Source organism: Globicephala melas, chromosome 12 (assembly GCF_963455315.2).
Source record: "Globicephala melas chromosome 12, mGloMel1.2, whole genome shotgun sequence".
NCBI classification, from domain to species: domain Eukaryota; kingdom Metazoa; phylum Chordata; class Mammalia; order Artiodactyla; family Delphinidae; genus Globicephala; species Globicephala melas.
Genome location: NC_083325.1, coordinates 73,556,962 through 73,629,050, shown reverse-complemented (window position 1 = coordinate 73,629,050; position 72,089 = coordinate 73,556,962). Strand labels below are relative to the sequence as shown.

The following is a 72,089-nucleotide window of genomic DNA, read 5'->3' as shown; positions in this document are numbered from 1 at the left end:
TCTGACTGCATAAATATATTTTCTTTTCAATCTGCAGCCATTAAGTTTCATTCTTTCTACTGTAAAGTTTTATAGGTTGTGAAATACATAGTAACATATAATTAATGTTATAGTATCACACAGAATAGTGTCATTGCCCTAAAATAATCTCCTGTGCTTCATCAATTCAACCTTCTCTCCTAAACCCTAAAGTCTTAAAATCACTGACATCTACCAGCATTATAGTTTTGCTATTTCCAGAATGTCATATGTAGCCTTTTATGACTTCACTTAGCAATATGAATTTAAGATCCATCCATGTTTTTCGTGGCTCGATAGCTCATTTCTTTTTTATGACAGGATAATATTTCATTGACTAGACATACCTCAGGTGAGATATGTCTGCAATCACCTCTGCAATCACTCGTTGCAGAGCACCTTGGTTGCTTCCAGCTTGCAGCAGGTGGAATTTATGAATAAACTGCAATAAACATTTTCATGCAGGTTTTTGTGTGGACATAAGTCTTCAACTCATACGGGTAAATGCCAAATACCAGGATTCTTGGATCACGTGTTGAGCTTATGTTTGCCTTTGTAAGAATCTGCCAAACTGTCTTCCTAAGAGGCTTTCTTATTCTGTTTACATTCTTACCAGGAACCTATGAGTGTTACTATTGTGCTGCACCCTTGCCAACAATTACTATCGTCAGGGTTTTTTTGTTGCTTATGTTTTCTGTATGTGTTTGTTCTTTAGTCATTCTAATAAGTATGTAGTGGGATCTCATTGTTATTTCAATTTAAACTCCATAATGAGACATTATATTGGGTATATTTTCATATACTTACTTATATGCTATTTAAATATCTTTTTTTTGGTAAAGTAGCTGTCTGGATTTTTTTTTTTTTAAGTATTTAATTAATTTATTTATTTAATTTACTTGGCTGCATCAGGTCTTACTTGTGGCACGCGGGCTCAGTACTTACGGTGCGCGGGCTTAGTTGCATGTGGGATCTTATTTCCCCAGCCAGGGATTGAACTCATGTCCCCTGCATTGGAAGGCAGATTCTTAACCACTGGACCACCAGAGAAGTCCCTGCATGGATGTTTGACTCATTGTTAACTGAGTTGTTCGTTTTCTTGTTGCTTTAAGAATTCTTTGTGTATTTTGGATACAAGTCCTTTATCAGAATGTGTTTTGGAAATATTTTCTCCCAGTTTGTGGCTTGTCTTTCATTTTCTTAGCAGTGTATTTTGTAAAACATAAGTTTTTTTTTTAATTTAAATAAAGTCAAACATCAATTTTTAAAATGAACTATGCTCTTGATGTCACATCTAAAATCTCTGTTAAATCCAAATTTATGTACATTTCTCATTTCTCTTATAAATTTTATAGTTTTGCACTTTACATTTAGGTCTATGATCCATTTTTAATTAAATTCTGAAAAAGGTATGATGTCTGAGAGGTTTTTTGTTTTGTTTTATTGTTCTTTCCATATGGACATCTAATCATTCCAGCACCATTTGTTCAAAAGCCTATCCTTTCTTCATGGAATTTCTTTTGATTCTATTTCAAAAATCAGTCACTGTATTTATTTAGGTATATTTCTAAGTTATCTATAGTGTTCCATTGATCTGTGTATCTATTCTTTCCCCAATATCACACTCTCTTGATTATTATTTCTTTACAGTAAGTATTGAAATCTGGTAGTGTGAGTCTTGCAACTTTTTTGTCCCCTTTTAGTATCGTATTGGCTCTTCTGGGTCTTTTAAGTTTAGTTAACTGATACTTACAGAATAGCTTGCTGGAATTTTGATTGTGATTACATTAAATCTATAGATCAGGTTGGGAAGAATTGACATTCTAACAATACTAAGTCTTTGAATCCATGAACATGGAATATCTCTCCATTTATTTAAATTTTATTTAATGTATTTCATCATAGCATTGCAGCATATAATCCTGTATATATTTTGTTAGATTTATACCTAAGCATTTTTTTTCTTCTCTTTTGCTAGTTGCCAGAAGATTTTATCATAAATAAATGGATGTCAGATTTTGTCATCCCCTCCCACCTCCCCACCCCCTGCATCTATTGATATGATCATGTGATTTCTTTTCTTTAGCTTGTTGATGTTATAGATTACATTGATTGACTTTCAACAAAATCAAAAGTTGTTTTGATATATATGATATAAACTCTATATAATGATAAAACTCTAGCCAGGCCAAGCAAGAAAAAAATGGAAAAGACATAAATTACCAATATCAGAAATGAAAGAAGAGACATCAATACTCATACCATGGACTTTAAAAGGATAATAACAGGATACTTTGAACAACTCTATGCCTACAAATTCAATAACCTAGATGAAATGAGCCAATTCCTTGAATGACGCAAACTATCAAAACTCACACAAGCAAAGATAGATAGTCTAAATAGGCATATACCTATTAAATGAATTGGATCAAATATAAATAACCTTCTTCTCCATTAAAACACCAGGCCCATATAGTTTCACTGGTGAATTCTACAATCACTTAAAGAAGATGTGATACCAGTTCTCCACAATCTTTTCAAGAATATAGTAACAGAGAGAACATTAAAATTCATTCTATAAGGCCAGCATTACCCTAAAACTAAAAGTAGATAAAGACATCACAAGAAAGGAAAACTGTAGACCCATATCTCTCATGAATATACATGCAAATACTCTCAACAAAACATTAGCAAGTCATATCCAAAAATGTATAGAGAGAATTACACACCATGACCAGGTAGAATTCATTCTAGGTATTCAGGACTGGTTCAACACTTGAAAATAGGATGCCATCTAACTTTTTTTTCTTTTTTTTTTTTTTTTAATTATATAAGACATGTCACTCTTTTGCTTTGAGGCACTGAAGATTTTTCCTCTATCATTGAAGGCTAATGATTTTACAAGGATATATAGCATAGCAAAATAGAGCAGTATTTTCAAGAAACTTATAGTAAGAAGGATAAACCTTGGCTACTAGAGCTAAGGATAGGTCACTAAGAGTAATGGGTCCTTAATGTGTGCCATGTTGTTAAGTAAATAGGCCCAGAATAACACCTAGCTTTTCATTTACTTACAAAAGACAAGGTTTTTAATCAGAGAGAGTCAGTATAGGCGGATGTTGAAGAGTTATTATTTTGAGATCAGTGGTGGTATTTTTACTTTCTGGGTTCCATTGGATTGGTTCTCAGATGTTTATTTAGTAAAAAAAAAAAAGATGCTTTGCTGGTTCAGACATGTTTGGTACCCACTTTTACAATAGATAGTTGACTCATCTTGAGTAATTTTGAATAATATGGGATATACCATTAGATAATGTCCTCCCTCCAATGACAGTTGACAACTGAGATAATAAACAGTTGTTTGAAAACATTGGAGCTTTTCTTACTTTGTGAGAAGCTCTATGGTCATTATCAGTCAGTAGATAGATAGAGTTAGTGCTAAGTTGTCCAGATCAATGGAACGTAAGAAGTAGTCATCTGTATTTTGGAGCAGAGAATTTGAGTTTGATATAAGATTCTGAAGAAATAGGATAGAATTTCGTAAATCATAACTTGAAACATAATTTTCCACTTAAACTGTTGACTTTTTCTCAAGTGAAAGCAACTAAGTTGTTTGGATATGCTTATCTATAGGAGTCTTAAAGAAAGTTGAACATAAATCTACTATAGTAAAGAATTTGGCTACAGCTTGATCCAAAGTGTATTGTTTAGTTTAGGTATTACTGAGAAGCAAGGTATAACTATTTGTTAATTGCTTTGCATATCTATGACAAATCTATAGCCTTAAAAATTAGGTTTTTTTTTTTTTTATTAGCTTAGCATATTACAAGCACTAGTACAAAGGTACAGAGATATTTTTTCTAGTACCTTTCTCAATTTTTTTTTTTCTGGCTACTGCTGACTGGAGACTTTCCTTGGCTTTAGTTTTAAAATATTGGAAAGCTTAGGTAACAAGTTACAAGTATTAAATTGGACTCTTATGGGCTCTACTCCAAATATTCTGCCTAAGACTTGGAGTTTTTGCTTATAGGGATTCTGAGACCATAGCTAATTCTTTGGTTATTTCTTGAATTATACATAGTATAAGTCTACTGACTTCCAGATCAGCTATAATTCGATTGTATGTTGGAGAATTTTCTGGGACTTCTAAAAATAGTTCTTCTTCAGTACATTTTATCTGGTAGTTCCATTTACAAATACTACTCTACCTATTAAATGTGCAGGTTTTTATCAAACAGAAGAGGAACTGTTCTCCTGTAATAGTTCTAAAGTAAAATTTTCATGTTGAGACATGGAGAAGCACTTAGGATAGCTAGAATTCTCCCTATTTGAGTGAATTTAGTAATCAGAGGGATACGATGTTCTGTTAGTGGGGTTAATGATAGATACAGTGACATGTAAAATAAGAAAACTATTGATATATAGCTGTAACCTAATCAAAACTATCCATACGTCTTTTTTTTCTAATGGAACACTTTCATAATTTTGAAGAGATACAAGAAGGAAAAACATTCAGGGTTAAAACAAAAGTTACATGGAAGTAAAGAAAGCAGAATAAACAAACACATTATTGCAAGGGTATTGATGTGTAGTGCACCTCCAAATCAATAGGTCTAATTATATTTGATGAAGACCTATATACATATAGGCCTTAGAATAACAAAATAAATTCATAAAGTGAAAAAATTATATATTTATCTTTGTATCAATTGTATTAAATTCAATGTTTTCATTCATTCAGTTTTACTTATGTTTCAAAATATGCTAGTTACAATCTGAAAATTAAACCAAGAAAACAATTCCATTAACAACATCATAAAAATAAAGTATTTAGGAATAAATTTAATAAAGAAGTATAAGCTTTGGCTACCAAACCATAAAACATTGCTGAGAGAAATTGTCACAGATCTAAATAAATGGAGAGACTTTCCATGTTCATGAATTGAAGAACTTAATATGAAAATAGCAATTCTCTCCAAATTGATGTATAGATTTTATGAAATCCCTATATAAATCTTAGTAAGATTTTCTGCTGTAATTGATAAGCTTATCTTAAACTTTATATGGAAATGCAAAGGACCCAGAGTAGCCAAAAACTCTTTAAAAAGAAAAATTTGGGGAGACTTATGCTGCCTGATTACCAAGTATATTGTAAAGCCACAGTAATTAAGTAGTGTAGTATTGGCATACGGATGGCCATATCGATCTTCGTATCGATTAATGGAGTTGAATTGATAGTCTACAAATAAACTGTTAAATTTATGGTTAATCAATTTTTAACAGAGGCCAAGAAAATTCAGTGAGAAAGAATAATCTTTTCAGCAAGCAGTGTTGGGATAATTGGATATCCACATGCAAAACCAAACAAACACACACACAAAAACTTAAATTCCTTATCTCATGCCACATACAATTATCCACTCAAAACAAATAATATATCTAAATGTAAGAACTAAAACTAAATTTTTAAGAAGAAAGATTTTTCCTCTATCATTGAAGGCTAATGATTTTACAAGGATATATAGCATAGCAATAGTATTGAGGCACTAATCTATTTTAGGTCTTTATAGATTTGCCCATTCTGAATAAATAGAGTCATACAATATGTGATCTTTTGTGACTTGCTTCTTTCATTTAGCATGATATTTCAAGGTTCATCAAAGTCATAGCATGTATCAGTGCTTCACTGCTTTTTATGGGAAATAACATTCCATTTTATGGATATGCCACATTTTATCTTTCAATTGTCAGTTGATACATATTTGAGCTGTTTCCACTCTTTAGCTATTATGAATTATGCTGCTATGAACATTCATGTACAAGTTTCTGTGTGCACTTATCTTTTCAATTCTCTTGGCTATACATCCAAGAGTGAAATTTCTGGTTTAATTTTGTTTAATTCTGTTTAATATTTTGAGGAACTGACAAACTGTTTACCAAAGTGAATACACCAGTTTGCTTTCCCATTAACATTGTTTGAAGATTCTAATATCTCAATATCTTTGCCAACACTTGTTACTGGCCTGTCTCTGATTGTAGCTGTCTTTGTGAGTGTGAAATGTTATCTTACTGTGGGTTTGATTTGCATTTCCCTATGACTAATGATGTTGAGAAACTTTTCATGTGCTTATTAACCACTTGTATATATTATTTGGAGAAATGTCTATTCAAATGCTTTATCTGATTTTTTGAGTCATTTTAAAAAAATTTTTGAGCTGAAAGAATTTTTTGTTTATTCTAGATACAAGTCTCTTAACAGATATATAGTTTATAAATCTATTTTTCATATTTTGTTGGTTGTCTTTTTTTCTTTTTTTTTGCGGTACGCGGCCCTGTTACTGTCGTGGCCTCTCCCGCTGCAGAGCACAGGCTCCGGACGCACAGGCTCAGCGGCCACGGCTCACGGGCCCAGCCGCTCCACGGCATGTGGGGTCTTCCCGGACCGGGGCACGAACCCGTGTCCCCTGCATCAGCAGGCGGACTCTCAACCACTGCGCCACTAGGGAAGCCTGGTTGTCTTTTTCTTGATTGTATCCTTTGAAGCACAAAATTTTTTAGTTTTGAAGCAGCTCAATTTATTTTTTCTTATTATAATTATGATTTTAGTGTTATAGCTAAAGAAACTTTGCCTAACCTAAGGTTATGAAAATTGCACCCATTTTTTTCTAAGTGTATTGTTTTATATTTACATTTAGGTCCTCGATTCTTTTTAAGGTAATCGTTGTATATGGTGTAGGATAGGGGTTCAAACCCATTTTTTTGCATGTGAATATCCAGTTGTCTCAGCACTATTTGTTGAAAAGACTGTTCTTTCCCCCATTTAATTATCATGATTCCCTTTTTGAAAAGTCAGTTTTTGATGATATGTGTATGGATTTATTTCTGGACCCTTCAAGTCTACTTCATTTATTTATATATCTATTCCTACTTATTTCAGTATTTTTTAACTTGTTTCATTGCATTTATTTTACTTTCTTAAAATTTATTCTGTTGAATTCTTTTAGTTTTTAAGTATAATGATCAGCTAATTCATTTTCAAATATTCATACAATACTAAAATGCATTTAAGGCTATGAGTTTGCTTCTAATTTCCACTTTGCTGGAATCTGAATAAGTTAAACATTTTTAAAAAACAAAAACAATACAAACATCTAACAGTTTTTACTTTGGTCTTTGTTTTAACCCATGGACTATTTAGAATACTGCTTTACTGTATTCACACATATTTTGTTTATTTGGCTTTCATTTTATTGTTGATTATTGTTTTTCTCTTTTTAATTCCAGTAATAGATATGTTCTATATAATCTTATTCCATGGGAATCTGTTGCAAATATATCCTACTTATAAAAGACTACCCTATGAATAGTTTTCTGACTGCTGCTTTGAAAGCTTTCTGAGGAACACTTACCCGGAAACAGATTGTAAACCGTCTTTAGTTACTAGAGATTCTGTAGTGTCTTAGGAAATTTTTCACAGTTCTAGCACCAAGGAATATTTTCCTGGGCATGTAACTGATATTCCCTATGGCTTCGGGCCCTGAGGTTCACCTCCAGCTTCACTACAAGAAGTAAACATGGATCCAGAGTTCAAGCTTTCTACGGTACATGGATCTGATGTGGATATTCCTTTAGCATTTAATCTCCAGGCCCTAATGGTGATATCAGAACGCCTAGGGCAAAGCAGCCTCATCTCTCACTCACCAGTAAGTGCTTTTTTTTCCATTTTTCTCTTTCTTTTATTAAATGCAAATATGGTTTTTAATGTGTATTGTGTGTTTATACATTTTATATAGCATTACTATGTGTTTAAAACAAGAAGTGGAGGGGGCTTCCCTGGTGGTGCAGTGGTTGAGAATCTGCCTGCCAATGCAGGGGACACGGGTTTGAGCCCTGGTCTGGGAAGATCCCACGTGCCACAGAGCAACTGGGCCCGTGAGCCACAACTGCTGAGCCTGCGCGTCTTGAGCCTGTGCTCCGCAACAAGAGAGGCCACGACAGTGAGCGGCCCGCGCACCGCAATGAAGAAGTGGCCCCCGCTCGCCGCAACTAGAGAAAGCCCTTGCGCAGAAACGAAGACCCAACACAGCCAAAAACAAACAAACAAACACATAAATAAATAAATTAATTAATTAAAAAAAAAAAAACAAGAAGTGGAGATTTAAGCCTATGCCCAAATTGCCCTTTTAACTCAGAAGCTTAGTGGATTGTTTTTTAAATGCATTTTGCAGATTGATCTACTAGGCTTTTATGCCTTCTGCATGAAAATTGGTCTATAGTTTTGTCTTCATCATAGAGTTTAACAAATTTATTTATTTTTTCCTTAGAGAAAGAATATAATCTGGAATCACTTTATAAATCTCCAGTGTGATAATTAAAGTTGGTATAAATATCCAGGGTAGATGTAGATTGAACACGCACAGTAGTGCTTGAGGTATTTCCCCAATCACAGCCCAGAACGTACTCAATTTTATCTACCATCACATTAAATAATTATTTCTAATTATGTGAGACTTTAATTTATAATATTATTTCCTTTCTCTTATCACTGCAACTATACACTTCACTACATCTACTGGGGTTAACAAAAATTCTCTTTGCAATCTAATCCTCTTTGTCAGCTAAAAGGAAGAGAAAATAAATGCAGGTATGGTACGTGCTGAAAGTTGGAATCAGAGGAATATACTATTTAAATAATGATTAAATATTTAGTCTAAATATATAGTCTATCTCCACAGATAGATAGATTTTGTATATGATATGTAAACTAGACAATAATTATTGCTTTTAACTGAACAGGAACTAGGTACAAATTGGTTCACAACTGGATCTTAAGGTCACATAGCCTATTTGATCCATATTTGGCATTACTCCATTCATTCCATTATACCTACTGCACTGCCAATACTAATGACTAATTCCTAAACTTCACAGAGCAATTAATCTCTCTCACTAACTGTGACATCACTGAATGTGGGATTTGTTCACCCTTTAATTCAATGAATCTCTCTAGTGACTAGATGTCTGCTCTTCCTTTCACCCCTGGGATCCTGAAGATATCCTGCTTACCAGTCTTATGGTATGTGTGGTATATTAAATTACAGTTCAGCATATATTCTCTATCTTCCTTTGACCTATTTGGGAAGAATATATTTCTGTGCGCCTCTGATATTGTGTGTAGACATGTGGCAAATAGTATGTAATTGGACATAATGTAAACAGAGGCCTGAAATGGTCTTGCACAAATGTGCCTCTTTTCTTCAGCCTCTGCAATTGCCAAGACAAGAATATAGCATACATAGTCCATTAAATCCCGGACCAGGGATCGAACCCATATCCCCTGCACTGGCAGGCGGATTCCTAACCACTGCATCACCAGGGAAGTCCCAGTAGCAATAACTCTTATCAAACTAGGAATAAAAGGGAACTTTAAAATAATTTGGTGAAGAATATGTAAAAAATCCTAAGGCAAACAAGACATGTACTGTTGAAATATGGAACAAATTATTTCTGAGTTTGGGAATAATGCAAAAAATTCTATTTTCATCACTTGTATTCAGCATTGAACTGGATGTCCTAGCTGGTAGGATAAGGAAAGGAAAATAAACAAAATTAATAATGATTAAAGAAATATAACTGACATTACTTCAGATCTCATTACTATGTATCTGAAAGTGCAAGAGTCTACAAACAAATAATAAAAATTAAGAATTGAATTTAGAAAGATTACTGTGTAGAAGATCAATATAAAAATCAATCATATTTTCATATTCCAACAAAAAATTTAAATTAATAAAAAACATAAAGCATCAAAATCATGCTAGATCTTGGAATACCCCAAAAGCAGATACAAATAAAAGGAATAAGTGCAAAGTTTATAAACTAGAAAATTTAACACTTTAAATATGTCAGTTCTCCTGATATCAATCTATAGATGCAATCTAATTTCAATTAAAATTACAGTGCTTTATTTTCTTGAAAATTGTTAAACTGTTTGGAAAAATTCAGGTTAAGAACAGCCAAAGCATATTATAGGGATAAGAACAAATCTAGAGGATTTAAACCACAGGACATCAATAACAATTATAAAGCTATGGTAACTAAGGAATTTTGAAATTGGCACAAGGACAGACAAACTGCACAAAACAACAGGGTAGAGTCAAGATAAGTATCCACATCTAGAAAGGCAGGTGATTTACAAGAAAATTGACACTGTAATGAGTGGGGAAATGGTGGTCTTTGAATATATGTTGCTGGTTCAAATGTATATCTGTATGGGGAAACAGAACATTTCTATTTGTTTTACTTTCCTACCTTAAACCACATACAAAAATTAAATTTAGTTGTAAAGCTAAAACAAGCAATCTTCTAGAAGAACACCAAAAAGAGTACCTTATAAACTTAGAGTATGTAAACATTTCTCAAACAGGACATACAAGGTACGAAACATTAAATAAAAAGCTAATAAATTATACTCCATTGAAAGTAAGAACTTTTGTTTATCAAATATATCACCAAAGGAGTGAAAGGACAAGCCTCAGCCTAGGAGAATATTTGTAATACATAAATCATTCATACCCAGAATACTTCTTAAAATTCCACGAATCAGTAAGAAAATAAAAATAAAACAGATTAAAAGTGGGGATAAGGGGCTTCCCTGGTGGCGCAGTGGTTGAGAGTCCGCCTGCCGATGCAGGGGACACGGGTTCGTGCCCGATCCGGGAAGATCCCACATGCCGCGGAGCGGCTAGGCCCGTGAGCCATGGCTGCTGAGCCTGCGTGTCTGGAGCCTGTGTCTGTGACGGGAGAGGCCACAACAGTGAGGCCCACGTACCGCAAAAAAAAAAAAAAAAAAAAAAAAAAGTGGGGATAAGACTTGAACATACATTTCATCAAAGACAGTACTCAACCAGTATAAAGTAATCAACATTATTAATAATCAAGGAACTAAGCATTAAGTCCACAGTGAAGCACCCCTATCAGAGTAGTCAAAATTAAAAATATAGGCATTGCTATATGCTGGTGAGAATGTGGAGCAACTGGAACTTTGTTACATTACTATTGAATGTGTAAATTTTTCAACCATTTTGGACAACTGGTCATATCTGTTAAAACTAAATAGAGCCGAGCCTATGACTCAGCAATTCTACTCCTAGGTATTTGCTAAATGGGTATATGCCCACCAAAACACAAACACAAGAATGTCCCTAGCAGCTCTATTCGTAATAGCCCAAATCCAAGAATAAACAAATCTTGGACAAATAAAGTGTTGCATAACTATACTGTAGAATACATTATAATAATTTGAAAAGATAACAAGGATAAACTGAAGATATACACAAAAACTTCCAATTCCATCTGTAATGGAGTAACAGGCATCAGATTTAATCTCCTACCTTAATCAACCAGGAAAGTCAAAAAAAATAGATTAAAAAAAAAAAGAGAGAGACTTTTTAAATTCTGGAAAACAAAGTATGCAAGACTGAGTTTCTTGGGAGAAGGGAAACAAAAAAGATGACCTCTGTGATTGACCCAGCTTAGTGACTGGAAAAGACTGTCAGGCCACAGGTGTAAATGGAGAAAATGCAAAAGAATCTAGAAGTCTGTTGATTTAAGAATACAGAAATAAGATTCAGGTAAGCTAAGCTGATTAGACTGCACTGAAAAATCCTGGAGAGGCAGCAGCTAAAAAAAAAGAAAAGTTGTGTGAGCTGCAGAGTTATTCCCTTGAGCCTTTGACCGAATACCAATCTGTGGGTTATTAAGAGAAAACTGCATGAGAAGGGAAAGAACCACTAGAAAGCAGTCAACTGCACAATTTCTAGAGGTCACACAGGCTTAGGGATAGTTTTCAAACCAGTTAAAGTGGAAACACCCCATAATACGCACAGCTTAGGGTTTTGAAAAGGTCATTGCCTCATTAGTAAGAATAAATTAACCTTAACCTAAAAATGTCTCTGGATTTGTCCCAATCAAGCCCAAAAGAAAACTCGAAAAATCAATATTATTCCAAGTAATTTAACTACTACATGTCAGAGCCAAGTTCAACACTATTTAAAGAAATATTTAAAAAGCTACTGCCAACATGATAAAGTTAATTATGTCTGACATGCAATGGAAAATTACCAAGCACATAAAGCAGGAAAATATGAACCATAAGGAGGAAGACGATCATTAGAAACAGGGAACGAGAGGATAGATAAATCAGAATCGACAGACAAGCATGTTTAGGTCAATATCTTGTAATAACCTAAAATGGAAAAGAATCTGAAAAAGTATATATATATATATACACACACACACACATACACACACACACACACACACACACATACATATATAAAATAAAAAAAGAAGTAGAGATTCCCTGCCCAGTCTCCCTCCTTTCTCCTTTTTCTAAATTTTATTTTTTTATTGAAGTATACTTGATTGACAGTTTTGTTAGTTTCAGGTGTACAGCAAAGTGATTCAGCTATACATGCATATCTGTATGTTTGGCAAACACTACCTTACCTGGATCAAGGTAATCTATCTATCTGTCTGTCTGTCTATCTATCTATCTATCTATTCTTTTTCAGATTCTTCTCCCTTATAAGTTATTACAAAATACTGAGTTGAGTTCCCTGAGCTATACAGTAGGTCCTTGTTGGTAATCTATTTTATATACAGTATGCAAAGGACTTCAGGGCCATAGGAAACAGAGGAGTTGTGGGGAAGGAAAGAACCTGTTTCCTTTAATCACCACTAGGAGAAATCTGCTTGGTGACAAGCAAGCCTGCTTTGGATTACTAAATGAGCAAAAATAAAAACAAAACAAAAAACCTATGTTAAGTCCTTAAATGTAAAGTTTTATTTCTTACCTAAATCACTGTTAACCTAATACAGAATTACCTATATAATTAGTGAAAAAAATTAAGTTTAGAATGGGTTCATTTTTCAACCATTGGAACACCCAAATTTATGAAAATCACAGCATGATTGCATAGATAATTAGTTCTGTTACTATATTAATCAGTGCTAAATTTCTAACTATTTAGGTACAGAAATACCTATTCTATTGAATATTCCTTTAAAGGCAAGAACAAGAAAAAACACATTGATATAATCTAGCCTGATCTTTAATTTTTATTTTTAAAGGTCTTGGTTATACTAAGCTATATGTAAATATAATCTTGTCGTTTCAACTCCAAGGTTAGAAAAAATTTTGTATTAAAGAGAAACATATGTATATATATATATTTATAAACAAAAGTATTATTTTTATATAAAAGAAGTATAAATAGAACCAAATTTTATCGGTGATAACACTCTGAAGTGTTGTGTATATCATAATAAGAATTAACCTATTTAGTTTTATAAATTATTGCTAAAATAGCCCTAACATTTCAGGGGCTTAATTTTGTTTTATGGTATCAAGGTAGTTTAATAATGTTACTTACACTTTAATTTAAACCCAAGAATTAGCTTGCTCAACAACATAATGTAGACTAAATGTAGTAGTGAATTACCAAATAGTTACAATGCAATATTTCTTAAAAATTAAAATATTATGTATGTATTTTTGGACTTTGCAAATGGTTTTCAAAAGTTATTATGATTACACAATTCTATTTTAAACTTCTAAACCTTACAGTAACCCAATCCATGTATTTATCAGTGCCAGTCTCAATACTAGTGTGCCTATCTGTTTATTCATATTGACATAACAGAAATAAGGAACAAGCGTCTGTCTCCAGATGATACACATTTCTTTAGAAAAACTGGGGAACTGAAAGAAGAGGAAGGCTGGATTACAGTTTCATACTTTCTCTATTGAATTCTTTTATTGTCATAACCTTTTTTTTTTTGGAGCATCCAGGTTACTTTTCTACCCAAGGCCTTAAGACCAGTTCCTATTTTTTAACCAATAAAGAGTTTTGCTTATTTTTGCTTTTGTTCTCTGAAAGGATTCTGTGACCTATATGAATCTCTAAGTCTTATTAAAAAGAGTGAAAGTGAATGAAATTGTCCTTCAGTGTCACACAAAGTAGATTTGAGAAACATCTAAGACTACATTTAAAGTACTGTTTGTGAATAATGCTTTCTTGTTGATTATTGTTCTTGATAATTTATTTCATGGTAAATTAAATATCTTAATCATTTAAAAAAGAATGTTTAAAAACTAGCTATTATAAAGTCCTCCATATATTCAAGAAGTTAGAGGAAAATAGGAGCATGATGAGGAAAGAAACGGAAGATAATAAAAAAGAATAGAAGTTCTAGAAATAAAATATACCATGTCTGAAATAAAAGTAATTGAAAAGAATTAATAGAAGATTAAAGCCCTGCGAAAATAAGGATACATGTACTTGAAGACACAGAAATAAATATTCCAAAATGAAGCAGAGAGAGAAAAAAGACTGAATAATAATTTAAAAAATGACTTATGGGACAACATCAAACAGTGTAGCACACATGCTATTGGATTGCAGAAAAAGGGAAGTCAGGTGAAGGGAAAAAAGTTTTGAAGAAATAGTGGCAGAAATTTTTCAAAATTTTCTGTAAACTAAATCTATAGACCAGGAATCTCAATGAACACCAAGGAGAATAATTACAACAATAAAAACAAACAAACAGAAGACACTACACCAGGACACACCATAACTAAATTTGTGGGAACCAGTGGTAAAGAGAAAATCTAAAGAGCAGCCAGAGAAAGAGATGTATTACTTAGAGAAGATTAAACATACAAATGACACCAGACTTCTCGTCATAACCCTTGTAAGCCATAAGACAGTGGAGTAAAGCCTTCAAAGGATTTAGCCACCACCACCACAGCAAAAAACAAACTAAAAAAAAAAAACAAAAAAAAACAACTTTCAAACAATCATTGATAAACATGTAGAACCATAATATGTAAAGAACTCCCACATCTCACCAATAAAAAGACAGACAACCCAGTATTTAAAATGTGCAAAGGATTTGAACAGACACTTCTTCAAAGAAGATATAAAGATTCCTTTGTCACAAAGGTGGAGCACGGCTCCCCCACATGTAATTGTAGGCTACTCTTTGTGACTTATTTATAAAGAGGATAATATGGAAAGGAGGGAAGGAGTAATTTTACAGTGGGAAAATTTGGCAAACACTACCTTACCTGGATCAAGGTAATCATTATCAGTGATAAATCATATTCTAGAATATACCTTTTGATATAGTATGTTGAGAATGGGCAATTCTATCTCTGTTATCCTTCTCCTAAAAATCCATAACCACAGTCCTACCATGAGAAAAACACAAAACTGAGGAATATTCTATGAAACACCTGATCCTTACCCCTCAAAACTGTCAAAGTTATCAAAAACAAAGCAAGTCTGATAACTGTCAGAGCCCAAGGAAGCCTAAGGAGACATGATAAGTAAATGTAATGTGGTATTCAACACTGGACCCTGAAATAGAAAGAGAACATTAGGGAAAAAGTAGTGAAATTGGAAAAAAGTATGGATTTAGTGAATAATAATGTATCATAACTGGTTCATTAGTTCACAGTTGTGACAATATACAATAGTAATGTAAAATATTAATAGAAGAAATGGTATATAATATATAGGAATTCTGCAACTTTTCTGTAAGTATAAAACTATTGAAAAGTTTAATTAAATTTTAAAAAGATAAGAGAATATGATAAACAATTTTCTAACAAAGGTATCTATTAGTTAAAATGGACTAATTCCTTGAAAGACACGAACTACATAATTTCACTCAAGAAGAGATACATAAACTAAATAGAGTGATATCTGCTAAGTAAATTGAATTCAAAGTTTAAAACTTTCAAGCAAAACAGCATTTTAGATTCATTTGGCTTCACTGGTGCATTCTACCAAACACTTAAGGAAAAATATAACCTATTTTTAAAAAAAAAAACAAAAATAGAAAAGGAGAAAATACTTCTCAATTCATTTTATGAGGTCAGTGTTACTGTGATATCAAATTAGACAAAGGCATTAAAAGAACAGAAAACTACAGACCAATATCTATCATGAACATAGATACAGATATTCTTTACAGCACTGTAGTAAACAATGCAGCAAAATATATATAAAATGGACATCACAACCGAGATGGATTCACATCATGAATGCAAGGTTGGTTTAAAAAATCAGTACATACAATCCACCATATTAAGGTAAGTAAAAAGATCATATAACGATATGAATGTATGTGGAAAAGTGTTTGCTAGATCTCAACACCCATTCATAATAAAAGCTCTCAGTAACTAGGAGTAGGAAAGAACTTCCTCAACCTGATAAAGAACCTACTTGTGGATACTTATGGATGAAAATTTGTTTTTCCTCTTAAGATTGGACACAAGGCAAAGATGTCTGCTCTCATCACCTGTTGTCTGATATTGACTGGAGGTCCTAAACACCTAAAGCAAGGCAAGAAAAAGAATAACTGCTCTAATATTTTATCTCTTCTGTTTTCCTCTCCCCTTTCATCTCCAGGTAAGAAATAAGGAGAAACAGGCAGACAGAGACAGAGTAAGAGAGGGGGTGGCTACAGGGGGAGGGAGGTTGGTTTTATCTTTTCTCTGAAGCTTCAGTGCCAGCTAATTACACCCAGGCTCAACCGTAGCACCATTTTTCTTCAAACAAAGACATTTCCCTTTACTTGATTAATTAAAATGCCAGTGAGAACAATACTTTTACTTTTCACAGAGAATGGAAATATATTTAGGAATCTAGTTTAATCTCTCCTTCCCAAAGGCTGTATAGATACAAGGAGAAGAACAGCTGATCATTATAAAGTTTGGGTTAACTATTGTTTAGCATCTTCACGGAAAAAAAAAGTACAGCTACCTATTAAAGACACCTCCTGGTAAACTTCATGCCATGAATCCTTTTTATATATTCACTTTTTCAATATTTTCTAACTGCTAATCATGACCCATTAATGCAGCGGTCCCCAACTGTTTTGGCACCAGGGACTGGTTTCGTGGAAGACAATTTTTCCACGGACCAGAGTGGGATGGTTTCAGGATGATTCAAGCACATTACATTTATTGTGCAGCTTTATTTCTATTATTACATTGTAATATATAATGAAATAATTACACAACTCACCAAAATGCAGAATCAGTGGGAGCCCTGAGCTTGTTTTCCTGCAACTAGATGGTCCCATCTGGGGGTGATGGGAGACAGTGACACCCGAAGTGTGTTGCTTATGTCCAGTCTGCTCCATAAGATGCAGCTTAATTGTCACTTGCCACTCACTGATAGGGTTTTGCTATGAGTCTGCAAGCAACTGATTTATTATGGTCTCTGTGCAGTCAAACCTCTCTGCTAATGATAATCTGTATCAGCAGCCGCTCCCCAGTGCTCGCATCACCGCCTCAGCTCCACCTCAGATCATCAGGCGTTAGATTCTCATAAGGAGCGTGCAACCTAGATCCCTCACGTGTGCAGTTCACAGTAGGGTTTGCACTCCTATGAGAATCTAATGCCTCTGCTGATCTGACAGGAGGTGGAACTCAGACGGTAATGGGAGCAATAGGGAGCGGCTGTAAATACAGATGAAGCTTCACTCAATAGCCCCCTGTTCACCTCCTGCTGTGCAGCCTGGCCCCTAACAGGCCATGGTCCGGTACCAGTGCATAGCCTGGGGGTTGGGGACCCCTGTATTAATGGCTCAAGGCTGTGACATCATTTTTTAAAAATAAAGCAGAGAAGAATATATTAGAAATGATAATTTCAGTGAGTCTCTCACATATAGTGATATTAATAACTGTTTTCTGCAAACTTTGGCTTGGTCACATATATATACATTTACATATGGGAGTTTTTGATTACAATATTTAATTTATTTTTATTTCAATTGACAATAAAATGTTCAAAATAAACTACATTAGTTGGTTGCTGATTATTTATTTGAAAAGAATATAGATTTCTCCCTAACAATGGCTAAATGTGTGCTTTAGGGTAAGTTTGTGGGTGTCTGTGTGGTAGAATATATATAACATAAAATTTCCCATTTTAACCATTTAAATGTACAATTAAGTGGCGTTAATAACATTCACAGTTTTGGGCAACTACATATCAATATTTCCAAAACCACTCAAAATAGACACTCTGTAATCATTAATCAATAACTCCCCATTCTTCCCTCCACTTGGCCCTTGATAACCTGTAATCTTCTTTCTGTCTTCATAAATTTATTTATTTTAGGTAGTATTTTATATAAGTGGAATCATAAGATTTTTTTTTCCTTTTATATCTGGTTTATTTCACTTAGCACAATTTTTTTAAGGCTCATCCATGTTGCAGCATATATCAGAACTTCATTTTTATGGCTGAATAATATTCTATTATGTGCCATATTTGTTAATTTATCTTTTATCTTTGGATGGACACCTGGATTATTTCTAACTTTTGGCTATTGTGAAAAATGTTTTTACAATCATTGGCATACAAGTTTTTGCATCCTTGTGTTCAGTTATTTTGGGAATATGCCTAGAAGTGGAATAAGTGGGTCAAATGGTAACCCTATGTTTAGCTTTTTGAGGAACTGACCTTTTTCCACAGTGGATATATCAGTTTACTTTCTTACCAATAATGTACGAGAATTCTGGTTTCTCCATATCTTCTTCAACACTTGTTCATTTTATTATTATATTATTGCTATTATTACTGCCACCTAGTGGGTATAAAGTGGTACTTCTAAGTGGTTTTGATTTGCATTTTCCTAATGCTAATCAAATGTTTTTTTTTAATGTGTTTACTGGCCATTTGTATACCTTCTTTTTTTTAATTAAAAAAAAATTTTAATTGAAGTACGGTTGATTTACATAGCCACTGTTTTTTATTTATTTATTTATTGGCCTCACCCTGCAGCATGCAGGATCTTAGTTCCCCAACCAGGGACTGAACCCATGCCCCCTATATTGGGAGTGCGGAGTCTTATCCCCTGGACCACCAGGGAAGTCCCATTTGTATACCTTCTTTAAAGAAATATCTACTCAAGTCTTTTGTCCATTGTTAAATTTTTTTTTAATTTTTGTTTTTCAGTTTTAGGAGTTCTTTATATAATCTGGATATTAAACCCTTATCAAATATATGATTGATTTCCTCCCATCCTTTTTTCATTTTGTTGTCTTCATTTTATCCATTGTGTTTATATTTTATTAATAAAGTTCTCTGATGAAGAAACATTTTAAAAAATTTGATGAAAATCTTGTTTCTTTTGTTGCCTATGCTTTAGGTGTCATATTTAAGAAACCAAGACCAAATCTAAGATCATAAAGATTTCCTCCTCTATGTTTTCTTCTATAAGTTTTATAATGAAGCTCTTAATATTGTCTTTGACTCATTTTGAGTTACTTTTTCTATGTGTTGTAAGGTAAGGATCCAATTATATTTTTTTGCATGTGAATATCCATTTTTTCCAGCATCATTTGTTGGCGAGACTATTCTTGTCCTATTGAATGGTCTCAGCACCCTTATTGAAAATTGTGACCATATATATGAGGGCTAATATTTATAGTAAAAAAAAAATAACACAATCAGTTATAACATCTGTTATATTTTATCTGAGAATCTGGATGCAAAGCTGGAGGGAAACATGCCATCCTAAGTATTTAGCACTGATAAAATTCTAGGAGTAGGGGGCATTTAGAGTAAGGACAATCAATTGCATAATAATTCAGTAAACCCACAAGATGAGCTCTGGCAAGCCCCCTACCCTTTCCCGAAAATGTAAAGAGTAGTGCATTTTAAACAACCACCTGAAAGAAAACCAAACCTAGATTATAAATGTGGCTGTGGATTGTAGAGATCGAAAAAGTACAATTAGGAAGGCAACGACAACTTCTTTAATAAGTAAAAACATTCACAGAGAAAGTAAGTTTTAGTTCCACCTCTTTGTAAAACTTTCTCCTGGAATACTTACGGAAATGTCATTGCATAAAATATTGGTTTCACAAATACATTAGAATATGGGTCAGGTTGATAAATTATACTGGAAATGGCATAACTACAAAATGTTATGTCTTACAGAGCTGCATCAAATGACTATTTGTAGAAAATTAAGCCCCATGCACTTAAAACTGGATTCATTTCTTTCTAATTTTATTGAACAGGATTTACCATTAAAGTGGACACTGAGAGACCTTGATATTTTTACATATCCTGCCACGATTTTCTTTGACACCTTGGAAAGTAATTTAAACTCAATAAAATGAAGATAATTGCACTTACCTCACAGAGATGTAGAGGGCATTAATGAGATCACGTCTACAAAGTGATTCAAAGTCTTTAGTTGGTAATATAAATAGCAAGCATAACTACATTTTTCCAGATGTCTAATAATGATAACTGTAAATATGATGAACTGAAAAGTTAAAAGGCTGCCAGTAAAAGTAAAATGTTTTCATTTTAATTGCTAGTCATTTAAATGGTCCCTCTTGCATGTTTGGATTATAGAAAATGCACAGAAGTGTTAATTATGAGTTCCATTTTAATAAGGACATGTCCTCCAAGTTTAGATTCAAGAGTACTTAACTTCTAGCCAGATAAGGAAAAACTGAACTACCTCTTCTTTGCAATTATGTCTAATAAATCACCGTAGATAAAATAAATCACAGCATAAATTTTAATGAAACCTATACATTACTTCTTCAAAATGTTTCTTAATATGAAATACAAGATCATGACTTCAGTTCCAAATCCCATTACTCAATTGTCATACCTTCGGTGTGTCTTTATTCCTGAGCTGATAAAGCCAAATACTAATATCCTCCATGCAGTTCCTATCCTGTTAAATATTTCTCAGGGCAGAAATACTTGTAATAAGTCCCAAACTATTTTTAAGTTCAGAGCCTACACTATAATCCTACTGCTGTCAACCATTTGTGAATTAAAGTACTTATCTTTAAAACTGAATTGCATTTTACATTAAATGAGCCAGAAAAAGCAATGTTGATTCTAACGGGAACAGGCATGATAATCTCCTGGAAAAGATGCTTTTCAAAGCACTGATTCTTGGCAGCTTGGTGGTTCACTGTCTACTCTACTTGGCCATGGGATAAGAATTGCAGACAGGGACTTTGAAATGAGACCAGACATTAGGTCTGGATTCAATAAATACCAGAGGAAAAGAGGTCACTCTGTACAGCAACCAGCAGGGTAATTGCATCCTAAAGGACAGCAGAATTTCTTGTCACGTCCCATGAGAGTGGTTTGGGTTGCATTGATCTGACTGGTTATTGTTGGATCTCATCCAACAGGTTGTCAGAATCCAATAGTCGATCATGCTCCACACACACAAATAAGAAAAGCAAAAGCTGAGACAGAAAAATTCCAGTGACTTCTTGGAATAAGAAAACAAATTTTATTTCCTTTTAACCTTCCTCTGTAATCCATCAAAATTAATGAGTTCATTGCTGGATATTGAAGTCAAAACAAATGCATTCAGCTTCTGCACATGGCCCCTCGAGCTGAGGTGTCACCGCTGCCATTTCCCATGAGAAACTTTAGTCTGAAGTGCAGGGGGTGAGACCTCTGAATGTGGCCCCCTGTGAGCAAGTGGAACTAGACTGAGCACAGAGGAAAAGTTAAAAAGTTTGGAGAATCCTGAAGTTGTAAACCTCAGGTCCAGATGTAAACCTGGGTGGATAATGTAACCTGGGTCTCAGACACTGGTCGAAACCCCGTCGCTGAACTCTGGAGCAGAGAAAGCAAGCGCCCGGCACCCCGCATGACTCAGACCTGACGCCCAGCCCTCAGGAGACTGCACCTGAATGGGAAGCCCCTGAGAGGGGGCCGATCCTCAGGCGTCTGTGGGACCCGAGGATAGGAGCCCTCACAGAATGCCCAGGCCTTAGGTGACCCAGTGATAGGACGGCTGCCCGAGCCATGTGGCTCACAGGGTCTTGGTGCTCTGGCCTGGTGTCAGGCCTGAGCCTCTGAGATGGGAGAACCAAGATCAGGACACTGGACGACCAGTGACCTCCCGGCCCCATGTAATATAAATTGGCGAGAGCTCTCCCAGAGATCTCCATCTCAACGCTGAGACCCAGCTCCACCCAATGGTCAGCAAGCTGCAGTGCCGGATGCCCCATGGCAAACAACTAGCAAGACAGGAACACAAACCCACCCATTAGCAGAGAGCCTGCCTAAAATCATACTAAGTTCACAGACACCCAAAAACACACTACCGGATGCAGCCCTGTCCACCAGAAAGACAAGATCCAGCCCCACCCACCAGAACACAGGCACCGTCCCCTCCACCAGGAAGCCTACACAAGCCACTGAACCAACCTTATGCACTGGAGGCAGACACCAAAAACAATGGGAACTAAGAACCTGCAGCCTGTGAAAAGGAGACCCCAAACACAGTAAGTGAAGCAAAATGAGAAGACAGAGAAATACACAGCAGATGAAGGAACAAGGTAAAAACCCACCAGACCAAACAAATGAAGAGGAAATAGACAGTCTACCTGAAAATAATTCACAGCAATGATAGTAAAGATGATCAAAATCTTGGAAACAGAATGGAGAAAATACAAGAAGCGTTTAATAAGGACTTAGAAATAAAGAGCAAACAAACAATGATGAACAACACAATAAATGAAATTAAAAATTCTCTAGAAGGAATCAATTGCAGAATAACTGAGGCAGAAGAATGGAGAGTGACCTGGAAGACAAAATAGTGGAAATAACTACCACAGAGTAGAATAAAGACAAAAGAATGAAAGAATTGAGGACAGTCTCAGAGACCTCTGGGACAATATTAAATGCACTAACATTCCAATTACAGGAGTCCAGGAAGTAGAGAAAAAGAAAGGGACTGAGAAAATATTTGAAGAGATTATAGTTGAAAACTTCCCTAACAAGGAAAAGGAAATAGTCAATCAAGTCCAGGAAGCACAAAGTCCCATACAGGATAAATCCAAGGAGAAACACAACACACATATTAATCAAACTATCAAAAATTAAATACGAGGAAAAAATATTAAAAGGGAAAAGCAACAAATAACATACAAGGGAATCCCACAAGGTTAACAGCTGATTTCTCAGCAGAAACTCTGCAAGCCAGAAGGGAGTGGCAGGACATATTTAAAGTGATGAAAGGGAAAAACCTGCAACCAAGATTACGCTACCCAGCAAGGATCTCATTCAGATTCAACAGAGAAATTAAAATCTTTACAGACAAGCAAAAGCTAAGAAAATTCAGCACCACCAAACCAGCTTTACATCAAATGCCAAAGGAACTTCTCTAGGCAGGAAACACAAGAGAAGGAAAAGACCTACAAAAAGAAACCCCAACAATTGATAAAATGGTAATAGGAACATACATATTGATAATTACCACAAATGTAAATGGATTAAAGGCTCCAACCGAAAGACATAGACTGGCTGAATGGATGCAAAAACAAGACCCGTACATATGCTGTCTACAAGAGACCCACTTAAGACCTAGGGACACATACAGACTGAAAGTGAGGAGATGGAAAAAGATATTCCATGCAAATGGAAATCAAAAGAAACCTGTTGTAGCAATTCTCATATCAGACAAAATAGACTTTAAAATAGACTATTACGAGAGACAAAGAGGGACACTACAGAATGATCAAGGGATCAATCCAAGAAGAAGATATAACAATTGTAAATGTTTATGCAACCAACATAGGAGCACCTCAAAACATAAGGCAAATGCTAACAGCCATAAAAAGGGAAATCGACCGTAACAAAATAATAGTAGGGGACTTTAACACCCCAGTTTCACCAATGGACAGATCATCCAAAATGAAAATAAATAAGAAAATACAAGCTTTAAATGACACAATAAACAAGATGGACTTAATGATCTTTATAGGACATTCCATCCAAAACCAACAGAATACACATTCTTCTCAAGTGCTCATGGAACATTCTCCAGGACAGATCATATCTTGGATCACAAATCAAGCCTTGGTAAATTTAAGAAAATTGAAATCGTATCAAGTATCTTTTCTGACCACAATGCTATGAGACTAGGTATCAATTACAGGAAAAATACTGTAAGAAATACAAACACATGGAGGTTAAATAATATGCTACTAAATAACCAAGAGATCACTGAAGAAATCAAAGAGGGAATTAAAAAAAATACTTAACAAATGGCAATGAAAACAAGATGACCCAAAACCTATGGTATGCAGCAAAAGCAGTTCTAAGAGGGAACTTTATAACAATACAATCCTACCTCAGAAACAAGAAACATCTCAAATAAACAACCTAACCTGACACCTAAAGCAATTAGAGAAAGAAGAACAAAAACCCCGCAAACTTAGCAGAAGGAAAGATATCATAAAAATAAGATCAGAAATAAATGAAAAAGAAATGAAGGAAACAATAACAAAAATCAATAAAACTAAAAGCTGGTTCTTTGAGAAGATAAAAAAAAATTGATAAACCATTAGCCAGACTCATCAAGAAATAAAGGGAGAAGACTGAAATCAACAGAATTAGAAATGAAAAGGGAGAAGTAACTAACAACTGACCCTGCAGAAATACAAAGAATCATAAGGGATTACTACAAGCAACTATATGCCAGTAAAATGAACAACCTGAAGAAATGGACAAATTCTTAGAAAAGCACAAACTTCCAAGACTAAACCAGGAAGAAATAGAAAATATAAACAGACCAATCACAAGCACTGAAATTGAAACTGTGATTAAAAATCTTCCAACAAACAAAAGCCCAGGACCAGATGGCTTCACAGGCGAATTCTATCAAACATTACAGAAGAGCTAACACCCATCCTTCTCAAAATCTTCCAAAACATAGCAGAGGGAGGAACACTCCCAAACTCATTCTACGAGGCCACCATCACCTTGATACCAAAACCAGACAAAGAAGTTTTGTAACTTCTTTGTAAAAAATTTCACAATTTGTATGGAAACACAATAGACCCCGAATAGCCAAAGCAATCTAGGGAAAGAAAAATGGAGGTAGAGGAAACAAGCTCCTGGACTTCAGACTATACTATAAAGCTACAGTAATCAAGACAGTATGGTACTGGCACAAAACCAGAAATATAGATCAATGGAACAGGACAGAAAACCCAGAGTTAAACCCATGTACATATGATCACCTTATCTTTGATAAAGCAGGCAAGAATATACAATGGAGAAAAGACAGTCTCTTCAATAAGTGGTGCTGGGAAAACTGGACAGCTACGTGTAAAAGAATGAAAGTAGTACACTCCCTAACACCATATACAAAAATAAACCCAAAATGGATGAAAGACCTAAATGTAAGGCCAGACACTATAAAACTCTTAGAGGAAAACATAAGAAGTACACTGTTTGACACAAATCACAGCAAGATCCTTTTTGACCCACCTCCTAGAGAAATGGAAGTAAAAACAAAAATAAACAAATAAATGGAACCTAATGAAACTTAAAAGGTTTTACACAGCAAAAGAAACCATAAACAAGACGAAAAGACAACCCTGAGAATGGGAGAAAATATTTGCAAATGAAGCAATGGACAAAGGATTAATCTCCAAAATATACAAGCAGCTCATGCAGCTCAATATCAAAAAAACAAGCAACCCAATCCAAAAATGGGCAAAAGATCTAAACAGACATTTCTTCAAAGAAGATATACAGATAGCCAACAAACACATGAAAGGATGTTCAACATCACTAATTATTAGAGAATTGCAAATCAAAACTACAATGAAGTATCACCTCACACCAGTCAGAATGGCCATCATCAAAAAATCTACAAACAGTAAATGCTGGAGAGGGTGTGGAGCACAGGGAACCCTCTTGCATTGTTGGTGGGAATGTAAATTGATACAGCCACTATGGAGAACAGTATGGAGGTTCCTTAAAAAACTAAAAATAGAAGTACCATATGACCCAGCAATCCCACTACTGGGCATATACCCTGAGAAAACCATAATTCAAAAAGAGTCATGTACCACAATGTTCATTGCTGCTCTATTTACAATAGATAGGACATGGAAGCAACCTAAGTGTCCATCGACAGATGAATGGATAAATAAGATATGGCCCATATATACAATGGAATATTACTCAGCCATAAAAAGAAACAAAATTGAGTTATTTGTAGTGAGGTGGATGGACTTAGAGTCTGTCATGCAGATTGAAGTAAGTCAAAAAGAGAAAAACAAATACCGTATGCTAACACATATATATGGAATCTAAAAAAAAAAAAAAAAAAGGTTATGAAGAACCTAGGGGCAGGACAGGAATAAAGACCCAGAAGTAGATGATGGACTTAAGGACACCTGGAGGGGGAAGGGTAAGCTGGGATGAAGTGAAAGTGTGCCATGGACTTATATATACTACCAAATGTAAAATAGCTAGCTAGTAGGAAGCAGCTTCATAGCACAGGGAGATCATCTTTGTGCTCTGTGACCACCTAGAGGGGTGGGATAAAGAGGTTGGGAGGGAGATTCAAGACGGAGGAGCTATGGGGATATATGTATAGCTGATTCACTTTGTTATAAAGCAGAAACTAACACACCATTGTAAAGCAATTATACTCCAATAAAAATGTTAAAAAATTATTACAAAAAATAATAAAATAAAATTAAGAAAACAAGTCCACTTGTAATAACATACAAAAACTTGGCATACCTAGAAATAAATGTAATAACTAAAAGAAGAGTAAGAGAGATGCAGTAAAAACTACAAAGCATGTTGAAAAAAATAAAAGACCTAAGTAAATGGAGATGTATCTGTGTTTATTGATTAGAAGAAAAGATTTTTAGGATGGCAATACTTCTTGTGTCAAACCACAGATCCCATGCAATTCTTATCAAAATCTCAGGTGAACTTTATTTTTCCAGAAATTGACAGGCTGATTCTAAAATTTTATGGAAATTCAAGGGACCCAGAAAATTTCATCTTGTAAAAGGGGAATAAAGTTGGAAGATTCATAGTACATGATTTTAAAACTTACTACAGATCTATAGTAATCAAGACCGTGTGATAGTGGCTTAAAAATAGATTTATAGATAAAGTTAATAGAATTAAGAGCTCATAAATAAACCCATACATTTGTGGTCAATTGAATTTTGGCAAAAATAACAATGCTATTCAATTGGAAAATAAATTAATCTTTTTAGCAACTGGTGCTAGCATAGCAGGATATTTACTTGCAAAAGAATAAAGTTGGAATCCTGTTTCACAAAGTATACAAAAGCTAAAAAAATGGCTTGAAGAAAAAAATGTAAGTACTAAAACAATAAAATTTTTAGAAGAAAACAGGTGAAAAATTTTGTGACCTTCGATTTGGCAATGGTTTCTCAGTTATGACCTCTAAAGTACAGAAATCAAAGAAGACAGATAGATTAGATTTCACTAAAATTAAAAAAACTCTGTATTTCAAAGAACACTATCAAGAAAGAAGAATGAAAGAAGGTATTTGTTAATCATGTGTCTGATAAACTCTAGTATACAGAAAAAAAGAAATTATATTACCTCATGGTAGGCACAAACCAAAAAAATCTATAATATATACACACCCAAAAAGAAGAGCAAGGAATCTAAACACAGCACTAAAGATAATCATCACATCACAAGGGAAGAGAGCAAAAGAAGAAAGAAACAAAAAACAAAACAATCTTGAGAGAAAAGAACAAAGCTGCAGTTATCGCACTCCCTGATTTCAACCTATAATACAAAACTACAGTAATTAAAGCAGTATGATACTGCCATAAAAACAGACAAATATATCAATGGAAAAGAATAGAGAGTCCAGAAGTGAACCCACACTTATATGGTCAATGACAAAGAGGCAAAAATACACAATGGGGAAAAGACAGCCTTTTCAATAAATGGTGTTGGAAAAAACTGGACAAATACATGTGAAATAATCAACCTGGACTACTTTGTTACACCATATAGAAAAATAAACTCAAAGTGGGTTAAAGACTTAGATATAAGGCCTGAAATGATAACTCCTTGAAGAAAACATAGGTAGTACTATCTTTGACATTGGTCTTTGAAATACTTTTTGGATATGTCTCCTCAGGCAAAGGAGACAAAATAAAAATAAACAAATGGAACTACATCAAACTAAAAATCTTTTGCACAGTGAAGGAAACTAGCAATGAAACAAAAAGGCCACCTACTGAATGGGGAAGATATTTACAAACAATATATCTGATAAGGGGTTAATATCTAAAATATACAAAGCACTCATACAACTTAACTTAAAACATTATAATCTGATTAAAAACATGGGCACAGGACCTGAGTAGATATTTTTCCAAAGAAGACATACAGATGGCCAATAGACACATGAAAAGATGCTCAACATCACTAATCATCAGAGAAATGAAAATCAAGTCCACAATGAGATGTCACATCACATATGTCAGAATGGCTATTATCCAAAAGACAACAAATAACAAATATTGGTGAGGATATGTAGAAAAGGGATTACTTGTACCCTGTTGGTAGAAATGTTAATTGGTGCAGCCACTATGGAAACAGTATGGAGATTTCTCAAAAAAATAAAAATAAAATTATGGTACAATCCAGCAATTCCACTTCTGGGTATTCTTCCAAAGATAACAAAAACAGTAATTCAAAAAAGGTATATGTACCCTTTTTTTCATTATTCACCAAGGGAGCAACTGAAGTTACCATCAATAGATAGATGGATAAAGAAGATGTGTTGTATATATATATATACAAAAGCATACTACTCAGCCACAAAAAAAGAATGAAATCTTGCCATTGTGATAACATGGATGGACCTAGAAAGTATTATGCTAAGTAAAATAAGTCAGGAATCTAAAAACAAAACAAAATGACAAAAAAACAGAAACAGAGTCATAAGTACAGAAAACAAACAGGTAGTTGATAAGAGGGGAGGGGAGTGGTGGGAATGAGTGAAATAGATAAGGGAAATTAAGAGGTACAAACTTCCAGTTACAAAATAAATGAACTAGAATATAGGAATACAGTTAATGTAATATCTGTGTGTAGGCTGATGGGAACTAGACTTATCATGATGTGCATTTTGTATAGAAATATAAAATCACTACGTTGTACACCAGGAACTAACATAGTGTTGTAGATCAATAATACTTCAAAAAACTCAACAACCAACCAAAAATACAAACAACAAATCTGATCTCTGAAAAAAAGATCATATTTGTAGTTATGAGAGGAGGGGGCAGCGGTAAGGGGAATTGGATGAAGGTGATCAAAAGTTACAAAGTTTTATTCATACGATAAATAAATACTAGGGATGCATGTATAATATGATGAATATAATTAATAGTGCTATGTCATATATGAAAGTTTTTAAGAGAGTAAATCCTAAGAGTTATCATCCCAAGGAGAAAATATTTAAATTTTTTTTATTTTGTATCTATATGAGATGATGGATATTCGTAAACTTATTGTGGCAATCATTTTATGATGTATGTAAATCAAATAATTATGCTGTACACCTTAAACTTCTATGGCGCTGTATGTCAATCATATCTCAATAAAACTGGAAGGGAAAAAATAGCCACATATTAGTGGATTGGTGCATTTCAAACCTGTGTTGTTCAAGGATCAAGTGTAGTTTACATCACTTTGCTCAGAGCCTTCTAATGACTTCTCATTCTACTCAAGATACTTAGGTTAGTATAAATTCTAGTGTTTTTCTTTTTTTCAGCTTGAATTATTTCTGATATGAAATGTCTTATTTCTTTGGTCACTATTAAGAGTATTTCCTTTTCACTGGTTTTCAACAGTTGGATTTGGATCTCTCTTGGTATATGTGCTCTTTTGTTTTTTATGTTTATCCTCTTAAGGTTCTTTGAGTTACTTAGGTCTTTGTATTCATCGCTCATCTAATCTGGAAAATGTTCAATCATTATTTCATCAAATATGTTTTCTGTCCAAATTTTTTTCCATTTATTTTTTTTTTTACTCTTTTGCATGTGTGTTAAACATCTTTGTATTGTCCCATAGGTCACTGAGGCACAATTTATTTTTATTAGCTTTTCTTTTCTTTGGGATTTAGCTTTGATAGTTTCTATTTCCTTCTCCAAATAAACTGATTTTTTTCCTAGTGTTCAACCTGCTGTTAAACCTATCCAATCAATTTTTTTTCACTGAAGGGTTTATATTTTTTAGTTGCAAATTTTCAATTTGGTCCTATTTGGGAGCTTCAATTTCTTTATTGAGATTACATATTTGTTACCTCATTATGTCAAAGAATATTCCAAAATATAGTGATCAACAATAACGATTTAGAAAATACATTAGAAAAATATGCTGAACTCACACTGGCAAATATTAAACAAACCATAAAATTGCTATTACAAAGTATTTTTTATTTGACCTTATTCATTAAAAGGACAATTTATTGATTTGGACATGATTGTGTGATTCATTTCATATTTAATCAATTTATTATTAGCAGGTCTGATTTAGGTCTGATCACCAGGAAATAACTACTGGGGTGACTCTTGACACTGAACTAAAGTACACGGCTAAAGGTTGTGTGAAAACTGTGAATGTATTCTGTGGTTTCTGGGATTAGATATATCAGGGTAATACAGGAAAGATAATATTGCTTGAATTGTGCTAGAAACTATTCTGTTTAAATTCTTCAAATCATCAGACGTAAAATGATAAGAGCAGAATACAGTTCTCAGAGATTTGTGTTCAAAAGTAACCTTCTATACTTAAGAAAAAAAAATATATGTACATACACATTTATAAAAATATATGTATTTTTATTTATTGTTAACATTTTATTAAACAAATAAAACTAATTATGTTTCATTATTTTATTTTCCATTTTTTTGTTATTTTTTATACATATTCAATACTATTCTGAATCTTACATCTCAGCTATAAAGAAAATTTACAGTTTCCCCAAATTTGACTGCCTCAGAATGTAAATAACATATCCAATAAAACATTATGAAACTAAGTAATCTTTCCTAAACTATCAATTATTAAAGGAAATTAATTTATATCACTAGAGGAAGGATTGAATTGACTTTGCATTCTCATGTCAGAAGTTATAATTACAAACTCATTTTCAAATAAAGGAATATTAAAGAAAATGCAGCCAAAATAAAATAGTAGGAAAAATAAAGAATTATGTTAAAAATTTTATAAATAAAACATTATATTGTTTTCCTGGATCTTATTATGATTATGGTATTTATTGTAATTTCTTTTCTCATTATGAATAAATGTTTACTAATTTTATAGTTTTTCCCTATAGAAGTGTTTGTCAAAATTGTATATGCTTGAGGCCAGAATAGAGTGAGAGAGAACTCACACAATTATGCACACTTCTATGTGGGAATGAACATAAAAATATAATTCATAACCCCCAAATATAAGAATATTTAGCAAACAAATGCCAAATATTTTTTCTCTTTACCTTTTACTCTTCCCCCTTTCTTCTTCCTCTCCATTATCCTTCTGTGTCCAATATCCTCCAGCTTTTCTGCAGTCAGCTACCAATACATTAATGACTTTAGTTTTAGAATTTTTAAACTTAAGTTACACTTTTAATGAGGGTGAAGACATCAATCAAAGAGGACCTAGTAGTGATCTTAGTATATGAGAAAACATGGCCAACTAGAGCTCTCAACCCACATACATCTCCAATTAGTTGTGCTACTTTGGACACGTTATTTGAACTCGCAGGTTTCACTTTCCTCCTTTATAAAATGGAGTCGAAAAGCTGTGTGGGTGTTTGTTAATTTCAAATAAAGTAGTGCAAAGGTAAGCACAAGGAAAATATAAAAGTTTCAAATTTTTATTGCTTACTTTGTGTCTTAATAAAAGGTTTCTATGAAAAAAATGTATATACCAGAAGAAACTGTAAAAAAAAGACAACAGATACAAAAACAATATTTTTAAGGCACATACTGAAAGAAAGAGGATACCTCCCAAGTAAAAACTGTCAGATAAGAAGAGAAACTTTCACAGAGTAAAGCCAGTTAAATAAACACAGTTGTCTTTGTAATTCGGCGAGCATCTCGTGAAGGAGGCAGAGAGGAAGCTCAGTCCTCTGGCGTCCCAGTGAGCACGTGGTCGAGTCTCCCCCTGCAGGAGCTGCTGCTAACACGGAGGCCTGGGGTACATGACCACATACCAGGTCATAGGGAACACGAAATTTAGTGAGAGGGTAAGGATCTTCTGTCAGCTTTGGCATCCATTTTCCAGTCACTTGACACTTCCCCAAAGACGTCGGCGGAGCATCTGCTCTGTTGACAGCATGAGCTGCTTGACATTTCTTCTGAGGAATGAACGATTAGGGTTCTTGGAAAGCAGGATGGAGCCCGGCAGGCAGCCGCACAGCTTCCGTCCACCTCCGCAAACCGCCTCCCAAACGTCATGGATGCGATTACATTCAAATTTTTCTCTTGATAAGTAAGTGAAGGGCTAAACCACAGCCTGCTTCTGATAACAGATCTGCTCTGGGCACAGTTCCGAGGTTTCCACACTGACGGCAGGAAAGGATGAATGAAAGGTTTTCTTTCGAAAGCATGTGTGTCTGGTGCAGGCCTTGGGGTGGACCCAGACCACACAGAGTTGATCGCCTGTTTGTATGACATTTTCTCATTACTAAGACAGGTTTTGAGTTACTATGCTGCTTATTTCTTGAAGAAAGTGTATATAATGGTATCAAATGCCTATAGTAAAAACTTAAAAACTTGCAAGACGTATAAGGAAAAATAAATCAGCCTCCACATTTCCAGGATACACTGCAATGTTAGCCACTGTCGCCAGGTTCTTATGTATCCTTTAAGCAGCATTTATAGATTTACAGCATTTTTTTTTTTTCTTAATGACTGCTTGGTATTCCATTGCATGAAGGTATTTTCTAAAATTCCTATATTGTGTGGTATTTACATCATACCAATACTGTTTGGATAAAACTACTGCAATGAACAGCCTCACACATTCAGGGAAGGGCAACCAAATTTGGTTAAGAGCCTGGAGTGTAGAGTCAAACTATCTGGAATCAAATTTGAGCTCTTCTTTTTTTTTTTTTTTTTTTTTTACTAGCTTTGATCTTGGGCAACTCACTTAACCTTTATTTGGTTTAGTTTCCTCATAAGTAAAATGGTATAATAAAGTAGTACTGGCTTCATAGAGTTTTGTGAGGATAAAATTAGCTGATGAGTACATACATAAGTGGAATACCTAGGCCAGTATTGATACACCTTTTAAAAGGTATCACATACTTCTATTCCCACCCACAGAATATGAAAGAGCCAGTTTTCATTCTTCCTCAGTAGCAGAATATTCTAACATACAAATAACCTTTGCAATTGATAGGATGAAAATTACATTTCACTGTTGTTTTAAATTTTATTTCTTAATTACAAAAAAATAAGGGTATTTATATGTTCTGCACCATTTTAACTGATTTTTTGGTGAACTCTCTATTACTATTTCCTTTCCCTATTTTACCATTTTGTTGTTCATCATTTTTCTATTAACTCACGGAGATGCTCTATATCTTAAATATGACAACTATACTTCTATCCGTGTGGTTTTTATCTGTTGACATTTATTTTGATACTTATATTAGGCCAAGACTTTAAAAAAATATCTATTTTAATAATACCAAATATCAGTAAATATTAGTAAATTAAAATATCAGTATTTTAATTTATGACTTCTGGTTTCTTTTATGTGCCTTAGAAGACCTTTCATCCTCCTTTAGTAGAATGGAACAGAGAACCCAAGGGGAAAATCACCATACTTGGGTATTCAATTTGTTTTAGAAGTGATTCTGTAAATCAGTGGGAAAAAGACTGTTTTTCCAAAGGGAGATTGGATATCCATATGAAAAACAAAAGTCATTTGGCCTCTTTGTCACAGTACAGCAAGTCCCCTACATATGAATGAGTTCCATTCCGAGAGTGCATTCGTTAAGTCCAATTTTTTCATAAGTCCAACAAAGTTAGCCTAGGTACCCAACTAACACAATTGGCTATAAAATACTGTACTACAATAGGTTTATAATACTTTTCACACAAATAATACATAAAAAATATACCAAAAAATAGAGAAAACATTTTTAATCTTATAGTCCAGTACCTTGAAAAGTTCAGTAGTACAGTACAACAGCTGGCATACAGGGGCTGGCATCAAGTGAACAGGCAAGAAGAGTTACTGACTGGAGGAGGGAGAGGAGGTGGGAGATGGTAGAGCTGAAGGATCGTCAGTAATAGAAGACGGAGGGCAAGCTGCAATTTCACTCACGCCTGACACTGATGGCGCAGGTTCTGGTTCCTTGCTGGATTCAATTCTATCCACCCTCTTGAAAAAATGATCCAGTGATTTCTGGGTAGTAGCTTTTTTTTTCTTGTCATGGATGACACAGTAGCACTGGATTGCATTCTGAATGGCTGCTGCAACCTTCGTGTACAATTCTACATTTGGGTCCTGTGCCTCAAAAACTAACAGTGCCTCCTCAAATAAAGAAAATCCCCTTGCCATTTCCTGCATCGTGAATCTCTTTGGTTCTTCAGTTACTTCTTCCTCTTGTCTCTCTTTGTCCTTTCTTGGTGCTTGGAGCTTCTTAGCAGTAACAGCTATATCACTGTTGCTTTTACACTTGCTTCTGGACATCCAGAAATAAAGATACGGTACTACTGTACTCTATACAGTACTGTACAGTAAAGTACACAAAAGCATAACCACTTGTAGAGGTGTATGCATGTGACAGTGTACACCAGACACGTGAACTAACTTACGTGACTGATGTGTGAATGCATGTTTGCATCTTTGAAAGTTCGCAGCTTGAAAGTTCGTGTGTAGGAGACTTACTGTACACACAAAATCGAATTCTGGGAGATTGTATACCTATATGTGAAAGACACAACTTTCAGAAAAGCATGGAGAAGAATATATTCATGACCTTGGGGTAGGAAAATAGAATAAAAGAAACTGATACGATGAACCATAAAGGAAAGTTTGATAAAATTTGACTACCAAAAGTAAAAATTTACCTCCATCAAAAGCTACAATTAAAAGGAAAACCCACAGAGTAGAAGACGCTTACAACTCGTGTAATCAACAAAGGCTTTATTTCCAGAATATATAAAAAAAGTCTTCAAATCAATAAGAAAAAATACATTATTTAAATGTAGGTAACACAGTTTAAACAGAAACTCCATGAAAGAACATATCCAAATGGTTAATGTGAAAATGTGTGATGACTCATTAGTAAGCAGGGAAATGCAAATTCAATAAAAATAAAATGTCACTGCCTATCTACTACAAAAGACTGATAATGCCAAATGCAGAGAGAACTTAGAACACATTGCAAGTGTAAGTGCAGAAGCCTTACTACGTCAGCAAAGAGTTGAGCATCATCACGTGAAAGAGGATGGTAACTTGGGCAGGGTGTGCAGCTGAAGTGGTGGAAGGTAGTAACATTATGTACATATTTTGAGGAGAGATGATAGATTTGCTGTTGGAATGTACGTGGTGAGGAAGAAAAAGATAGAGTGAAGCATCATTTCAAGGACTGGTCTGAACAAATGGATGAATGAGGTTGTCATCAATCAGTGTAGGAAAGACTGTAGAAGGGCTATTATTTTTCATGGAGGAGGGGATGGTTCAGTAATTCAGTTTCCTGCCATGTTAATTTGAAATACCAGTTATGAATCCAAGTGGCAGTGTCAAATAGGTAGTTGCAGATACAAATCTGGAGTTCAGGGATAAGAACCAAGCTAGGAAGCTATACTTGGATTCATCAGTAAAGGGAAAGTATTCAAAATTATGTAACTGGAAGTAATTACCAAGGCAGTGAATATAGGGAATGAAGAAAGTCAGTAATAAGACTGACCACTGAAGTTTAAATGTTTGTGGAGGTGAGGAAGAACCAGCCAAGGGTATGGAGGATTGGTAGTGAGAAAGAAGGGCAAGCAGGAGATGGTGATAACCTGGAAATCAATCAGAAAAAAATAGTTTTAGGAGGAGACAGTAATCAGCTGTTAAATTCTGTTGATAGGCAAGGCAAGGCGAGAACCAAGAACTGAGGCCATTGGTGACCTTGAAAAGATAATTTTTGGAAGCCTGGTGGAGATGAAATCCTGAATGAAATGGGTTCAAAGTAGGGGAGAAACCAGTGGTAGAATATAGACAACACTTTTGAAGAGTTTTGCTGTAAGGGAAAGGAAAGAAAAGGCAATAACAAGAGAGGGAAGTAGAGTAGAGAGAATAGGATATGTGTATGCTGATGAGGGAGATACAGTAGAAAGATAAATTATAATGGCATAAAAAAGAGCAGATATGGAAGCAATATCCTGGAATGGGAAAAATTCATGAAATCTCATGTGCAAGCTGACAAACTTCTGTTAGGAGTAGAAGTAATTCATTTATTATAAAACACCAGAGAAGAAAGATCATTGGAGCACGGCTGCAGATAGGTGGTCAGATGTATTAATAGAAGCTCCCGAAATATTTTCTAATCACTTTTACTTTCTCAGTAAAATAGGAAAGAAAGACATTGGCTCTACATAGAGAAAGGGGAGGTCTACAGGGATTTTTTAGGAGAGAGAAAATGATATGCTGTTATCTTCCAGAAGAGTGGGAGAGTGAATGGGCGAGGGAATTGTAATAAGAATGCCAGGAAGCAGTAAAATACTAATTTGCACAGATTTTTATGTAAATATGCAACAATATGACTTTTTAAATCACAAAACAGTATTTCTTTCTTTTATATACTAAAATCATTTATTGTGTTCTGAGAATACTAGATGGACCAGATGTATGTGGTCATTGTTTTTAGGGAGCTTACAAAACTCTTCCTCCTCTGAGGTCCTCTTGGGAAGCTAAAACATTATTTCCATTCACAGTAAAGTACTGAGAAAACAGGTTTTCGTTCATTCTTTAGATATGCATTCAGAACATACAAACACAAAAACTATACGAAGAAATTTAATTTCTGACGTATTTCATTTTAAAGGACATAATTATTCTCATATTATTTCAAAGTAAATTATCTGTGAATTGCTTATTTCTTATCTGTCTTCTGGATTTTAGGGGCAAAGAGGGCAAAAACGTTTTCAACACCATTCAATCTTCAGGTCCTGGAATGGTGCTAGCACACGGTAAGAGCAAAGTGACTATTTGTTGAACATATAAATTAATGGAAGGAACACAGTATATCAGAATATGCTACTTGAAGAAATACCCGAAGAGAAAAAAGAATCCCACATATTTTCCATTTCTATATTCTACACTATTTTGTTGAAGTGGAGACTTAATAAATATTGGATAAATGTGATTAACCTATTCAAAATATTTTGACTATAAGACGTATGTAGCCCTAGAATATCACAGGAGTAGAGTATAATGGAACTTACAGAGAATTTTGCTAGATATTGTTTAAAAAGATTAAGAAAAGTTCTCAGCTCACTGAATTTCCATCTTCAGCAAATAAAGAAAATGTCATTAATTATTAATGAAAGCCTTTTCACTTATTAATCTGTGAATTGTACGTGTAAGATGAATTCGCTGTTAATAACAAAATGTGAATATGAAAGATAACATGCCTAACTATCAAGTTTGCCGAACAAAGTAAAGTTCTTACCTCTCCTGAGAATGCATTTCATTAGGAGAAATACATTGAGTATTGTTTAAAGTGGAGAACAACTGGGCATGGATGAGGAAGTTATGACATTGATGCATATTCCTCTATAAATACTGAGATTTATCCTGTGCATCATTCAATACATATTTTTTAAAAATAGAGTTAAAGAACCTCATATCAGTGATCTAGGAACATAATGTGAGAAACATGATAAATTAAATGATTGATTGTTCATGTTTTAATGCTTCACACATTCACCAATACTGAAAAAAAATGGTTCATTTATTTAGGCTCATTAATTATGAACTTAGGATCATTTAGGGATAAAAAACTTCCAAGTTAATATTTTGTTGTCAGTTTCTGAATAAGTTTCTTAAGAAAACTGGTGAACTGGTTAGCTATGGAATCCATTATTTCAAGTTTCTCATTTTGACTTCAATGTGAAAGTTTACTTATTTATTTATTAAATACAAGCTGTGGTGTAATTTATTTATCTATTAAATACAAACTAGTGTATTATGTTTTAATTATGAAAACATCTGTAAAATATGTATGCTTTTTATTGAATTAAACAATTAAAGAGATATATTTTGTACTACCAAAAGTCAAATTTCAATAGGACTACACTGGGTTGCTTAATGGCTTTTTAAATTTTGTAAACATGACTAATTCTCTTTTATTGATGACTTAACAACTTAAAATCATGCAAATATAATTTACTTTGCCTTGGCACTAACCCAGACAGCACCTGCAGTAAAGCATGCGGTTCTCTATAAATGACACTTCTCCTCAACAGGTGAAAAGACAACTAGTAAGTCTAGTAAAATTCTTTTCCTCTAAAAATAGTGATGATCTCAATAAGTTATTGCTACTCATTGACTATGGTCAGAGTCCTATAAGTTTCAGGAATGAAATTTCTGTCGGCAGCCTTACACCTCCCTACTTGCAAGGAATGTGCAAGTTAGGGGACCCTGGTCTTCTCTCTTGGTCTGTTTCCTATAAGTGGGACTCCTTGAGGATGGACTTGTTTCTAAGATCTCTGGCTTTCTTTTCAGACAGAATGCTATAAATTACTCAGCTATATATTTAGCATGTCCACCATTACACTCAGCACTCCGAAATGGATATTGCCTCTGTCATCATTTTTTTTTTTAATGTATCAGTTTTCGGGCGTTTTGTAAAAGAATCAAAACCACTTTCCTGAATCATCACACCTTGCATGTGCATTGTAAACAATAAATCCAAACATCAGTTAAGGGCAACACTACATTACTAATTGCATTGTAACCAAGATAAACCATTCTTCATCTGAAAAAACTTTCCCATCTTCATCATATATTTTTTTTCAATGACTAGAACATTAAGTCTTTCATTGTGGACCTGTATACTTATATATATTTATTTTATGTACATTTGGTAGATTTTGTGTGTGTGCATGTGGCGTCATTTATTGAATCATTTTAATGATTTTTGAATGTCTGACCTAGCATTGGTACGTCACCTCTGTTTGTTTGAATGAGTTTCTGACTTTAATCTTGGCTTGAAGGCTACGTGGTTATTAGCAAAGTGCTGCTCCTATATCATACAATCCCTACTGCTTTCCCACTACATCATCACTTCACTGATTAGGCAGAGTTCATTGTACTGCTCCAACATGAGCAAAGATTCTTTTCAAGAGAACCTGACCTTTCTATAACTTTTTTTTTTTTTTTTTTTTTTTTTTTGCGGTACGTGGGCCTCTCACTGCTGTGGCCTCTCCCATTGCGGAGCACAGGTTCCGGACGCGCAGGCTCAGCGGCCATGGCTCACGGGCCCAGCCGCGGAGCGGCATGTGGGATCCTCCCAGACCGGGGCACGAACCTGTGTCCCCTGCATTGGCAGGCGGACTCTCAACCACTGCGCCACCAGGGAGGCCCTCTATAACTTCTTGCTATTGATAATTACCTGAATTGAACTTATTTCTAAGAACTGCACCACCATTCTCACATTCATGAAAAAGAGCCAGCTTTCTCTTTGTTCTATACACAGTCAAAAGCTATGAAATAGATGTGTCTTCTCTGGTCAGCACTTAACCAGTAAGGCGACTGGCTACCTGAATCCAGTTCCTCTCTCAAACTCACCAGTATGATAACTTACTTCAACTCTATATGGGGATAGTAAAAGGGAGGGGAAAGAATTGCTACAATAATGGGGCTTTAACACCATGTAAAAAAACATCAGTTTGAGAGGAAGTGTTTTCCCCAAATATTCCATGTCTTTCCACATCCTAACTCACTGGGTTTAGCCACTAAGCTATGGTCGACCAAGAATGTGATTATTCGTCTACCATGAAGGAGATCAACATTGCTGCCTTACTGTCACGAGGCCACTTCCCCAACAATAACAACTGCTCTTCTCGATCATCTTCTGGGAATACCATGACATAATACAGATTTGGCTACCCAGAAGTCTAAGATATATTACAACAGTGCATTTACCAATTCCATTCTAGTTCCATACTGTACCTAAGGCTAGGGTTTTCCAATGTTCCATCCCAAATTATTTCAAGCCACTTGGTCCAGAACAGTTTTTTAGAGATTCTGTAATGGGGTCAAATGACCACATCAAGACTGATGTAAATTTCAATAAATACATGGACCAACTTGAATACAATTCACTTGCCAGGATCAGATTTTTAAGAATAAAATTATCTATAAAGCCAAAGAAAATAAACATATGCAATTTTCGAGTCAATCTAAACAAAAAAATGTTAAAATAAATCAAAATCCCCTATTAGCATATCTTATATTAGCATACTTCTTCCTGGAAACAAGAAGTCACATATTCCTATGTTCCTTAAAAAGAAAAGAAAAAAAAACAAAAACAAAAGAGAGAGGAGGAATAGGGAGAAGAAAAAGAGAGAAAAAAAAGGAAGAAAAGCATGTTCCATGTCAAAATTCTCCAGAAGTGTAAATGCAATCATACCAATTAAGGACAAGCATCAAATTAATTTCTAAGGGTTTTTTAGTGGCTCATATTCTGGCATGAACAAGGTACCAGAATGCGGAGTACAGAGGCTCCTTGTCATTTGTCTTGCTGTGTTTCAGAGCATCTGAGTGCCTACTCTTCTATAATCAAGTTTCCTTTCCTTCTACACTCCAAAACTTTTCTACCAATGCTGCTTTCTCCTGACAGTAGGGTGTTTATATTGATGACAGGCAATCCTACTGGCAAAATACATTGATTTATAATTTGGACAACTCCAGTTATTTGATCTCCAGATAGTGCTTGATCTCATTCAGTCATATTTGGGTGTCTTCAATTTCCTGATATCCCTAAACATGTATCAACCTAATTCTGTCTGTTCTTCCAACTTGGGAGGTGCCCTCACAATAGTCCTTGGAGTCCCTCTTGATGTATAAATGTCTTCATTGTTTAGATTGTTGGGAAAACAGCTGTGCTTAATTTTCTCTGTTGAATGGCCTTTTACTTTTTTTTTTATAATATATGTCTCAGACCCTGCCGGAATCCTCTGTTGAAAGAAATGTGCTGCCTTTCATTTCTGGTTCTGTCAGAACATTTCTCTTTTTGTTCTCCTGAGCAGGGAAATCGTTTCTAAGAGTATGACTTCTCTGAACCCCAAATCTAGCCCAGATCTGGATTCTACTTATTGAGATCTGCCTGTTTTCCCCCTGGTTCATATCATCCATCCTTTATCTTGCCTTATTTTATAAAATTTCCACAACATATTCTTTGAGAAAACTACTGGGGTCCAGGGCAGGCCACTCCAAAATGCACCTCAATTTTATATTGATAATTTGGAGTTAAAGTTACCTAAGAAATGGCCAATGCAAGAGGAACCCTTTGACTCCCGGTCTCTGTCTTCTTGAAAGCAGGAAATAAATCTCCCATATGAAAGGTGTCCTCCCTGTACAGGGAGGTATAAAAATATCCTTATCATCAGAGATAGGGAATTCAGAGTCCAGAAATCTGTATACATAAACCTTGTTACTTTGTTAATTTACTACCCAAGCCCAAACTTTGCTGAAGTCCCTTATTAATTAAGCACCCAAACCTATTGCTTTATCTTGTCAACTCCTCACAAATTTATTGTTTCTTTGTGTAAAAAGATATAAAATCTGTCTGCTTTGGGTCACTCTCTGAGGATCATTTTATGATCTCCTGTACACATGAAATGAAATTGGGTTTTCTCTTATTAATCTGTCTTGTGTCACTTTTATTATTAGTCCAGCCACAAGAACTCAAGAGGGATAGAGGGGGGAAATTGCCTCCTCCCGACAGAATGGGTAATACTGGTGACTCTGTTTATAATAATCAATTTACCTTGAAACTCACTCAACAATAATTTGAGCATCTTACACGGATACTCCTAGTCTTCTATTATACCTGTTCCAATAGTATATAAGCTGTTATTATAATTTATCACAATCTTCAAGGATACAGTTTTCCATTCGTTTTTAGTGTGTACTGTATCTGTAGCTTTGAGATGGCATTTCTCAATAGTTTCTGGGGTCCTAGCTCCATCCAAAGGAATTATTTCAGTCTGATCTCTGTGATCTTAACTATATTCTTCTGTGAGCTTTCTCAAGCCCTGATCACTTTTTCTGGCTTGCTTATCAATAAAAATATTTACCTCTTGTCTAGCCAAAACCTTAAAAGTAGGTAAATCTTGGTATATGGTGTCCTAAGTACATTTTTTTACCCTTTCATTTGAACCGTGGCCTCTGAAACCTTGAATTTCTTTGAGGAATATGCCTTTTCTCTTTTTGCTTGGCTCTCCTAGATCATCCTCAGTCGTTTTCAAAGATAGACTTTTCTTCAGATACCATCTCCTATTCATCTAAACCATGCTTCAGTTTCTCTACCATTTCCCTATGCTCCAACACTGTTTTCATACCAGGCTAATTTTCAAGATTAATTCACCCAGGCATAAGCTTTCTTGAATACTAATAACTGAAGAGGTGGTTCAAGTATTGGTGATCGGCTCTCCTCTAGCTGTATCTGTGTGAAGGTTATATATCCCAGCCTGGCAGGAGCCTTCATTTCTACCTGTATGTTCGGCATATTTCAGTACATAGGGCTACTATTTGGACTTCCAGTATTCACAAGCTAATTATCAAATGATGGGTATAACTTTAAGGTATGTTAATAATAATAACAAAGGACATATAATTTTCTAGCTGGCCTTGCATCAGCCCTGGTGAAAAATAGTAGTTACAACCTCACAGCTTTATTAAAAAAAAAAAATCTTAGTAACCTACACACCTGTCTGAGAAACAACATAGAGGTCATTAACTGCACAGAAGTTACTCTAAACTGGGTATTAACAAGCTTTAAAGAAAACTATGAAGATAAGATACCGTGTACCGGTTTCCTCAAAATGTCTCCACATGTAACTTTAGACTTCACAATTCTTAAGTTTCACTGCTTGACGAATGAGTTGTGAGGATATGAGGATACTACACAACCAAACCCACAGGTCTCGCCACTGAAGCGACAGGACCCATGACTGTGAACCTTAGGATGGAGTAGAGCAATTGTGAACCTCCATCAGACAGGAGAAAGAAAGGAGGAGGACCATACACACTCAGTCTCCTCTTCCCAACCTCACTATCAAGGTAAGCTCTCCTTCCTCCTGGGGGTGAGTTATGGAGGGGCCAGAGACCGGCCTGAAGTAGTATCCCAGTGGGCATCCTGCTCTACAGATGGACATTTCGGATGGGGGCAGGTCATGGGGGAACTTTCCACTTCAGAAACTAGTAAGCACACTTATACATGTTCTTCAAGGAAAGGCTTTTGACTGATGGAGAACAAACAGTTTCACATTAAGCCCCATTGTGTACTCAAGCTCTCTGTATCAGAGAACTCTTTTGGACCTTCACTCATAGAAATATATGACAAGGAAATCCAAATGTAACAGGAGGATCTGTGGCCATCTAATCCTGCTGTCCTGTTAGCTTAACCCAGAGCGATGTCTTCTTTTCTGTGTGAATTTTCTTCTGAATTTTCTTGATCCATTAAAAGACAGACTCATGCTTTCTACCTGCTGGAGTCAATCGCAGACCTCCGCTGCTCCTAAAGCTGCCTGTGGTGTGAATGTAGACAAAGCAACTTTAATCTGATTTGTGCTGTCCATTGTTGGGTGATATCTCTATTTGCAAGCAAGCAAGAGAGCAGCTACTCAGAGGAGATGGACTTTTTTTTCCCTAGATAAAGGTATAGTATGGGATTTATATAATAGTAGCAACTTTATTTTGACTAGTAGGTATTTTTGCTTGGTTCCTGAGATCCCAGCAGCCTTTACTGAATTTCCAGAAATAAAAGGTAGGGACTGAAAGAAAAATATAATAGAAATTTATCTCTAATGGTGGTAGAACAATAGCTTATCACATTGAAAGAACAGCATAGTCTTAATTAACATATATAAGAATTGGGTTGATATTGCTACTAACCCCTTTATGTTATAAAAAAGAAAGCTGGTGCAGTTGTTTTCATCTAAAAAATTATTAAGGGACCAATACATTCACACAGCCAGTGTGGTCGTCTTCACTGGGTATACGGCTTAGTTTCAGTGCTTTGAGAGTTACTACCAGTCGGTTTTGGTTTCTGAGATTTTCTAGACTGTGTGCCTTAACATAGTGCCTGATGTAGGGTTTATCATTTCAGTAGCCACATCAGGAATTTATTCTATACCACATTTGGAAAGGTAACATGTATGCTCTCTGAAGTAGCCTTGCGCTGTTGAGTTATCTTCCTAGATAATATATCCCACACACATATTTTTTGGAGCTGGACTAAACTTGAAGGTATTATAGTAGCTTCCCTAAATATTTCTAACCTGAGATGATAATAATTATAATAGTAGTACTAAGTCTATCACTTTAGGTATTACCATAGACACAAAATTTATCTGTTAGTTAACAGTTAAAATTAAACTGATTTACACTCTATATTTAAAAGATATTAATATACTCTTCCATATATTTCTGTTAAAAACTTGAGAAATGGGGCTTCCCTGGTGGCGCAGTGGTTGAGAGTCTGCCTGCCGATGCAGGGGACACGGGTCCGTGCCCCGGTCTGGGAAGATCCCACATGCCGCGGAGCGGCTGGGCCCGTGAGCCATGGCCGCTGAGCCTGCGCGTCCGGAGCCTGTGCTCCGCAACGGGAGAGGCCACAACAGTGAGAGGCCCGCGTACCGCAAAAAAAAAGAGATAATAAATCTGCCTTATGAAGAAATAAGCAACAAGTTTATGAACATTCAATAAATAGGTGGCTAACCTGAAGCCAGGTTTATATCTCTCCTGAATCTGCATCCTTAACCATTTCATGAAACTTTCTCTAAGGAGTAGAATACTTTAGCATACAAGCTGACAAGGTGCTTCTTTATAGGACCCAGGTAGCCTAGTTCATACAGCCCTTAAGCAGAAATATTAGTAGTGTGGAGCAGAAAAATAAGTCTGAGCCAAGGAACCTGTGTGATGCCCACCTGAGCCTCCCCATGACAACAAATATGTCCCAACAGGTTTGAAGCCTCGACAGGAGATCAAGACCACCTCCCTCCTGTACAACACTCTTTTTTGTCTGTACACCCTATAGCTGCATCACGAAAGCCTTGATAAATCAGTTTAGTGCTGGCAGTGAAGGCAAAACAAATCTTACAAGCTGCTGGAGAGCTAAAGAACATTCACTAAATATCTACAGCAAAAGCAAAACCTGGATAAAGGTTTGAGGAAAATAATGAGGATGTTACAAGGAGTGCAAACACCACTACAAAGGAACTAGCATAACTGAGAAATTTTCATCCTTGGGAAATTCCAAGCAGCCTTTGACTACCAGAGCGTTCATTCACCAGTGTATTATTTCCTAGGGCAGACTTACAATCTGTGAGGTGAACAGCGAGAAGGGGTAACCACCAAGGTGAGACTACTCATTGGACAGAATGTCAAGGTCAGGAGCAATGAAAATACTGAATGTCCTTTGTCTGACCATTATTTGACACCAGTGCAGTTATTTCATGGGGCTGACATCTAGTCTCTTAGAGAAAAACTCTTTGAACTTTTAGTTTTGGAAAATAGACCTCATACAAGACAACACATAAGATGATAGAGTACTTTTTTTCTGGTCCAGTCAAATACTTGGCATCAAGTAGTGGGGGAAAAAGTAGGAAAAAAAATTCCTAGCCTAAGCTTTTTCTGTAATCATCTAAAATTATCTAGATTAAACTTGAATCTATCTACTGTACCTCATTAAGCACCCTGTTCCACTGCCTGCCCTTTCTATCTGAAAATGTTCTCTCATTTTCAAATCGAATTTCTCTCCCATTAACTTACTGCTTAGGTATATTTTAATGGCTTTCCTTTCAATGTAAGCCCATTTGTTTTGGCCGTGAAATTATCTCATTTCATTGTATAAAGCCCAGCTTCATTTCTAATTTTCAGTAACTGTGTCCATTTCTAGGTGAAAAATGTAAGCCCAAACAAAAGCCCTCTTAAAACTGGCCTGTCGTTTTCAATTCTTTCGCTTGCAGACAGTGGTTGTTAATTTTCCTTACAATAATGCATGTCTGTTCTCACCCCCTCCAATGTACTGTTATAACTAATACAGTGAAGCATCTGCACCTTGCTGTATGAGGTCATCCTCGGATAGGAAGCTGACAGCTTCACACAGTAATAGATAGTACAGGTGTTGTAGCCCTCAGGTAACCCATCACCCGTTTGCTTTCTGAATAAAAGCTACTCAGAACCACAGTCCTATCCTTAATTTTCCATTAACTAGAAGTTCACTGGCTGAAAGCTTTGTCATGTAGAAACTCTGAAAAAAGTATATTTTATTTTAATCCTCAATATATATTCCCCTACACACTCACACTTAAAACATGCACACATTGGATATACATTAGCATGCATGCACACTCACACATATACACTCCGAAAAAATCACATATATTATATAATACACTACACACACACACACACACACACACACACACACGAGTCTTTTAAAACCTTGTTTCAAAATGAGTTGCCAATACCCTTCAGTCTGATTTGTGTCAATTTGCCAATGGGGGAGAATGAATGGAAGATGACATTCCAAGTAGAGAAATGAGCTTATAGAAAGACACCGTGTGCAGAAAAGACCTTGAAATTTTGCAAAACATGGCAAGGTAAGTACATCTGGTAAAGAAAAAAATCCACAAAAATGAGTTTGTAGCTGAAACTTGGAGTAAAACTGCGAAGAGCCTTATGTGCCAATCCTCAGACCCTGGGCATGATCCAAACACACGGTGTGTGAATCAAGCATCTGAACTTAATCCAAGTGATACGAAGGGCATGAAAATCATTTGAAAGAAAATAAAACTTATCAACCACTTTTATACATCCGCACAAAATTATTAGTTAAAATGCATTTATATGTCTTCCCTTAGTGATCCATAAAACACAGAAGCTAATAATAATAATAATAAACACCTATTAGGAGCAGAACAGGCAGTAGGGTGATTATCAGTGTAAGAATGAGGAAACCCAGATTCGAGGCATCTAAATGAATTTTCAAGTTCACACAATTCAACTGTATTGATGCTTTCTAACTGAGTAGTTTGAACGCTACTACACCAATCTGGAGAAGGATGCTGAGAAGAATTTGCAAAGAGGTAGACTGGCTTATAAAAATGGGTCTTAGTGTAGGTGCACTAAGTGATTTCCAAGTTCCCATAGGAAGACCAGGCACCAGAGCAAAGAAGCATAGAAATGTGAAAGATTAATATTATATCTAGATTCAGGGAAAGATTTTGACAGAAATGTTTGCTAGGGGATTATTTATAATGAGAAAAAATGGAAATAATGTATGTGTTACTGAATGTGAAGACTAAATAAATAATGGGTGTTACATATTTCAATAACATGTGGGCATCAGGAACAATTTTTAATTAAACGGAAAATGATTCACTGGATAATGTTAAGAATAACAAAATACACACACATACAAACATCAAAAAAAATCAAAAAAACCCAAAAACTATACACACAGCCATATTCATTTTCAATTATAATTTATCCATTTATCCAGCTCTGTGTCATCTATTGATTCTCCAACTAACCATGGTTTCAATCTGTCTATCTACCAGGCTTATAAAGGAGACTGGAAGGAAACACATTAATTAGATATTAGGGCTTTTTTTTTTCCTTTTAAAATTATTTTTCTCCATATTCTTCCCTGTGTGGTAGAGAAACTTGGTGAGGGAACTCACGTGCCACTATTTCCTAAGGTAGATAATTTTGTCTCCTCTTTAAAATGCACACAATTAGTTACTTATTGGCTTGTATTCAAATGGCAAGTGAGGAATCAGGGCACAAGAAACTACAACACAATTATAAGTCAATAAGCATTTGCCATAAGTGCCTACTATGTGCTGAGCAAGGGAGATTCCCTGTCTTCATGGAGTCAGGTGGTGTCTATAGATGATTAAAAAAACCCCATAGCAATGCAAATGGGATACATGTGATAAACAAGGAAACGCAAGGTATCTGGAAACTACATATTCAGAACATAGAATCTGGTTTAGGAAGACGTCAAAAGGCTTACAGAAGAAGAGCTATTGAGACTGAGATCCTAAAGGAATTTTAGCAATATATGTCCAGAAAGAAAGATCAGGACGTATGAAGGCACTGGCATGTGAGAATCCTGCCACATTTGAGAAACTGAATGGTATTCAGATCAATTGCACTATAAGGTGTATGTTTTGGGGGCAAAGAATTAAAAGACAAGGCTTTAGAAGTAGGCAGTGGCAAGTCGTAAGTGCTGCTACAAGTATAAAAAGAAACGTAGGGTCTATTCAGAGGGCAGAAAGATTCCGGTGGAGCTAGCTGAGGGGTAGAGGTAATCAGGTCAGCCTCGTAGTGGGTTTATTCTGGCTGCACTGTAGAGTGCTGACTGTTGTAAATACGATTAGATAGAGGAATATCTGTTAGGAGGCTGTTTAAGTAGTCTCCGAAAGAGATGATGGGGGACTTGATTCTTTCAGTAAAAGCAGAAATGAAGGAATGATGATAAGCCATAGACTTTAGATGCAATGATATGGATCGAATGGTGAGGCCCCAAGTATAACTGGATTGTTTTCTTGAGAGAGTTTGGATGATATATAAGTAGCAGAAGGTGTAAAACAAAGCTTTTTCACATGAAAAACTTAAAGTATCATTTAAAAAGATCATGTCATATAGATTAGAGCACACCTAAAACATTTATAGAAGCACTAGCCTTGGGACTCTCTGGAGAGTTTTAGTTTGTGTGTGCCTATATGTGTGTGTCGTGGGGAGTGTAATTTGAGACTTCGGGGACAAAATTAGAGAGAGTGAGGAAGAGCAGACATCCCTGGAGAGGTGTGGGAAACACAGGTTTGAATGTTCCCAGAGATAATGGGCGCTGGGAGGTCTGTGTCTCCACCTGTGCTGGGGAGAAGAATGTCATAGGAAATGAACTTGGAAGTGCATGGAAAAAATATAATTATGGCATAGATGCAATTCATACCCGCTTCTCAATGACATTTGGGTACAACTGTATTTTTCAAGTTTTCTACAATAAGCAGATATCGTAAGACCCTTGACATTTACAAGGGATAAATCCCAAGATCTTTGCAAATTTCTAGCTCTGCAAATACACAGGAGTTTGTATAGTCTCTTGACTTTCTCAAAAATTGTATTTTCTTCAAGAGAAGTAAGTCTCTAGTGCATTTCCTTACGTGATCAGCAAGTCTTACTGCTTCTAACCCTAACTACAGCACATATGTGGATTCTATCCTCACTTTTCAAACTTCACTATGACCACTCTAGTTTAAACCACATCATCTTTTCCTTGGAGAACTGCAATAGCCACTAAAACTGTTATCCACGTTTCCATTCTTGAACTATACATAGACCAGAATATTTATAAAATGTATATCATATCTCACTCCTCTGATTAATATCTTTCAACATCTTTCCATAATTTTTAGAAACTAAAATCCACACTCATACTGCTATGACTTAAAAAGTTCTTTATAATCTAAACTTCCTAAATGTAGAAATTTCTCTTGCACTACCCTTTTCCATCTTTAATATGCTGCAGCCACTCTGACCTCTGGGAGCACAAACTGACAATAACCAGCATATAACCTTACTGTGGAAAAGATTAAAATTCATCCTTAGAGATACTGAAAACAATTTTAGATCACAGACGCTCAGCAGTGTTCATGGTTTTAGTCAACATGAGGTAAGGTATGCTGCTTTAACAGATAACCACAAATCTTTTGGGCTTCACACAAAAATGATAACTTTTATTTATAAAAATTTGCCCTAGGTCTAGGAAACTCTCAGTGGCAGCTGTCTTCCACCCAGCCTGCTGCACTCTTGGGACTTGGCCATCACAATGGGAGGACTCCTTCATAAAAGCTGCAGTAGCAGAATAATGAAATTAAAAACTTCTCAGAGTAGTTTTACTGCCTCTGCTTGAAAGTGATGTGTTTTACCAGCCAGAACCAGTCACATGGCCTCATCTCACTATAAGGAGGTTGCGAAGTGCCGTTCCTGTAACTTGAGGCAGGAAAGGAGGATTGAATACTGATGAACACTGGTAAATCCTGCTACAGTTTTTCTCCCAGTTCTAATACATTAAGTTTAATCTTCATGCTAATACAAACCCCCTTGCCAAGGAAGACCACCTCAATCTTATCCAACAAGAGCTCTAAAGTTTAGGTGTTGTGCAATAACGGTCTCTCCATCAGATCTGGACGTGGCTCCTCTTGGACTGGAAACCTATGAACTCAAATGACATTCATCTCCTCCTTCCCATACATGCTTTGTATATAATGGTAAAACAAGGCTAGGATAATTGTAATAAACATTCGTGTTCTGAGAAAAGAAAACTGAGAGTTACTGGTCATTAGAAACTCTGAATAGCAGTTACTGGTCATTAGAAACTCTGAAATCCCACTGAGCAGACATAGTGTGAACCACCTATCTTGAAGGTAGAGAATATTCCTTATCTTCTCTCCCAGGAGAAATTCCCTTTTCCATTGTTCTCAGAGGCCTCCTAGCTCCATCTTCTGAAAGCTTTTTTTCCCTCTGTCTCTCATTATCTTCCATGTCCTTATCTGAAGTGGACTTTGGGGAAAAGGCCCTTCCTAACGATTGTAACAGTTTATCAATCCACTATCTGCCTGCAGAAGTGTGAGGGCCCAAGGATCATTTTGACAATGAACATTAACATTTATTGGATGCTTTCTATGTGATAGAAATCACACTAAGCAACTGCATGCATTTAATCCTCACAATGACCTCTAGAAATGGCATTATAATTACTCTTGTTTAAATTGCCCAGTGTTCCATAGCTAGTCCATAATGGAACTTGGATGCTAACCCTGCTCTGTTCTGATACCAATCTGCAATGTTTCCCTTACTTCTATTGTCTTTATACCTCAGAATTAAAGGAATTATTTCAGGAATTATTAAGAGTTAATTCTTGGCGGTAGCTGGACATAATCAATACTTCTGACCAGTCAAAGTCTTAAGGAATAACAGGCTTTTTCAGTCTAGGCTCCAAGTGTCTTTAGTGATATGATACTCCACACACACACATACGTACATACACACATGGTAGGGCTCTTACATATTTGAATCCATCCAGATCCATGTATCAGGAACCATACATTTATTTACATGTTCTCAGGTCCAGTATTTTCTCTGATTTTATTTATTTATCTGTTCTCTTACTTTTTTTCTATCCAAATTGATCTACTGAGTCAATTTTGAATAGTGTAAGAAAAGGCTCCACTACAAATAAATCTGATCTTTACCACAAGGTATTTTAAATATTGATATTAATTTATTGGGCACTGACCTTTAATCTGATCTTTGTTTTAAGTACTTAAGGCTTTTGAGAAGTTTTAACAAAAGACAGGAAGGCCTTTAATTTATTCATTGTTACATGGCTAAATTCTTACCGATTTTTTACTTTCAAAGTTTTTATAATATTCATCACTTATATTTTGGGATCAAAAGCTGTCTGCTTCACCAATATTGCAAAACCTGGAATGCTTATAATTCCGTCATTCCTTTCCATAGCCAATTATTACCTGAGCTCATCACTTTCTTAAAACATCATATAAAGTGTGGCCAATTTTATTCAAAACACACTAACGAAATTCTATTTTCCAACATTTTCCCTATGCTCTGAGTTCAAGAGGAAAAGTTCATCATTTATATGCTCTAATTCTTAAATTACTCCAGGCAAGAGTTTTATCACTCTATCATGTATGACAAATGCTCTGCCACTTTTTGATATAAATCACCATATTTTAAGGCACCTATAACAGCCATGTCACGTAGTTTAGGTTTCTGTGATGACAGCACCCCACCTCCAGTGCTAATTCTCTGTATTAGGTAGGGAAGTGTCTTGGTGGTTCCCAAGATCATCCCTACACTAAATAATTCACTAAAAGGACTCAAAGAACTCAGAAGTCATTGTACTCACGGTTATGGTTTATCACAGTGAAAAGATACAAGACAAAATCAGCAAAGATGCATCAGCCAGGTCTGGAGGAAACCAGGAGCAAAAGCTTCCAAGAGTTTTCTCCCAGTGGAGTCGCCCAAGACACACAATTCTTCCTGCTATAAACTGTACCAAACATATGTGAAGTGTTGCCTACCAGGAAGTTTCCTTGAGCCTAAGTCTCAGGTTTTTATTGGGGGTTGACCATGTAAAAACACACTGCCTTCACGACTGACTGCAATTACCAAAACTAGAGACTGCCCAGAAGAAAGCAGGTGCCTACCATAAATGCCAGTGTTTGCACGAACTGTCTGGATAAACTGGTAGAATTTCCTTCAAAGCTCCAAACATACAAAACACACTTATCAGAACATTTTAAACGTTCAATTGCCTGTAGCCCACCAAGGGCCAGTTGAGAAAATCAGCTTGTCTGGGAATGTACAAGTTTTAAGCAACTAAAACCTGATGAATTTACTGTTTCCTGAACATGCATATTAGAATATACTGTGATAACCAAAACAACCCTCTAATTTCATTGACTTAATACAACAAAAGCATTTCACCACCACTGCCTATCCCATTTATGTCAACTTTGTTAAAAACCTGGAGGACTCTCCACGGCACCTGATTGCCACTCATAACCCATGTTGCTTCAGTTCTTTGGTTCTGCCAAGTGAGCATAAAGTTTTGTCTGCCATTGCAGTGGCAGAGGAAGAAGATGCTAGAGAACCCCATAGGGATCTTCTTTGCATCAACCTGCAGCAGATGCTATTTTTGCTCTCATTTCATTGGTTTTCACAGGGCTCTACCTAACTTCAAGGGGCAGGGATTTTAGACTTGTATATGTCCAAGATGGAACAGAGAGCCAGTTGTCAATGAGAACTAGTGGTATCCATCATATTTTCAAATTATCAGTATTGTGGATGTTAAATCTGTGAATGACAAAGAACTCATACATTTAGTTTATAATCATGAAAATCATTTAAAAAATTACTGAGAAGTTAAAAAAGAAAAAAAGAAAGCCAACCAAGTGAACTAATGGGAACCAAAAGTTTCCCTTGAAATGAAAAAGTTTGTCCTCTTGTTTACTCAGATGTCAGTATCAAATCTTTTGAAAAAGAATAGTACTTTCCCCCAAACTAGAGAGGTACCATCTCCTAATAAAAACAAGTAAATATTTTAATTACTTTGAGAGCCTGTAGAAAAATCTGAGACAGTCTTCTAAGAGGAAAGAAAATTTCTCTGCGGCCTGACGGTATAAACCCTCCTGAGGGGTAAAGGTGGAATTTCCACAAATTTTGAACAGGTTAGCTATTGAACGCTTTCTATGGGCCTGCCCTTTTGGTAAGAAATTTACATTTACATATATCAGATTAATTATTCCTCACAAGAATCTTTTGAAAGAAGCATTTTAACAACTCCATTTTACAGATAAAGAGTCTAGGATTAGACAGGTAAATCAGGTATATTAGGAAGAGTCAGAGTCAGAACGTAAACCCAGGTCTGTCTTGCTCTAAAACACATGCTTATAAACTACTAGGCAAATTTTTTGCTCGAAGGAAGAAGATGAGCTCAGAGACTTGAACGAGGCTGTGGTCACCAGGCATGGACAGATGAAGCAATTGAGAATATCATTCACTCTAAATAATTTTGCTGTCCTATTCATCTTCCAGCCATCACCATAAAAATGATGAACATGTGTCTGGAAATAAGGAAGTTTATTAACTATAATTTTTCTTATTTTTATGCTGACTTATTATCCAGCTTATCTTGATGTATAGAGAATTGTGGTTCAAGGTAGGGCAGAACACATAAGGATGCAGAAGACATAGAAAGGCAGGGGATAAAAGAGGACAGGGGGTACAGAAGGTCAGAGCCTTGGGGATATAGCAGGGCCAACGGTAAAACAGGGCAGGCAAAGAAGAAATAGATAAGATTATTGCCCTAAAAGATTTTATTGCTTAGTCAGAGAAATAGAATAGATGCATAAAAATGATAGCTAGCATCTTGAATTCACGTATTTTCTGCTAAAAGTCCAATTGATGATCAGAACAAGATATCACTCAAGGAAGAAGGTTATTATATATAGTCTGATTCACAGAAGACGTTGCAAAATGAGCCGATTAGGGAAGGAAATGTCCAAAATTATGAAGGGTCAGTATGGTAAATTTGGTAGAACATGGAATCCAGAATCAGATTTGAAATGAACTTTTCCCTCTTTATGTGACTTTAAGTTATTGCAATGTTTTTAGCCTCAATCGTTATCTGTAAAGTGGGGGTAATAATACCTATATCTCAGGTTTGGTGGAGCATTAAATGAAGTAATGTATATAACGTGCCCTGCACCCTTCCTGAAACAATGTGTCTGTTCTTCCTCATCTTTGCTTCAAGCCTGGGATGATCACTGTTCCTCTGCCAGTCAACCCCTTAATTAAAGAAACATTTACTGAATTCTTGCTAGATAGTATTCAGTCCTCTAGTTGTTTCAGACTGAGTGGTGAGCAAACCAGGTTTCTGCTTTCTTAGAGTTTATATTTTGTGGGAGTCATAAAAAGCAGAGTAACTAAATAATTACACATGCTTATTTCACATGTTGATACATTTTATGAGGTATTAAAAGTGTGATGTGATAGTGAAGGGTAGAGGGGTGTACAACCTCTCTGATAAGGTGATACCTGAATGAGGGGAAATGGAGATGACTTTTTCCAGGGGGAATAACATGTGTAAAGACACAAATCTGATGGCTGAGCTTCAGGTATTGGTGGAAGGAGAGAGTGGCCGGAGCTTAGTAAACATGGGGGAGAATGATAGGAGAGAGGCTGGCGTGAAGGCATGGTCCAAAAGACACAGGTTGTTTTAAACCTCAGTAAAGTGTCTGGGTTTATTCTCAGGAGCAGCTGTGACAACGACAGAGAGCCCATGCCAAGGAACCAAAGAGGAGGTGCTGTGGGAGAAACCCTGTGGGCAGATGATGACTCAGTGCCATGATTGGGAATTTAAACAGCCTCCTATGATCACTTCCGAGCTAGATCCAGCTCTTCCCCAGTAGCCCAGAACCTTTTTCTTGCTTGACCAAATGTGATCATTAGACAGTTCACAGTTTTCTCAGCACATTTTTTTTTTTTTTCCAGGCCATTGAAACATGTAGCCTGGTCCAGCCATGCTGGATTTTCATTCCAGTGAATAAACTCCCTTTCACTGCCTCTCTGACTGTCCCTTCTGCAATTTCCTAGATGTTTCTCCTATTTGGTTCCTAGTCATGCCTCTGTTACTGTTTTCATTATTTTAAAAATGGAGAGGATGTGTTTCTGCCGAAGTTGCCCAATCTTGTTTTCACTCTATTGGACTCCAAAGTGTGCTATCTGGATGCCGGCAGATGGATGAGGCAGAAAAGCCACTGATTTGATTTTCCCTTTCAATTTTCACATCTTTCACTGCTTGCCTGGTTTTGTTTTCTCTCCTAACAGTGCATCTAAATATATGCCTTTCCTTTCTCTCGAGGTAATCCTTTTTATTTCTTTTACCTGTAACATTTGCCTTTGATGATTTCTGGATATGCCTTTAGGATCAAAGATGTTCTGTTCTATGCTTAGTTATCATGTCTGTGCTTTAACTTAGTTATTTCCTTTTGGACTGTGATTTCTATTTTGGGCTTATTTTTTTCAGCTTTCTCTTTTTAGAGATTCTTTTACTTAGGGTGTCACAATAGGGTTTTCAAATAAACTTTTTGGCCTCCAGAACTTTTAATGTGTCAGATGGTATCTTATTGTTGGTATTTTGAAAGAAAAATACCACCTCAGAGAGGCTCAGTATTCCCACACAAGTTCTGTGTTTTTCCTCCTGTTTTAACACCCCGCAATTAGTTGGTATACACTCCCTAAATCAGGTCTCCACTGAAGCCAAAAAGCAGCTACCCAACCATTGGGCAGTAAATCTAAGAAGCCTGCTCAAGTAAGTGTCTTTAGGAAATTTAAAATAATTTCCTGCTACTGCTCCCTTACTTCCCAGAAACTAAAACAATCACAGGAATTCAAAATATCGTGTCACGTGTCCACGATGGTGTTAGAGTGCACACAAATTGTATGTTTATGAAAGGACATCTTCCTAGCTAAATATTTGGAATCTCTCTATATTTATTGTATAATTGCCATCTTTATTATTTCCTCCTTCTGTTTTAATTTTTTAGGGACACCTACTTTTCCTTGTTAGCTGACAGAGTTTACCCTCAGCTATATATATTGTGTTTTGTAACAATACTTATTCGTTTATGTTTGTCTAAATTATTTGCAGTTTTCATGCTTTAATATACTTTGCAATGACATATAGGGTTGACTTCTATGGACATGCACCATTCCTTTTTCATATAAGTTTTGTTCAATTTTGACCCCAGATTTCAAGTAAACATTTAAAGTTTGTCATGAAATATATCATACCTATATCTCTAGGTATTTCTACAATTTGCTGGTTGAAGAGTGGTATTGATAAAATTATAGATAGACATTAGTATGCATCGGCATCCTATTTCATTTTGTTTGAATGCATATATTTTCATCATTATAAAAACAATATAACCACAGTGTAAAATTATGAGAAATTTAAAAATGAAAACTTACTATCTTAATGTAATCATACTATCTTACTATAAACATGCTTGAACTTCATATCATATAGGTTCAGTTCTTGGGATGCTTATGATGCTTCTATACATCCAGAACTTGCTAGATCCTGGGAAGATAAAGAAGAAATGGAACAGCCTCTGAGCTCACAAAGGGTCCCAGTGGAGATGGAAGCCTCCTACAAAGCCAACAAAGAGACCATCTTATAATAATGTGTCAGAGTCTAGGATAGAACTGTTAGCAGGAACCTTAGGTGTACATAGAAAGGAAGTAGAGATAGAGTCTCAGAAAAGATAATTCCTGGGTGTTATCTTAAGGAATAAGTTGGGCTGCCTCAAAATAGGAAGGACAGGAAGATCATTCCAGGAAAAAGAAATACACAAATCAAAGCTCATACCACAGCTTTACTTGGAGTACTATAAATAATTCACTGTTGCAGGAATATAACCTAAGTGGTGAGAAATATTAGACATTAAATTTTTGGCCACTTCAATCTAGTCTGTGCATCACACTTTTGAAAATAGTTTTAATCAAAGGAAATGTAAATATAGAGCTGCATTTATTTTTATACACACATATGTATATGTATGTATATATATATTTATGCATATGCGTGCATATATACATATGGCTGGGTGTGTGGCATATTGCATTTAATATAAAGTCATATGGCTACATTGCATTTTATTTAACAATTATTGTTGCATATTACATATTGTTAAATATAAATTTAAAATAAATATTGTTCAATATTAAATATTATTAAATATTGCTAAATAAAAAATAATATTATGGCTACTGCTCAAATTAATATCATTAATCTCAGGTTTTTGTTTTTATTTTGTGTAGCCTGGATTATTCCTTTAGAGTATGTTTCAAGGCTTAATCTAACAAAACATAAAACACCTTCATGTGTTTTATGTTATCATGGCTCTTTATATATATTAGAAATTACTTAATAAGATAGTTTTTGCACAATTTAACCTCTCATCCACAATGCAAGTTTGAATTCATACATTTCCCAACAGCCACTGCTAACACTGGTGATTTTTTTCCCCTTAAGTTTTGCTAATTTATTTGGCAGAATATATCTTAGTCTTTAGTATCAGTCCTTGTGATACAATGAGAATTATTCTCATGTCTTAATGATGTTATAAGGATTAAGTAATGAATGAAAATTGCCTAACACACTGGCACATGTGTTCGATAAATTATGGCTATCATGTTATTGTTATCACTCTGACTAATAAAGACTATCTTGATCTATTTTTTTTCTCTTCCTGGATCTAGTGGGGAATTAATAACTTAATCAATACTTAATGCTCATGTTAGAAAGCATTTTTATTTTATAGTAGTGATTGACTACCAGCACACAAAGCCCACAACTAAGATGAGGTGCAAATGTAATGCAACGATTTCAAATCTCCCCCAAAGTATCAGTCCATGTAGACTCTTTAGCTTCATTACAATTTAGTCAAATTCCTAAGGTTCAAACCAAGGAAAAATAAATAATGTAACCAAATGGATCTGCCACATTCAGGGAGGGAAGATGACTCTTAGCTCTGTATCTTATATCAAAAATCTTCACTTGTACTAGAAAATATAAAAAAGTGGAAGTGAATCAAGTGTCTTAAATACAAGATCAGTTAAAGAAAAATGATGGAAGGAAAAATGTGGAAATAAATGTGTACTTTGTAGATATTACGAGATTGAGTTTTAAGCACCTGTGTATAATCTTTATGTTGGCCAAAAATGTTAGGCTGAGCTATAAAAACAAACAATTAAATAAAAACTATATTATAAAAAAAAGAACATATCAGTGTAAAGCGTATCAAAGAACATATCACTGATAGTTACAGCAGTGGTACATTTTGTTTCCTTTCCTGAATAACCCAATCTCTCCTTTTTTTAATAGTCAGGTTTATTGAAATAAAATTTACATATAGTAAAATTCACCCTTTTTAGGTATTTATCTCAAAGCATTTGTCCACTCAACCTAAGCTGTCAAATTTATAGTCATAATGTTGTTCACAATGTTCCTGTATATTTTAATGTCTTTGGATCTGAGGTGAGGTTCCCTCTTTTATTCTTGATATTGGTAATTTGTATCTTCTCTCTTTTTTTCTTAATTAGTCTGGCCAGAATTTTATCAATTTTATTACTGATCTTTTCAGTTTTGGTTTTTTTGATTTTCTGTATTTATTTTATATTTTGAATTTTACTTAGTTTTGCTCTTTTTTATTTTGAATTTAATTTGCTCTTCTTTTTCTACTTTCTTAAGTTGAATCTCCAAAGATTGATTAGAAACATTTCTTTTTTTCCCATTGTTACCAATTTTTTCTAAGCACCACTTAAACGGATCACATAAATATTGGTATGTTGTATTTTTACTTTCATTTAATTCAAAATCTCTCCTAATCTCTTTTTTGTTTTCTTCTTTGACACAGGATTTATTCAGGGGTATATTTTTTAAGTTCAAAATATTTGATAATTTTCCAACTATTATCTATTGATTTCTAGTTTCATTCCATTGTGGTCTGAGGATATATGTTGTGCAGTTTCATTCTAGAATCTGTGTCACAGAATATGATCTATCTTGGTGAATAGTGTGTGTGCGCTTGAAAAAAATGTATTCTTCTGTTTTTAGGTTTCTGCCCTCTGTCTTGTAAATGTTAAGTAGGTCAAGTTAGTTGACAGTGTTGTTCTTACTGATTTTTACTTTACTTATCCTATCAATTACTGAGATATCTCCAACTATAATTGTAGATTTTATACTAGTCATTTTTAAAATGCCATGTGTAGTGGCACTGATTCTTAATGTCTAATAAATTAGCAAACTTTTTATATTTGCTTAAAGCCACATAATTAGCCAAAATGTGTCTGCTAAATTCAATGTAATTTGGGTTTTAGTCACAATAAGAAGCATCAGATACTTTTCACTGAGCAACAAATAATAGCAACTATTTATGTGTTCACGGATAATATAATCAAAGACATATTTTGGTATTTGGGGATCTATCCCTATTTTTAAAACTTTCTAAATATCACTAACCAAAAGGCAAGACACTAGAATTCTTCTGACATTAAGATCCTGGGCTATGACTTTTAGAAAATTCCCATTTTAAGGCTTAATTGCATCAGCTGTAAAAGAACAAAGGTCAGCTGAATGAGATTTTAAGACTGCTTTCTGCGACCTCATCTTCTTCATCAAAATCAGCATACTTATTTTATTTACAATTTGTTTTACTTTTAGGGCCTACCACTTTTTTTCTATGAGGTAACTTACCAAAATGAGCTTCACTTCGTCAATTACAAAATAAGATCATAACACAGCCCTACCTATATACCAGGAAGTTGTAATAAATAAGAAGATAAAACAGAAAATTCATTTTGCCCTGGTCAAGAATTGTATACAACCAAGTTGATATTATCATAATGATCATTATCTGCCAAAAACACTGACATGGTAGTGAAAGTTGCTACTTTCCTCTGAAATACACAAAATAACACTTCTGCCCCAGAAACTTAATTATACCTGTCCTATCATTTTGTATAAGTCTTTGAATGGTCTTATATTGTTTCTAACTCAACATTTCATGATCTTTCCTTCCCTAGGCAGCTAATTAAATCAGTGATGGAACTGTTCAATTCATACTAAGGCAATCAGGAATTTCTATTTCTTCCCAACTAGTTCCCTCAATAATTGCACAGTTTCTTTTTCTAGAATCTCAAAGAAGCAAGATTGAATGAACTTAATGGCTTACTTTCAGAGCCACAAACATAACTGACTTCTCAAGATTTTGGCCAACTGGCATCTATCTGAATGGAAGATGGTTTGACTGGTCAAAACTGAGCTAGAGGGACTTCCCTGGTGGCGCAGTGGCTAAGAAACCACCTGCCAATGCAGGGGACACGGGTTTGAGCCCTGGTCTGGGAATATCCCAGTTGCCGAGGAGCAACTAAGCCCGCAAGCCACAGCTACTGAGACTGCGAGCCACAACTACTGAGCCTGCGAGCCACAACTACTGAAGCCCACGTGCCTAGAGCCTGTGCTCCGCAACAAGAGAAGCCACCGCAATGAGAAGCCCAGGCACCACAACGAAGAGTTACCCCCGCTTGCTGCAACTAGAGAAAGCTGGCACATAGCAACAAGGACCCAACGCAGCCATAAATAAATAAATAATTGTTTTAAAAAATGAGCTAGACTGAGCCCTAATGTGGCTTTTGATTAATCTACTCGAATGGTTCTGAATTTGTGCCATGTACTTTAAAAAGAAATCGAAAGCATGATTTCTTATTTTTCATCCAGAGAGGATTAGTGGAGAGAAAATTAAGTTCCCTCATTTAAGTAAGTACCTCAGGGAACTATTCACCTATCGATGTATAGGAGAGTTTCAGCCTGTGGCTTACCCAATTTCATTAGCATTAATGGGAGTTTTTTTGTGAAATCCTGTGTGAATCATCGCTTTAGGAGTTCTGTAAGAGTATGTTGATTACTGTTATTTTGGTAATGGCTCTGTTCTGCAGTTCCAACTTTTAACTCATTAGGCTTGCAATAGATGCTAAATTTTGGAAGGAACCAGACTTGGACTTCTGAAGGTAATTAAATCGGAGCAGTGTCACATAGAATCATTCACCATTGTGAATGTTAGATGCTGTTACGTGTTAGGTCCCAGGTGTTCTACTGGCTTGCTGTCTACAGTGTGCGAAGACTGAAATTTAAGTTTTTAGATTTCACCTAATTATGTTTTATTACTGTGTACTCATCTACGAATATTCTTACTAAAGCCCTCTATCTTTTCTTCGTTGATGGGCCATGAATTCTGCACCCATTCGGATGACCCTTCAAGCACCCTGCCTTCCCTTTTACTCAGCTTCATAATATTTAGTGACCTTTATATAGCGTGAAAAGAGAACTTGTGTCCAAACCTGGGCAATTTTGAAAATGAAAAGGGGAATTGGTGGAGGATGGGGAGACTTGAGTGTACATGTGCAAACGCCCAGTGACGCGCAGGGAGACCCAAGCAAACCGGAGCCCCTCGAGCCTGTGAGGTCTGCGTGCCTGAAAAGAAGATGCGCAGAGAAGCCCAGCCGGAGGGGTATCCCTAATACCTCTAGGGGTCCCACTTCTTTCACCTCCCAGAAACCTCCTCCAGACCTAGTGTGTTCCTGAGCCCCAGAGGCCTGGGATATGAGTGGTTTGGGAATTCAGAGGAAGAAGTGATGACTTCTGAGAAGAAAATTCACATGAACTACCTGGCGAATGACAAAGAAAGCACAGAAATCTGATAGCGTTTCTCTTTCTTTGATGAAAGCCTGTTTTTCTGTGTAATGAGGGATATATGTTGTGCAAGAAGTAGCAGAGAATTCACAGAGATGCCATCAAATCCGGACCGTGATGCCGGTGTGAGTGAACATTCAGGTGGTTGGAGCAGGATTCAGTTTCAGATGAATTCTCTGGAATTTGAAGTTGAGTCTCGATTCAGAAGATGATAGCTTTAGTGCGGAAGAATAACTCTCGAGAAAGATGGCGAGGTATATCAAGTTCCTGTACATCAGACATGGAAGAGTGATACAGACTCACTTGAAGAAGATCCTGAAATGTCTTTAATTGACTACTGGAAGTGTACATTATGAAATGAAATCAACCCTCCCCTTCCACTGCCTTGCAACAGACGTTGGACCTTCTGTGAGACTTAGCTTCCTGAAGATAAAGGGAAAATGTCAGAGAAAGCCAGTTTAGAAAACTCAACACAAGGGGAAGATGGATTCGATGTTCCTGATTGGGAAAAACAAAAAACAAAACCCTACAGTGAATGATTTCAGAGTCATATGCTGAAGAAGATGATAAAATTCACCTGAGCCTCTCAGTCCCAAGAAGGTGACCACTATTCTCAGTCATCAACCCTTACAGCACCACTTCTAACAGCCAAGAAGATGTCAGTGAGTTTGAGAGGGAAGAAACACAAGACAAAGAGGCGAGTATGGAATCTAGCTTTCCTCTTAATGTCATTGATCCTTGTGTGATTTGCCACAGTCCACCTAAAAATAGTTGCATCCTCCGTGGCAACACAGGACATCTTATGGAATGTTTCACATGTACAAAGAACCTTTAAAAAGTATGCAAGATGAGTAACTTCTAGAGATTTGCTGTACAAAATAGTTTATATATATGTATATACATATACATATGTAGTTAACAACATAGTATTGTGCACTCAAAATATGTTGAGGATAGATCTCATGTTAAGTCTTCTTACACACAAACAAGAACATAAGGAAATGGATTTGGTTAGTACCTTGATCGTGGTGATAACATTACAGGTGTATGCTTATGTCCAAACTCATCAAAATGTATACATTAAATATGTGCAATTCTTTTGTATATCAATTATACATTAAAAAGCTTTAAAAGACAGAGAGAGAAGTAAGCCTTGCCCAGTGTGAAGACAGCTAATTCAAATGATTCTGCTAATTTATTTCCCCGAGTTGACCTATCCATAAAAGTAGCATTATATATTTCTAACCATATAACCCTAAACGTTTAGACAACCATAACAAGTGCTTTTATTTTTTTACATATATCAAAGCAAGAAAGTATCTCAGTCCATGTATATTTTTTCTCTTAATAGTATAATTTACCTACTTTGGCGGGGATAGTGAATATTTGCTTTCATTTAGGAAAATGTAACTTCTGTTTATATTTGGATTTTAATACAATTTGAATTGGATATACAGCTCATCCTTTACCCCTACTCCTTATGTTTTAAATCTTATCCACTTTCTATTAAATGAGAAGTATCTGATATATATATATATATATGTGTGTGTGTGTGTGTGTGTGTGTGTGTGTGTATACACATATATAGAACATTTAAATGTAACGTATTTAGTACTTTTCGTGTAAGGAGAAAAATTTTGTGTGAAATATTCAATATTAATATTTTAGATACACCTTAACTTGTGAGTCTTAGTTTCTCTGATCTTTCAGAGCCTCTTAAAATACTCTTTCCGGATAAAAAAAAAAGTTGGTAGTTATATTTGGTGTTATGTAGTTAAATTGTACTTCTTTTTCTTTGGCTACTTTAGTATATAAAGAATTGGTGGTAAAGACGTTGTCGACTGAGAAGTCTTTGAGAATAATCATAATTTATCCACAAGACAAAACTTTTTAAGGCTCCATAGTAGAATATGGAGTTGTCCTGGTGGGAGGGGGGCTCAACTCTGTGTATCAGGCATTTTTTCACACTCAGTTTCAGGATTTAGTGGAATCTATTGTTTCCTCTAAGTTGAAAACAAATCTAACACACTCTGAAGTACCCTCTTGGATTCTGGATTCCATGGTTCCTGGCAGTTTCCTAGGTTTCAGACACTTGCTTAAGGCTAATTCTAGGAACCAGTGAATTTGGAAAGATGAATTCAGAAATGTGATAACAGAAGAAAATGTTCATTTTAAAACTAGCCAGAGCTCTATTTACAATAGCCCGGAGATGGAAACAATCTAAGTGTCCATCATCGGATGAATGGATAAAGAAGATGTGGCACATATATACAATGGAATATTACTCAGCCATAAAAAGAAATGAAATTGAGCTATTTGTAATGAGGTGGATAGACCTAGAGTCTGTCATACAGAGTGAAGTAAGTCAGAAAGAGAAAGACAAACACCGTATGCTAACACATATATATGGAATTTAAGGAAAAAAAAATGTCATGAAGAACCTAGGGGTAAGACAGGAATAAAGACACAGACCTAGTGGGAAGCAGCCGCATGGCACAGGGATATTGGCTCGGTGCTTTGTGACAGCCTGGAGGGGTGGGATGGGGAGGGTGGGAGGGAGGGAGACGCAACAGGGAAGACATATGGGAACATAGGTTTATGTATGACTGATTCACTTTGTTATAAAGCAGAAACTAACACACCATTGTAAAGCAATTATACCCCAATAAAGATGTTAAAAAAAAAAAAAAAAAAAAAAAAAAAAAAAAAAAAGACACAGACCTACTAGAGAATGGACTTGAGGATATGGGGAGGGGGAAGGGTGAGCTGTGACAAAGCGAGAGAGTGTGACAAAGCGAGAGAGTGACAAAGCGAGAGACATATATACACTACCAAACGTAAAATAGATAGCTAGTGGGAAGCAGCCGCATAGCACAGGGAGATCAGCTCGGTGCTTTGTGACCACCTAGAGGGGTGGCGTAGGGAGGGTGGGAGCGAGGGAGACGCAAGAGGGAAGAGATATGGGAACATATGTATATGTATAACTGATTCACTTTGTTATAAAGCAGAAACTAACACACCATTGTAAAGCAATTATACTCCAATAAAGATATATATATAAAAAAGAAACATCTAAATATAAGCCAATAAAATCTCATCATACACTCCCCAAAAAACAAAAAAAAACTAGCCAGAAAGGTCGTAGCTTTTTTCTGAATTATCCAAAAATTATGTATCACTTTTCTTCAAGAAAGACAGGGTCAGAACATAGGATTCTAAAGTATCTCTCAAACTGTGTACATTAACTTTTTGATTTATGTTTAAATGTGAGTCATATTTGAAGCAAAGTAGTATAGATTACCATTTTTATTTAGGTTCCAATGTTTCTCTCCTGTATATGACAGTTGTATGTACTTAGGTGAGGGCAATAAAATCAACTGAACTGTAAGTTTAGAATAGAACTGAGGGGTCATTTTGTACAGCAACTTGTATGCTAGTCACTGACAGAACATGGCTATTATAAATTTCAAAAACAAAAATACACACTCACACACACACAACTTACCATGTATGCATATGTAAGTAGGAAACAAATGGCTGAAGAGACCAGTCTTCAGCCAAAGGGTGATACTCAAATACAGTAGAGCTTTATTAGTTTGTAATTTATAATATATCAAATAGAACAAAGTAGAATTCACCCTTTCTGTGGAAAGTTGGTAGTAATAATGAGAATATAAACAATGTATATCCAGGGTATATGCATGTGATGATTACACTATTTATAAAATACTCATATCTATGTGAAAACGGAGTCTCATTCCACATGCCTATGGATTACTAATGTAGTCTTGATTACATTTTAGGTTTAGTATTCATATTTATTGATTTACAAATAAATACATGATTTATTAAGTGCTTGATTAAGAAAAAACTGAAAGGGGAACTATTAATGATTATGTAAGGATGACAAGCATAAAATGAGTCATCTTACCTCTAACCCCAACCTTCGGATATACCCCCTCACCCTGGTACACCCCTGGTCCTTAAATTCTGGAAAAGTTTCATTTATAACACCCCAGTTTTTTTGTTTTTTTGGGTTTTTTTGCGGTACACAGGCCTCTCACTGTTGTGGCCTCTCCTGTTGCGGAACACAGGCTCCGGATGCGCAGGCTCAGCGGCCATGGCTCATGGGCCCAGCCGCTCCACGGCACATGGGATCTGCCCGGACCGGGGCACGAACCCGTGTCCCCTGCATTGGCAGGCGGACTCTCAACCACTGCGTCACCAGGGAAGCCCTCTAGTTTTTTAATACAACTTTCTACCCTCCAAGTTCTCCACTTAGTATTATTCCCAACTTATCTGTATCCTATTCTACTCCTGTGCACATCCTTCTCAATTTTGAATAGATTTCAAGTCGACCCACTCTCTGATATCCTCCTTTCACTTGGTCTATTGTCATTCTCTCGCACCCGCCTTACAGAACACTGATTTTGGACCACACCAATTGTCCTTCCTTAATCAAGAGCCAGGCTAGGTACACTGTTCAGAGAAGAGTGAGTGCCTCACAAAGTACCGTTCCTTTAAACATATTTTCACTAACATGAAATAGGCCCTCAAGACCTTCTGGCAATCCTGTTCTCTCATCATCACTACACTGGTTATTTTAAGGCCGTCTCCCTTAAGCCTTCTACATTCTACCTCTTATTTCAGAGAAAATAGATGCCATTTAAATTGGAAATGTGTTAACGCCAGACCCACAAAGGTAAATGAACCTGGACCCTTATTTTTGTCTTTTACACTCACCACAGTGTAAGAGAGACCTTCCTCCTTTGTAAGATTAATTCATTCACTTCCGTTGTGGAATCTATAGCTTTCTACTTTCCAAGAGACCTTGCTACATTGATTGTTCCCCCTTTTAAAGAAAACAATTAGCTAACATGGGTTGAAAGTATACTGACACACATTTACAGATGAAAAGACTGAGACCGGGACAAATGTCCAAAGTCATGCTGCTTGAAAATGGAAGAGCTAGAATGGAGATTGACATGTGTGACACCATTGACAGAGGAATTATTTGCTACCATATATTGACTGCATCACATAATCATTTAAACAGCCTCAGCTCTCTCTCATCCAAATATGATCTTGGAATCAGTGTCTATTCTTCCTGTCTCTCATTTTCATATCTCCCATTTACTCATTCGTTCACAAGGATCAGGCTTTACCTTGCTAGGTTCCTCTGACAGCTCAATTTCGCTGTGATCATCTGTGAGCTCCTTGCTGTCAAAACCACTTCTCCGTTCTGAGTCTTACTCGATATCTGATGTTTTTAATCACTCAATGTTCTAAAGAATGTTCTTTCACTGGGCTCTGTGACATCACAGGTTTTAGCTTTCCTTCTACCTCTGGCTGCTCTTTCTTGGTTTCCTTCATATATTCCTATTTCCTTAAATGGTTCTCAATTATCGATTGTCAATAGGATTTAGTCCTTGGCCACATCATCTGTTATGATGACCTAGATGAGTACCTGTTTTGCAGAGCTTCCCAGAAATGCAAGGAAAGTCTGTTTGAGCTCTTATTCACCACCATCACCTCCACCCTCTCACACATACTTAAAGTTTTAGAGTTTTCTCTTTTAATATGGGCAGTGCAAATGTTTGAACTAATTGGCACTGTGGCTGAGGAAGTATTTTGGTGGCCACCCTTGAATATGAAGGGTGCTGTCTTTTTGGTTCCTCAATCTGCAGCTGGGATTTCTCACACCCACTTCTGATGCAGCCTGATAAGCCAATTTTCAATCCTATTTTACCTTTCATCATCTCCCTTCCGTGTTACTAGTGCTAAGGTGGAAACCATTGTCATGTGCAGCCCTTTTCTTCATTAGACATTGCAGATGTCAGATAACAGTTTGAGTTCTCGAAAATATCTGCCAATTTGTGGGTTGTGGGGCTGCAGTGATAGTTCTCAATTTTATAGAAACTACAAAGTGTGACTTATAAATAATAATCTTAGAAGTCTTGTGGTTTAAGACTGAGGTCTGTCAATCCTCTAACTTGCAGATCTGTTTGCATTCCTGACTCTTCTCCAGTTTGGATCTGCGAACATCAATAGCTGTGCAACAAAGGTACTCTCACTGGTAATTCAGCAATGAGTGGTGTTAACACACAGGGTTGACACCAGTTTACTTAGGGAACAGACTTGGCTTCATGGCCAGCATGGACCTGTTTACTGGCAAACGGAGAACAGCTGTGATCTCTAATAAGCAAGTGCTGGGATATAACATTAGCAAATTTTGCTGCCAAGTTCTTGAATTCATCTTAACCCAAAGGCAATTATGGTATTCAGTGAAGAAACAGTATAGGATACAGTGTACTTCTCTTTAATTAGATTTCTTTGCCCATTATTTGCCCACCCCTTATCTTTTATTTCCCAAGGTACTATTTCAGTCACTACAGAACAGAGATAGGTGACTAAGGAAGAAAGGAAAAGTTAGTTGAAATTCAAGAAGAAAGTACAGGCTAAGGCTGAAAGTCCTAGGGTACCAGGTAGTCTGACATGGACATCTGTGCATATCTATATTACTGTACAGAGAGCACTACTAATTTTTCAGTATCCCCTTTTAGAGAGAAAGATTTTCAGAAAAAAGGGGACATTTCTTTACTAGTCTAAATAAACCACAGTGTCCAGCATTGTGGCTAATCCAGGATAGTCAATAAATGTTTATATTCTACATTTCACTAAATAAACCTTTGCAACCACCAAGAAAGCCTCAGTGGAGTATTTGTCTTCTCAGGAAATAACAGCAACAATTTTGACCATATTCCACTAAAGGCTGTGGGTTTACTGTTACCTCTAGATGAATTGCAGATATGAAACTTTTCATATAATGGTAATATCCTACTAAAATGTTAGACAGTTGGCTCCATTCATTACAAAAATGTTTGTGAAAGAACCAGGAAAAGTTTGCTGGCCATCTGTATGTCTTCTCTGGAGAAATGCCTGTTTAGGTCTTCTGCCCATTTTTGGATTGGGTTGTTTGTTTTTTTGATATTGAGCTGCATGAACTGCTTGTAAATTTTGGACATTAATCCTTTGTCAGTTGCTTCATTTGCAAATATTTTCTCCCATTCTGAGGGTTGTCTTTTTATCTTGTTTATGGTTTCCTTTAAATACAGGTCAGATCCATAATAGTACCTTTATATCACACACACCAAGGTGTAAATTTTTGGACTAGTCTGATACTGCCATGTACCCCTACATACCAGCTTCAACCCCACAGTTAAGAGTCAGATATAAGATAGGTCATGATAATTCATAGTATAACCTTCCCAGGTTTGTTCCTTTCCATGCTCTCAAGAGTCTATATACACACACACACACGTGTGGACACATATATAAGTATATATATACACATACAAACATATATATGCACACACAAATGTATACATACATATAAATGTTTATCATATAAATATAAAGGACATTACGGGGGATGTAAAACAGTACTTTGAAAATGAATTTCAATTTGGAAATATGCATCAAGATTTCCCTTGAATATCCATACATTTTGATCCAAGAATTCTATGTCCAATAATTGATTCCACAGTTATTGAGAAACACAGTAAATATTGTATGCAATATAAAAAATGGACAAATATACTCAATGATTACCTACAGTTTATTTATTTATTTTTGGCTGCGTTGGATCATTGTTGCTGCTCGGGGCCTTTCTCTAGTTGCGGTGAGCGGGGGCTACTCTTCGTTGCGCTGTGAGGGCTTCTCATTGCAGTGGCTTCTCGTTGCAGAGCACAGGCTCTAGGTGTGTGGGTTTCAGTAGTTGTGGCTCGCGGGCTCTAGAGCGCCGGCTCAGTAGTTGTGGCTCACGGGCTTAGTTGCTTGCTCCACAGTATGTGAGATCTTCCTGGACCAGGGCTCGAACCCGTGTCCTCTGCATTGGCAGGCGGATTCTTAACCACTGCACCACCAGGGAAGCCCTCTACTATTTAATTAAATATAATATACTCATACTGTCAAATATTATTCAGCCCTTCCTAGAGATCACATTTCAAAAGAACATTAAAAATGCAATAAATAGTGCTTCCCTGGTGGCGCAGTGGTTGAGAGTCCGCCTGCCGATGCAGGGGACACGGGTTCGTGCCCCGATCCGGGAAGATCCCACATGCCACGGAGCGGCTGGGCCCGTGAGCCATGGCCGCTGAGCCTGCGCGTCCGGAGCCTGTGCTCTGCAACGGGAGAGGCCGCAACAGTGAGAGGCCCGCGTACCGCAAAAGAAAAAAAAAAAAAAAATGCAGTAAATACCCATAAGGTAATTTTAAGTGAAAAAAACAGCATATAAAACTGTTACACATATAATTGCAATGGGGATGCTTTGGGCATTATATATATTTTATTTTTCCTACCTTTTACACTTTTTCTGTACTAAAAGTTGTTTTATTTTTATGGTCATAAAAATTAAGGGGCTGTTAAAGGAAGATTTTCTAATAGTTAATATCAGAAACAGCTAATAGAATGGGATCTAATAGGGTTAAATATAATGTCTATGTTTAGGAATAAATATCTGAGGAAACAAAAAATTAATAAATATTCATGATCTTAATGACTCAAGATCAGTTTTAGGCAACAGTTTGCAATGGCTCCTGACAAGACAAATGTTGTCTGTGAATTATTGTAATATTTCTATTAGGAACATTGAAAGTGAAAACTCCTCTATACTTTGACTTGGTCTGGCCATATTTGGAGTATTGTGTTGGGTCCAAGAACCACATTTAAAGAGGATCAGTGACCTGTAAGCTAGTGGGGCCAGAATTACAAATGGCTTCCATGTGGAATTGCAAACTCCTCCAGAGTAGTTGTGCTAGAAGGGGCATCTGTTTTGGATAAGTATAAAGGTATATTTCTCAAGGCTAGAACTGTAACAAGTGGAATCGGTTTTCTTGTGACATCATTATCTTGCTTTCACAAAAACTAATGGGAGAGTATCTGATGGCCCCCTTGACAAGAAACCTGGTCCACAAATAACAGACTAGCTCCACCACCATGCTTCCAAATCTGCAGAATCCTGAGATCTGTAAGGCAAAACAAAATCTGCGTGTTTTCAGGATAAAGAAACTTCCTTCATTATGAGGATTCCTTCCCCATTAATAAAACATGAAAAATATCGAAGAAAAGGAGATGAGTCTGAATCACAGAACAGAACGACTTTTGTAATGTAGCATGTTATAAGACTCTTGAAGCAGATGTACATAGAAAGTTTGCCAAATTATTTTACAATAATATTATAAAATATTTTTCTCAATTAAAAAGCTTGTGGCTATCAACCTAAGAAAATCCTGTTGGAATGTATGTGTTCAAACCTGTCTTCAAAAACTACTTAATATGTTGATAATTACTTATGAGTCTATTTAATGTCTGGTTTTGAATTGCTTTTTCTGTGATTCACAAAAAAGTAGTACAAGTATGCCAGATGGCAATGCATAAGATGAGAATAATTTCATGCTTTTGCTTAACAAAGTAGTGTAACTTGGTTTACTGTGAGAAGGAAAAGTATTTTTAGGATGTCAGTCTTCACATTTAAACGTAAGTATGTAGGTATGTGTGTGTATGCATGTACATAAACGCAGAGTATAATCTATAAAGGAATTTTTCACATCTGCATCTTGTTTAGTTAGTGCATTTTGTGTATTCGTCAATGCAACTTAATGAGCATGTACTTTGCAGTAAATTGTCTTTGTGATATGATTATTTCATTACAGAATAGGGGTGAGAAGATGAGTCTGACAAAAAAAAAAAAAAATTAAGTACATGCACTAAGACCCTTATTCAACAAATACAATATGACTATTAACCAAAGCCAAGACAGTAAACTCAGGAGGGCAAACCTATTATTCAAACATTTCTATTGGAACTACATGGACTGCACAGTTATAAGGCATATTTACTAATGGAGTGAAACCCCAGATTACACAGTATGGATGTGCTAGGTAATTATGAGTTCATGTAACAAACTATGCAATTTTTCTTATTCCTGATCAGAAATGGACTTAAGGTAATAGATACATTTTTAATAAAATAAATGGAAACTATTTAAAACATTGGGCAAAAACAAAGAG

General features: G+C 35.7%; 1 pseudogene; it reads left to right on the top strand.

Moving 5' to 3' along the window:
- The first annotated feature begins 34,763 nt into the window (after positions 1-34,763).
- On the top strand, positions 34,764-63,242 carry LOC115854336 (E3 ubiquitin-protein ligase Mdm2-like; annotated as a pseudogene).
- Positions 63,243-72,089: the final 8,847 nt, after the last annotated feature.